This window comes from Entelurus aequoreus, linkage group LG08, assembly GCF_033978785.1.
Source record: "Entelurus aequoreus isolate RoL-2023_Sb linkage group LG08, RoL_Eaeq_v1.1, whole genome shotgun sequence".
NCBI lineage: Eukaryota > Metazoa > Chordata > Actinopteri > Syngnathiformes > Syngnathidae > Entelurus > Entelurus aequoreus.
Window position 1 is genome coordinate 64,767,933 of NC_084738.1, and position 71,275 is coordinate 64,839,207.

General features: G+C 37.0%; 3 protein-coding genes across 3 annotated transcripts in view; 1 reads left to right on the forward strand and 2 right to left on the reverse strand.

Annotated features, from left to right (window-relative positions):
• scarb2c (scavenger receptor class B, member 2c) overlaps positions 1 to 19,078 on the forward strand; it is a 33,687-nt gene extending 14,609 nt beyond the window's left edge. The window contains exons 7-12 of the mRNA XM_062057036.1: positions 2,071 to 2,249; positions 12,527 to 12,645; positions 14,438 to 14,511; positions 15,094 to 15,145; positions 15,280 to 15,432; positions 17,426 to 19,078. Of these exons, the coding sequence (XP_061913020.1) occupies positions 2,071 to 2,249; positions 12,527 to 12,645; positions 14,438 to 14,511; positions 15,094 to 15,145; positions 15,280 to 15,432; positions 17,426 to 17,464 (616 nt within the window). The 3' untranslated portion in view covers positions 17,465 to 19,078. The remainder of the gene's footprint in view (positions 1 to 2,070; positions 2,250 to 12,526; positions 12,646 to 14,437; positions 14,512 to 15,093; positions 15,146 to 15,279; positions 15,433 to 17,425) is intronic.
• Positions 19,079 to 32,254: 13,176 nt separating this feature from the next.
• Positions 32,255 to 59,205, reverse strand: noc4l (nucleolar complex associated 4 homolog). The gene is made up of 15 exons (XM_062057072.1): positions 58,985 to 59,205; positions 57,275 to 57,395; positions 57,103 to 57,209; positions 50,373 to 50,480; positions 50,147 to 50,296; positions 49,976 to 50,078; positions 49,865 to 49,899; positions 49,700 to 49,750; positions 47,023 to 47,134; positions 46,828 to 46,888; positions 40,858 to 40,968; positions 40,631 to 40,794; positions 40,419 to 40,501; positions 40,239 to 40,352; positions 32,255 to 32,666 (listed from the first exon to the last, which is right to left on the reverse strand). Exons 1-15 carry the CDS (start codon positions 59,135 to 59,137, stop codon positions 32,550 to 32,552), a joined length of 1,590 nt encoding a protein of 529 aa, XP_061913056.1. The 5' UTR covers positions 59,138 to 59,205; the 3' UTR covers positions 32,255 to 32,549.
• Positions 59,206 to 68,933: 9,728 nt separating this feature from the next.
• Positions 68,934 to 71,275, reverse strand: part of pus1 (pseudouridine synthase 1) — an 8,175-nt gene continuing 5,833 nt past the window's right edge. The window contains exons 5-6 of the mRNA XM_062057037.1: positions 69,163 to 69,860; positions 68,934 to 69,094 (exon numbers count right to left, since the gene is read on the reverse strand). Of these exons, the coding sequence (XP_061913021.1) occupies positions 69,071 to 69,094; positions 69,163 to 69,860 (722 nt within the window). The 3' untranslated portion in view covers positions 68,934 to 69,070. The remainder of the gene's footprint in view (positions 69,095 to 69,162; positions 69,861 to 71,275) is intronic.

The window sequence follows — 71,275 nt, forward strand, 5'->3', positions numbered from 1 at the left end:
AACTGAAAAAATGTTTCACAAACTCGAAAAGGTTTCGCAAACTCAAAAATGTTTCACATATTCAATAAAAACATTTTCACAAACTCAAAAGTGTTTCACAAACTCGAAAAAAAGGTTTCGCAAACTCAAAAATGTTTCACAAATTCAATAAAAAATGTTCCACAAACTCAAAATTGTTTCACAAACTCAAAACAGGTTTCACTAACTAAAAAATGTTTCACTAACTAAAAAATGTTTCACAAACTCAAAAATGTTCCACAAACTCAAAATTGTTTCACAAACTCAAAAAAATGTTTCACAAACTCAAAAATGTTTCACAAACTCAAAAAAATGTTTCACAAACTTAAAAATGTTTTATTAACTCAACAAAAATGTTCACAAACTCAAAAATGTTTCACAATCTCAAAAAAATGTTTCACAAACTGAAAAATGTTTCACAAACTCAAAAATGTTTCACAAACTGAAAAAAATGTTTCACAAACTCAAAAATGTTTCACAAACTTAAAAATGTTTCACAAACTCAAAAATATGTTTCATAAACTAAAAAAAATGTTTCAAAAACTCAAAACTGTTTCACAAACTCCATTTTTTTTTTCACTAACTCAAAAATGTTTCACAAATTCACTAAAAAATGTTTCACAAACTCAAAATTGTTTCACAAACTCAAAACAATGTTTCACAAACTGAATTTTTTTTCACAAACTCAAAATAATGTTTCACAAACTAAAACATGTTTCACAAACTAAAACATGTTTCACAAACTAAAACATGTTTTACAAACGAGCTAAGGTTTCTCCGTGTACGAACCAAAAATTGCGCATGTGGAACAAAAAGTGGAAAAAAAGTGCCAAAAGTTTTAACTTGAAGAAAATAGTTTTTTGTGAATCGTTTAGTGTGTTTGTAAAACACTATTGAGTGTGTGAAACTTTTTTTTTCTCAGTTTGTGTAACATTTTTTTTCAGTTTGTAGAATATTTTTTCTCAGTTTGTAAAACTATTTTTCTAGTTTGTGAAACAGTTTGTTTCAGTTTGTGAAACACTATTGTGTGGAAAAAAAAACATTTCAGTTTGTGAAACATTCTTGAGTTTGTGAAATATTTTTTTCAGTTTGTGTAACATTTTTTTTCAGTTAGTGAAATATTTTTTCTCAGTTTGTAAAACATTTTTTTGAGTTTGTGAAACATTTTTTTCAGTTTAAGTTGAAGTACCCATGATTGTCACACACACACACACACACTAGGTGTGGCGAAATTATTCTCTGCATTTGACCCATCACCCTTGATCACCCCCTGGGAGGTGAGGAGAGCAGTGAGCAGCAGCGGTGGCTGCGCCCGGGAATCATTTTTGGTGATTTAACCCCGTTTGTGAAACATTTTTTTCAGTTTGTGAAAAAAAAAAAAAAAAAGTCTAGTTTGTGAAACACATTTTTTTTAGTTTGTGGAATATATTTTTGTTTGTGAAACTTTTTTTTTCAGTTTGTGACACTTTTTTTTCTCAGTTTGTGAAACAATTGTTTTAGTTTGTGAATAATTTTTTCCAGTTGGTGAAACAATTATTTTTAGTTGGTGAAACATTTTTTTCAGTTTCTGAAACATTTTTGTTAGTATAAACAAGACAAAGAGGCGAGCGGGCAGAAACCGAGAGGGGAGGGGAACCTGACCGCCTTCACCAAGAGCCAAGAGAGGAATGTTTACTGGTGTATCTTCATTTTCCTTTTATGAAATATCAAATGAAAACCAAACTGTTTTCTAGTTATTGCTTTTCAACACCAAAAAAGAAAAACGCTTTGTTTATCAATTTCCTGTTTTGTATTTTGAAACAATATTCAAATAAACCAGTTGTTTTTTTTTGTTTTTCAATGTCCATTTATGAATAGAAAATTCCAATACCAAAACAAATAATGACCAAAAAGTGCCAGAAATAATTGATTTCCTTCCTTTGAGTTACTCCTTGAAGTGCTTTAGTAGCACATGGCTCTGTAGCAGTTTTCGTAGTCATGTAGTCCTCAGGAGGTCACGTACAGTACGACTTGAGAGGTGAAGTGTTTCCCATCATGCCGCCTCTCCCCCAGGTCTATTTACTCCGTGTTTGAGGAGGATGTAGCGGTGAAAGGCATCCCCGCGTATCGCTTCTCCCCCCCGAGCCAGGTGTTCGCAAACCACACCGTCAACCCGGCCAACGCGGGCTTCTGTGTCCCCGCCTCCAACTGCCTTGGCTCAGGTGTGCTCAACGTGAGTCCGTGCAAGCAAGGTGACCTCACACACACACACACACACCCACACACACATTCATGTATTTCTTACCTTCTTGAGACCTCAGAAAAATGCCTACCTCTTTAGGACCACCCTTTCTAGATATATAAAGATGTGTATTTACAACATTAATAATATATACATACTATGCAAGTATAAAATGCTTGTTGTGAAAAATGAGTTGGAATTTCACAAGAAAAACTTAGAATTTTGCCAGTCTTATAATAAAAGTCGTCATTTTACTCGACGCAAGTCAAAATTTTACAAGAAAAACGGAACATATGTGCAATATTATGTTGAAAATTGGAATTTCACTCAATAGCAATCGCAATTTTACCAGAAAAGCTTAACATTTTGGCAATTTTCTGAAAAGAGTCGTAACTTTACTCGACAAAAGTCACAATTTTATAAGAAAACTTTAACATTTTGGCAATATCATAATAATAATCGGAATTTTACTTGGCAAAATTATGACAAAAGTCATACATTTACAAGAAAACTTAAAAATGTTGGCAATATTATAATAATAATCCAAATTTGACAAGAAAAACGGAACATTTGTGCAATATTATGTTGAAAGTTGGAATTTTTCTCAATAACAGTCGCAATTTTACCATAAAAGCTTAACATTTTGGCAATTTTATGAAAAAAATCTTAACTTTACTCGACAAAAGTCGCAATTTTACCAGAAAAGCTTAACATTTTGGCAATTTTATGAAAAGAGTCGTAACTTTAGTCGACAAAAGTCGCAATTTTACCAGAAAAGCTTAACATTTTGGCAATTTTATGAAAAGAGTCGTAACTTTAGTCGACAAAACTCACAATTTTACCAGAAAAGCTTAACATTATGGCAATTTTATGAAAAGAGTCATAACTTTAGTCGACAAAACTCACAATTTTACCAGAAAAGCTTAACATTTTGGCAATTTCATGAAAAGAGTCGTAACTTTAGTCGACAAAACTCACAATTTTACCAGAAAAGCTTAACATTTTGGCAATTTTCTGAAAAGAGTCGTAACTTTACTCGACAAAAGTCACAATTTTAAAAGAAAACTTGTAACATTTTGGCAATATCATAATAATAATCGGAATTTTACTTGGCAAAATTATGACAAAAGTCATACGTTTACAAGAAAACTTAAAAATGTTGGCAATATTATAATAATAATCCAAATTTGACAAGAAAAACGGAACATTTGTGCAATATTATGTTGAAAGTTGGAATTTTTCTCAATAACAGTCGCAATTTTACCATAAAAGCTTAACATTTTGGCAATTTTATGAAAAAAATCTTAACTTTACTCGACAAAAGTCGCAATTTTACCAGAAAAGCTTAACATTTTGGCAATTTTATGAAAAGAGTCGTAACTTTAGTCGACAAAACTCACAATTTTACCAGAAAAGCTTAACATTATGGCAATTTTATGAAAAGAGTCGTAACTTTAGTCGACAAAACTCACAATTTTACCAGAAAAGCTTAACATTTTGGCAATTTTATGAAAAGAGTCGTAACTTTAGTCGACAAAACTCACAATTTTACCAGAAAAGCTTAACATTTTGGCAATTTTATGAAAAGAGTCGTAACTTTACTCGACAAAAGTCACAATTTTATAAGAAAACTTTTAACATTTTGGCAATATCATAATAATGATTGGAATTTTACTTGGCAAAAATATGACAAAAGTCATCATTTTATAAGAAAACTTAAAAATGTTGCTAATACTATAATAATAATCAAAATTTTACAAGAAAAACTGAACATTTGTGCAATATTATGTTGAAAGTTGGAATTTTACTCAATAACAGTCGCAATTTTACCAGACAAGCTTAACATTTTGGCAATTTTCTGAAAAGAGTCGTAACTTTACTCGACAAAAGTCACAATTTTATAAGAAAACTTGTAACATTTTGGCAATATCATAATAATAATCGGAATTTTACTTGGCAAAATTATGACAAAAGTCATACATTTACAAGAAAACTTAAAAATGTTGGCAATATTATAATAATAATCCAAATTTGACAAGAAAAACGGAACATTTGTGCAATATTATGTTGAAAGTTGGAATTTTTCTCAATAACAGTCGCAATTTTACCATAAAAGCTTAACATTTTGGCAATTTTATGAAAAAAATCTTAACTTTGCTCGACAAAAGTCGCAATTTTACCAGAAAAGCTTAACATTTTGGCAATTTTATGAAAAGAGTCGTAACTTTAGTCGACAAAAGTCGCAATTTTACCAGAAAAGCTTAACATTTTGGCAATTTTATGAAAAGAGTCGTAACTTTACTCGACAAAAGTCACAATTTTATAAGAAAACTTTAACATTTTGGCAATATCATAATAATGATTGGAATTTTACTTGGCAAAAATATGACAAAAGTCATCATTTTATAAGAAAACTTAAAAATGTTGCTAATACTATAATAATAATCAAAATTTTACAAGAAAAACTGAACATTTGTGCAATATTATGTTGAAAGTTGGAATTTTACTCAATAACAGTCGCAATTTTACCAGACAAGCTTAACATTTTGGCAATTTTCTGAAAAGAGTCGTAACTTTACTCGACAAAAGTCACAATTTTATAAGAAAACTTGTAACATTTTGGCAATATCATAATAATAATCGGAATTTTACTTGGCAAAATTATGACAAAAGTAATCATTTTATAAAAAAACTTAAAAATGTTGGCAATATTATAATAATAATCAAAATTTTACAAGAAAAACGGAATATTTGTGCAATATTATGTCGAAAGTTGGAATTGTACTCAATAGTAGTCGCAATTTTACCAGAAAAGCTTAACATTTTGGCAATTTTATGAAAAGAGGCGTAACTTTACTCGACAAAAGTCACAATTTTATAAGAAAACTTTAACATTTTGGCAATATAATAATAATCTGAATTTTACTTGGTAAAATTATGACAAAGGTCATAATTTTATAAGAAAACTTAAAAATGTTGGCAATATTATAATAATAATCAACATTTTTCAAGAAAAACGGAACATTTGTGCAATATTATGTTGAAAGTTGGAATTGTACTCAATAACAGTCGCAATTTTACCAGAAAAGCTTAACATTTTGGCAATTTTCTGAAAAGAGGCGTACCGTATTTTTCGGACTATAAGTCGCAGTTTTTTTCATAGTTTGGCCAGTGCGACTTATATATGTTTTTTTTCCTTCTTTATTATGCATTTTCGGCAGGTGCGACTTATACTCCGAAAAATACGGTAACTTTACTCGACAAAAGTCACAATTTTATAAGAAAACTTTAACATTTTGGCAATATCATAATAATAATCGGAATTTTACTTGGCAAAATTATGACAAAAGTCATACATTTACAAGAAAACTTAAAAATGTTGGCAATATTATAATAATAATCCAAATTTGACAAGAAAAACGGAACATTTGTGCAATATTATGTTGAAAGTTGGAATTTTTCTCAATAACAGTCGCAATTTTACCATAAAAGCTTAACATTTTGGCAATTTTATGAAAAAAATCTTAACTTTACTCGACAAAAGTCGCAATTTTACCAGAAAAGCTTAACATTTTGGCAATTTTATGAAAAGAGTCGTAACTTTAGTCGACAAAAGTCGCAATTTTACCAGAAAAGCTTAACATTTTGGCAATTTTATGAAAAGAGTCGTAACTTTAGTCGACAAAACTCACAATTTTACCAGAAAAGCTTAACATTATGGCAATTTTATGAAAAGAGTCATAACTTTAGTCGACAAAACTCACAATTTTACCAGAAAAGCTTAACATTTTGGCAATTTCATGAAAAGAGTCGTAACTTTAGTCGACAAAACTCACAATTTTACCAGAAAAGCTTAACATTTTGGCAATTTTCTGAAAAGAGTCGTAACTTTACTCGACAAAAGTCACAATTTTAAAAGAAAACTTGTAACATTTTGGCAATATCATAATAATAATCGGAATTTTACTTGGCAAAATTATGACAAAAGTCATACGTTTACAAGAAAACTTAAAAATGTTGGCAATATTATAATAATAATCCAAATTTGACAAGAAAAACGGAACATTTGTGCAATATTATGTTGAAAGTTGGAATTTTTCTCAATAACAGTCGCAATTTTACCATAAAAGCTTAACATTTTGGCAATTTTATGAAAAAAATCTTAACTTTACTCGACAAAAGTCGCAATTTTACCAGAAAAGCTTAACATTTTGGCAATTTTATGAAAAGAGTCGTAACTTTAGTCGACAAAACTCACAATTTTACCAGAAAAGCTTAACATTATGGCAATTTTATGAAAAGAGTCGTAACTTTAGTCGACAAAACTCACAATTTTACCAGAAAAGCTTAACATTTTGGCAATTTTATGAAAAGAGTCGTAACTTTAGTCGACAAAACTCACAATTTTACCAGAAAAGCTTAACATTTTGGCAATTTTATGAAAAGAGTCGTAACTTTACTCGACAAAAGTCACAATTTTATAAGAAAACTTTTAACATTTTGGCAATATCATAATAATGATTGGAATTTTACTTGGCAAAAATATGACAAAAGTCATCATTTTATAAGAAAACTTAAAAATGTTGCTAATACTATAATAATAATCAAAATTTTACAAGAAAAACTGAACATTTGTGCAATATTATGTTGAAAGTTGGAATTTTACTCAATAACAGTCGCAATTTTACCAGACAAGCTTAACATTTTGGCAATTTTCTGAAAAGAGTCGTAACTTTACTCGACAAAAGTCACAATTTTATAAGAAAACTTGTAACATTTTGGCAATATCATAATAATAATCGGAATTTTACTTGGCAAAATTATGACAAAAGTCATACATTTACAAGAAAACTTAAAAATGTTGGCAATATTATAATAATAATCCAAATTTGACAAGAAAAACGGAACATTTGTGCAATATTATGTTGAAAGTTGGAATTTTTCTCAATAACAGTCGCAATTTTACCATAAAAGCTTAACATTTTGGCAATTTTATGAAAAAAATCTTAACTTTGCTCGACAAAAGTCGCAATTTTACCAGAAAAGCTTAACATTTTGGCAATTTTATGAAAAGAGTCGTAACTTTAGTCGACAAAAGTCGCAATTTTACCAGAAAAGCTTAACATTTTGGCAATTTTATGAAAAGAGTCGTAACTTTACTCGACAAAAGTCACAATTTTATAAGAAAACTTTAACATTTTGGCAATATCATAATAATGATTGGAATTTTACTTGGCAAAAATATGACAAAAGTCATCATTTTATAAGAAAACTTAAAAATGTTGCTAATACTATAATAATAATCAAAATTTTACAAGAAAAACTGAACATTTGTGCAATATTATGTTGAAAGTTGGAATTTTACTCAATAACAGTCGCAATTTTACCAGACAAGCTTAACATTTTGGCAATTTTCTGAAAAGAGTCGTAACTTTACTCGACAAAAGTCACAATTTTATAAGAAAACTTGTAACATTTTGGCAATATCATAATAATAATCGGAATTTTACTTGGCAAAATTATGACAAAAGTAATCATTTTATAAAAAAACTTAAAAATGTTGGCAATATTATAATAATAATCAAAATTTTACAAGAAAAACGGAATATTTGTGCAATATTATGTCGAAAGTTGGAATTGTACTCAATAGTAGTCGCAATTTTACCAGAAAAGCTTAACATTTTGGCAATTTTATGAAAAGAGGCGTAACTTTACTCGACAAAAGTCACAATTTTATAAGAAAACTTTAACATTTTGGCAATATAATAATAATCTGAATTTTACTTGGTAAAATTATGACAAAGGTCATAATTTTATAAGAAAACTTAAAAATGTTGGCAATATTATAATAATAATCAACATTTTTCAAGAAAAACGGAACATTTGTGCAATATTATGTTGAAAGTTGGAATTGTACTCAATAACAGTCGCAATTTTACCAGAAAAGCTGAACATTTTGGCAATTTTCTGAAAAGAGGCGTACCGTATTTTTCGGACTATAAGTCGCAGTTTTTTTCATAGTTTGGCCAGTGCGACTTATATATGTTTTTTTTCCTTCTTTATTATGCATTTTCGGCAGGTGCGACTTATACTCCGAAAAATACGGTAACTTTACTCGACAAAAGTCACAATTTTATAAGAAAACTGTTGCATTTTGGCAATATCATAATAATAATCGGAATTTTACTTGGCAAAATTATGACAAAAGTCATCAACCTACTCAGTGGCCTAGTGGTTAGAGTGTCTGCCCTGAGATCGGTAGGTTGTGAGTTCAAACCCCGGCCGAGTCATACCAAAGACTATAAAAAAATGGGACCCATTACCTCCCTGCTTGGCACTCAGCATCAAGGGTTGGAATTGGGGGTTAAATCACCAAAATGATTCTTGGGCGCGGCACCGCTGCTGCCCACTGCTCCCCTCACCTCCCAGGGGGTGAACAAGGGGATGGGTCAAATGCAGAGGACAAATTTCACCACACCTAGTGTGTGTGTGACAATCATTGGTACTTTAACTTTAACTTTAACTTATTTTACAAGAAAACTTAAAAATGTTGGCAATATTATAATAATAATCAAAATTTTGTACTGGAATTGTACTCAATAGCAGTCGTAATTTTACCAGAAAAGCTTAACATTTTGGCAATTTTATGAAAAGAGTCGTAACTTTACTCGACAAAAGTCACAATTTTATAAGAAAACTTTAACACTTTGGCAATATAATAATAATAATCGGAATTTTACTTGGCAAAAATATGACAAGTCATAATTTTATAAGAAAACTTAAAAATGTTGGCAATATTATAATAATAATCAACATTTTACAAGAAAAACGGAACATTTGTGCAATATTATGTTGAAAGTTGGAATTTTACTCAATAACAGTCGCAATTTTACCGGAAAAGCTTAACATTTTGGCAATTTTATGAAAAGAGTCGTAACTTTACTCGACAAAAGTCACAATTTTATAAGAAAACTTTAACATTTTAGCAATATCATAATAATAATTAGAATTTTACTTGGCAAAAATATGACAAAAGTCATAATTTTATAAGAAAACTTGAAAATGTTGGCAATATTATAATAATAATAATCAAAATTTTACTAGAAAAACGGAACATTTGTGCAATATTATGTTGAAAGTTGGAATTGTACTCAATAACAGTCGCAATTTTACCAGAAAAGCTTAACATTTTGGCAATTTTCTGAAAAGAGGCGTACCGTATTTTTCAGACTATAAGTCGCAGTTTTTTTCATAGTTTGGCCAGTGCGACTTATATATGTTTTTTTTCCTTCTTTATTATGCATTTTCGGCAGGTGCGACTTATACTCCGAAAAATACGGTAACTTTACTCGACAAAAGTCACAATTTTATAAGAAAACTGTTGCATTTTGGCAATATCATAATAATAATCGGAATTTTACTTGGCAAAATTATGACAAAAGTCATCAACCTACTCAGTGGCCTAGTGGTTAGAGTGTCTGCCCTGAGATCGGTAGGTTGTGAGTTCAAACCCCGGCCGAGTCATACCAAAGACTATAAAAAAATGGGACCCATTACCTCCCTGCTTTGGCACTCAGCATCAAGGGTTGGAATTGGGGGTTAAATCACCAAAAGGACAAAAGTCACAATTTTATAAGAAAACTTTAACATTTTGGCAATATCATAATAATGATTGGAATTTTACTTGGCAAAAATATGACAAAAGTCATCATTTTATAAGAAAACTTAAAAATGTTGCTAATACTATAATAATAATCAAAATTTTACAAGAAAAACTGAACATTTGTGCAATATTATGTTGAAAGTTGGAATTTTACTCAATAACAGTCGCAATTTTACCAGACAAGCTTAACATTTTGGCAATTTTCTGAAAAGAGTCGTAACTTTACTCGACAAAAGTCACAATTTTATAAGAAAACTTGTAACATTTTGGCAATATCATAATAATAATCGGAATTTTACTTGGCAAAATTATGACAAAAGTAATAATTTTATAAAAAAACTTAAAAATGTTGGCAATATTATAATAATAATCAAAATTTTACAAGAAAAACGGAATATTTGTGCAATATTATGTCGAAAGTTGGAATTGTACTCAATAGCAGTCGCAATTTTACCAGAAAAGCTTAACATTTTGGCAATTTTATGAAAAGCGTCTTAACTTCACTCGACAAAAGTCACAATTTTATAAGAAAACTTTAACATTTTGGCAATATCATAATAATAATCGGAATTCTACTTGGCAAAAATATGACAAAAGTCATCATTTTATAAAAAACTTAAAAATGTTGGCAATATTACAATAATAATCAACATTTTACAAGAAAAACTGAACATTTGTGCAATATTATGTTGAAAGTTGGAATTGTACTCAATAACAGTCGCAATTTTACCAGAAAAGCTTAACATTTTGGCAATTTTCTGAAAAGAGTCGTAACTTTACTCGACAAAAGTCACAATTTTATAAGAAAACTTTTAACATTTTGGCAATATCATAATAATAATCGGAATTATACTTGGTAAAATTATGACAAATGTCATAATTTTATAAGAAAAATTAAAAATGTTGGCAATATTATAAAAATAATCAAATTTGACAAGAAAAACGGAACATTTGTGCAATATTATGTTGAAAGTTGGAATTGTACTCAATAACAGTCGCAATAAAGAAGGCGTAACTTTACTGGACAAAAGTCGCAATTTTATAAGAAAACTTTACCATTTTGGCAATATAATAGTAATCGGAATTTTACTTGGCAAAAATGTGACAAAAGTCATAATTTTATAAGAACTTGAAAATGTTGGCAATATAATAATAATCAAAGTTTTACTTGGCATAATTATGACAAGTCATAATTTTGTTGGAAATATCATAATAGTAATCGGAATTTTACTCTGCAAAATGATGACAAAAGTCATCATTTTACTCCAAAAATGTCACTATTTTACAAGAACAACAAAAAAATTGGCAATATTATCATAAAAGTCAGAATTTTAGATGACAAATGTCACCATTTTGCATTAAAAAGTAATAATTTTACATGAAAAAGTAATAATTTCACGAGAAAATAGTGCAATATTACAGAAACAGAAACTTCAAACTGAAAAATGTTTCACAAACTCGAAATTTTTTTTCACAAACTCAAAATTGTTTCACAAACTCAAAACAATGTTTCACAAACTGAAAAAATTGTTTCACAAACTCAAAAGTGTTTCACAAACTAAAACTTGTTTCTCAAACTAAAAAAAGTGTTTCACAAACTCAAAAATTTTCACAAACTGAAATAAAGTTTTCACAAACTCAAAAATGTTTCACAAACTCAAAAATTTTCACAAACTGAAATTAATTTTTCACAAACTCAAAAATGTTTCACAAACTAAAAAAAGTGTTTCACAAACTCAAAAATTTTCACAAACTGAAATAAAGTTTTCACAAACTCAAAAATGTTTCACAAACTCAAAAATGTTCACAAACTGAAATTAATTTTTCACAAACTCAAAAATGTTTCACAAACTCAAAACTGTTTCACAAACTCAAGTTTTTTTTCCCGCAAACTCAAAAATGTTTCTTTAAAAACTTTAAAATGTTGGCAATGTTATAATAATCTAAATTTTACTTGGCAAAAATATGACGAAAGTCATAATTTTGTAAGAAAACTTTAAAATGTTGGCAATATCATAATAGTAATCGGAATTTTACTCTGCAAAATTATGACCAAAGTCATCATTTTACTCCAAAAATGTCACTATTTTACAAGAACAACAACAAAAATTGGCAATGTTGTGATAAAAGTCAGAATTTTAGATGACAAATGTCACCATTTTGCATTAAAAAGTAATAATTTCACGAGAAAATATTGCAATATTACAGAAACGGAAAGAATATGAGAAATTGTTCCCAATTTTATAAGAAAAAAGTCGACACATTGTGAGAAAAAGACTTGCTTTGAATGTATTGCTGGTAATTGGTTTTTAATCTTCATTATTTACTTCATTATTACAGTATGTCTCTATATACTCTACATATTTTTTTATTGTTTTATTAATTTTGGCCAAAAGGGGGGCATTTCAATTTCTTACACACACTTATTATTTCTTATGTTGACCAGAGGGGGAGCACTTTTAAAACCGACACATAGTCAATTTTTGGGACTACCCTCATTTTGATAGATTTGAAGGCACTTTTCCTTGTTGATGTCTCAAGAAGGGTAGAAATACAAGAACACACACACGTCAAACATTTGTCTGCTTGTTGTGGTGACGGGGATTGTCTTGTGCCTTGCTCAGGGGCGCCCATCATCATGTCCTCGCCACACTTCTACCAGGGAGACCCCAAGTTTGTCCAAGGCGTGTTTGGCATGAAGCCCAACAAGGACGATCACCAGACCCTCATAGACGTCCACCCGGTGAGACCTTCCTTTTCCTTCCATGCAACTCCTCAGTGTGACCACAAGGTGGCGCACTACACGTCACCATCACCCCCTTCATTTTTGACCACTGAGTGCTAGTGTTAGTTAGTTCCCTAAACAGGCTACAACCCACCCACGTACACTAGATATTATGCTGACATGGATGACGTCATTGTCTAATTTGCATAATTGTCCATGTCGCATTTGAAAAGGTACGGTGGCTTGGAAGTGCAAAACACTTTTGTGAAACAAATTACAATTACACAAAACACATAATAAAAGACAAAATAATTACCAATGACACGAAACAAATAGACAAAACATTTTGAATTACATAAAACAAATTAAAAAAAAATTAAAATTACATTAAATAAATCAAAGACAAAATGATTTAAAGTTACATAAAACAAATAACAAAAGACAAAGAATTTTAAATTACATAAAACAAATAAGACAAAAAATGTAAAATTACATTAAATAAAAGACAACATGATTTAAAAGTACATAAAACAGATAACAAAAAACATTCAAAAATACACAAATCAAAAACAAAACAATTTAAGATTTCATCAAGCAAATAACTAAAGACAAAATAATTTAAAATTATACCAAACACAACAAAAAAACCATAAAACAAATAAAGGACAAAATCATTTAAAATTAAATAAAACAAAAGACAACATTATTTAAAATTACACTAAACAACTAACAAAAGACACAATAATTTAGAGTTACATAAAATAAATAACAAAAGACAAAATAATTTAAAATGACCTAAAACAAAAACCAAAAGATTTTTAAATTACACAAAACAAACACAAGTAAAAACGATTTAAAATTACATAAAATAACAAAAGACAAAACCATTTTAAATGACATAAAACAAGTAATAAAAGATTTAAACTTGCACAAAACAAATAAAAGACACAAATATTTAGAATGTCATAAAACAAATAAAATGATTTAAAATGACAAAACAAATTAAATGACATGAAACAAATAAAAGACAGAACCATTTTAAATGACATAATACAAATAACAAAAGATTTAAACTTACACAAAACAAATAAGACACAACTATTTAGAATGTCATAAAAGAAATAAAATGATTTAAAATGACAAAACAAATTAAATGACATAAAACAAATAAAAGACAGAACAATTTAAAATTACATCAAACAAATAAGAAAAGACAAAATACTTCAAAATTACAAATAAAAGACAAAACCATTTAAAATGACATGAAACAAGTAAAAAAAAATGTATAATGACATAAAAGAAATAAAAGACAACATAATTACAAATTACATAAAACAAACTAATTGACTTAAAATGACAAATAAGACAAAATAATTTAATATTACACAAACAAAAGACAAAAACATTCAAAATTACACAAAACAAAAGACAAAATATTTCCAAATTACACAAAACAAGCAATAGAAGACAAAATATTTTCTAATTACAGAAAACAAATAAAAGACGAAACTATTAAAAAAAAAATCATGAAATGTCAAATTGTTTTGCGCTTTCATGCCAAAATGTAAAATGGGCAGGAAAAAAATGTTTGTTGCTTATTTATGTTGCTCATTAAATATAATTAATTATATTTTAGAGGTGGGTCAGGAAAAGCAGATAAGACTGTAATATTGTGTGTGTGTGCGCGCGCACGCGTTTGTGTTTGTGCATGCACCATAATGCAATTTACAACATGGAACAATTTTGAAAGTAGCAGATACTTTTTGTGTTATGTGTAAAAAATTTTTAAAAAGTACAATATATTTTGCAGCTTACTGGAACCATCTTGCAAGCTGCAAAACGTCTCCAAATCAATGTCTTCGTCCAGCAAATACCCATATTCACGTAAGACACCTTTTTTATATCACATTATATTTGAATATATATACATATTTATATATACATACATACATGTGTATATATATATATAAATAAATAAATACAGTATATGTATATACTTATGTTTATATACATACACATATATACATACATATGTATGTGTGTGTGTGTGTATATATATACATATAGGTTTATATACATACACATATATATGTATATATACCTATATATATATATACATATAGATGTATATATATATATATACACAACTACATGTATATACGTACATACAGTATATGCACTTACATACATGTGTGTGTATACATATATATATATATATATATATATATATATATATATATATATACATACATATAATATACATGTATGTACAGTATATATACGTGTGTGTATGTATATACATACGTGTGTGTGTGTGTGTGTGTTTATACACAGTCGTGGTCAAAAGTTTACATTCACTTGTAAAGAACATAATGTCAAGGCTGTTGTAGAAATTATTGGATTTTTTTTAGGCATTTCTGTCCTTTTTTCACTGGTTGGAAATGTATATTATGTTCCTTTTTTTAGTCAGACGGGGAACGTGAGCACGGTGATCTTTCCTGTCATTTACCTGAATGAGGTAATCCCACTGTAAAAGTCATACTTTCACTTTCGTCATCATCACTTTTATTTCATATGTTCCTGTCGTTTATTTGAATGAGGTGATCCCACCACTTTTATTCAATGTGACACAACTTTCCTCGTCTCCTCAAGAGCGTCGTCATCGATGACGTCTCCGTAAAGAAGGTGGCGGCCGCGGTCTTCCAGCAGAACTTGGTGCTAAACATTCCCTTCGTGCTGATCGGGGTCGCCATCCTACTGGGCGCCGTCTTCATGTTGCTCGTGTGTCGCCAAAAGATGCCCGAGGTGAGTCGTCCCCCGTAACCTGACGTGTTTAACGCAACGTAACATGCATGGATTTGAGGAATTCAAAAACGCTTGTCCCTTTTGGGGTCGCTGGAGCCTGTCTCAGCTACAATCGGGCATTATGTAACAGCATATAATTATGTAGCATAGCATAGCATTATGATTATAGCACGGCATTATGTAGCATAGCATAATAATAATAATATGTGACATATAATTATGGATTATAGCACTGCATTAGGTAACATTGCATTACGTAACATAGCATTATGTAGCATAGCATGGTATTATGTGACATATCATTACATAGCAGGGTTTCCCACACATTCATTTATTTGTGGCGGCTCGCCACGAAAGAATTACGTCTGCCACAAATTTTTAAAACTTTTTTTTTTTTGTCCTCTCCAGCTTCTCAGGCAAATCATATAGTTGATGTAGATGCCCTTATCGGCTGTTCAGATTTACTTTACAAAAGAGAAGTGTAGGATACTTCTCTTGTTGCCTTATTTGTATTTGACTTTATTAAATGTATTTATATTACAAACACAACATGTGTATATAACAAAGGGTGCAAAGTCTGCAGGCAGTAGGAAACACATGGTTAAGTGTAGGGAGTAAAACTGATGGCAGTCTAAAGTTCAAGATTTTTGGAGCTCTTTGTTCAGTGGATCAGATGTTTGATGAAGCTCTGTGTCTATCTACCACCACTACTGTTTTCTGTTTATTTGTTACTGACTGTGGCAGGACACCTCTGCCTCTGTTTCACTTTATGTTGCTGGTAAATAATATGGTTGTAGTAGTAGGCTAAAGTTAAATTATTTAGTATGCACTAACTAAAGGGGCAGAGCTTTTATATTTTATAAGATATATTTTTTGTAAGAACCACAATTAATAAATATATTTCAGTGAATAACTTATTGTTCAAATCTGTATATAAATATGTACATAAAGTGTTGTAATTATATTGTAAAATGGATGGATGGACGTTTAAAACAAAACTGTTATTAATTAGTAAGTATACATTTTTTTAGCCTTTTTAGAGAAAATCAAATCATTGTAGTAAGTTATGCAAATTACTCAATGATGACATGGTGACCACGCCCATAGCCACGCCCCCACCGCCACAGGTATCTTGGCAGTTTATGGGAAACACTGCATAGCATAGCATTATGTAACATATCATAGCATCATGAAACATAGCATAGCATAGTATTATGTGACATAGCATTATGTAGCATAGCATAACATAGCATTACGTAACATAGCATCATGTAGCATAACATAGCATAGTATTATATTTTGTAACATAACAAATAATTATGTAGCATAGCATGGTATTATGTGACATAGCATTATGGATTATAGCATAACGTAATAGAGCATAGCATCATAATGATAAATTATAAATTTATAATTTATATATAAATCATGAAACATAGTATAGCATTATGGATTATAGCATAGCATTGCGTTATGTAACATATAGCATTATGTAGCATAGCATTATGTAATAAATAGCATTATGTAGCATAACATAGCATTATGTAACATGTAGCATTACATAGCATTATGTAGCATAACATAGCATAGCATTATGTAACATATAGCATTATGTAGCATAGCATTATGTAACACAGTGGTCCCCAACCACCGGGCCGCGGACTGGTACGATTGGTACCAGGCCGCACAAAAAATTAAATAAAATAAAAATTGTATTTATTTATTTAATTAAATCAACATAAAAAACACAATATATACATTATATATCAATATAGATCAATACAGTCTGCAGGGATACAGTCCGTAAGCACACATGATTGTATTTCTTTATGAAAAAAAAACAACAAAAAATAACCCCCCCGGTCCATGGGAAAAATGTTCAAGCGTTGACTGGTCCGCAGCTACAAAAAGGTTGGGGACCACTGATGTAACATATAGCATTATGTAGCATAGCATAGTATTATGTAGCATAACGTTGTAACATTGTTTCCAGAGTACAGCAGCAGAACGGCAGCCGCTGCTTGCATCCTAGCGGCCCAAACAGGAAGTGACGTGTGAACCTCGGCCGTGTTTCCTGCACTACTCAAGTATTCATCATCTGCACGTCAGAGCTCCAAGTACAAGTTTCTTAGTTTTTTTAAATACCCTCCCAGCTATATGGAAACTTTTTAGAATGTGTGGACGACCGGAGCCTGCCGTTCATTTTTTAAACATGTTGGACTGAAGTAAGTAAAAGTATTGCAGGCACTGACAACATGAAGGGAATTGAACATGTTGTGTTTGACTTATCTCCTAAACAACTGGTGTGTTTCTCAATCCTGCTGACAACAACGCCCTTAAAGGGGACCTATTATTATATTGTTATATGATTTTTATACAAGGGCTTTGGATTCTTCTACATTTCCCACAATGCTTTGCTGTTGGCCATATTAGAAGTCTTTGTAAACACGCTCATTGTTGCTAAGCATTCATCCAGCGATACTCGTAATACCCACGATATGTGCGGGTGTTTGTCAGGTTCAAAGACGGATGACATCTATTAAACAAGACAAGAAGCAAAGAATTAAACGGAGACAGAATTCAATTTGGCTCAATTTGAGGAGAGGCACAGTGTCTCAACACGCTCTGGCAAAAGATTGTACGCCACCTCTTTTTATTTGGACTTTCCCTGATTACATGGCAACAGCTGTTTCTAAGGGACGAGGGTCGTAAACAGTTCACAGAAAAGGTTGTAAAACAGTTCAAAGAAGCGGTGCCTGGTCGTGCTTCCTCTTCGCTTTTGTAGTTCTTAGGTCAAGACAATATCTTTCTGTTGATTACAATACATGGAAGAAACAGAACACCTTCATGTTGCTTCCCCCCCTACACAGTGAAGTTTTACAAGCCTTAGGTTCAAAGACAGCGTTTGTCTTCCCGCCGGGAACTCATTTCAACACAAAGCATTGTGATAACTTAGATACAATTATTCTAAGTGTTAACTGCCACGATGGAGGTGGGAGAGAAAGAAGTAGCGTTCATCTTGTTCATAAGCCGATTTCTGGACAAACGGAAGTGGCGGAAACGAGGAGTTAGAGGCTAAGGCACGCATGCATTGCAGCAATCAACCGAGATCATTTCATTTCAGGTAATTAAGAAGATTTTGTAAGTAGAAATGACAGCCCCAACTTTGCATTTACTTGATAACAGCTACTGTGCTCCTCTCATTAGGACGCGTGAAAGAACACATGAGACCCGTCATTCTCCCAATCTTGCCATACAGTCGCAGTGTGCTGATGTTTTTGGAATGTATCATCTTCAACAAACACATGTTCAGAGAAACACTAAGGTCTTTTAAGTATTTTTTGACTACTCAAATAACATCAGATTATAAAGGACAAATGTTTTTTGCTGCTACAGAAAGAAAAAGGGGGAGAGAGAGAGAGAGAAAGAGAGAGAGACTACTCAAATAACATCAGATTATAAAGGACAAATGTTTTTTGCTGCTACAGAAAGAAAAAGGGGGAGAGAGAAAGAGAGAGAGACTACTCAAATAACATCAGATTATGAAGGAGAAATGGCTTTTGCTGCTACAGAAAGAAGAAGGGAGAGAGAGAGAGAGACTACTCAAATAACATGAGATTATAAAGGACAAATGGCTTTTGCTGCTTTTGCAAAAACCAGGAACGTTTGGGCAAAACATTGGGTAAGGCGGTTACGGCTCAGTGGCCTTGTGGTTAGAGTGAGATCGGTAGGTTGTGAGTTCAAACCCCGGCCGAGTCATACCAAAGACTATAAAAATGGGACCCATTGCCTCCCTGCTTGGCACTCAGCATCAAGGGTTGGAATTGGGAGTCAAATCACCAAAAATGATTCCCGGGCGTGGCCACCGCTGCTGCTCCCTGCTCCCCTCACCTCCCATGGGGTGAACAAGGTCAGATTTCACCACTCCTAGTGTGTGTGTGACAATCATTGGTACTTGAACAACATCAGTCATTAAAAAAAAACCATTTAGAGGGTAACATCTGACAAACACATCATTTAGTGATCAACCAACATCCCAGCAGTCGAGAGTGGGTGATGGGAGACAATCTCCAGTGGGCTCCAAAAATGCATAGGCCATAAAAGTGTCTTATCTCTGGGGAAAAAACAACAGGACAGACAGTTAAGGCAAATAAACCACGACACAAACACTTAAGAGTGGTTTTGACAGGAAATGACTACAATATTTATTTTCTATCAGACTGAGATGACCGTAGATTGGCCGTCTGTGATTATTCAGGGTGTCAGGGTGGGAAATGAAGTAGTGGACAAAGTCCGGGTATTAGACGATGTCCCTTCTTGTACGGTCTTTCATCCGATTGTGTTAGTTTGCTCCTTACAACCACTAAGGGACTTATTTGTTTTTCTAACGACTCACAGTATTTTCCCTATCAGTGTTATTTTCCACTCAATAGTTCGGAAATATTACGTGCAGCGCTACCACGAACGAGGACGCCGGCCTTTCAACGCGGCTTCTGGCAATGCATTGTGGGATACTTTAGCCAGAAATCCCAAGCCCTTTATAGCAATTACACAACTACGATAGTAAAGAAGCAGTTAGTGAGGTAAATATTAACAACACAGAAATGACAATAAACATGATTGCACTACAAATGGAACTGGAATTCGCAATTTTGGTAGGAATGTGGTGTGAATGTCCCGATGTTGATGCTGAACTGAAATGTTGACGGGATGTAGAATGACTGTCGGAATAGTTTGAGTATAGAAAGTGTTTGAAATGCTGAAGAGTTGACCTGAAATTGAGTATCACAAGCTAGGATTTTTAAGTGTAAACATGTGAAATTAGCTAAGAAAGCTAGCATGCTAGTATAAGAGACATTAGCATACTTCCAAGATGGTGCCAAGTATCAAAATTCATGATTTTTAGGTCTAAACATAAGAAAAAATGTCAGCATGCTAACGTGCTCATAAATATGCTAACAGTTGACGTGCTAGCGCAAGGCGCCGCGCAACATGACATTATGCAACACAACACACTGAGGGGCCACCATGGACCGGGTGTGGGGACTAGACCCAGCAGGACCCAAAGGAGCAGGGCATACAGAGGGGGGTTGGACGGCCGGGCCCAGGACACCAGTCCCCAGTGTGCAAAGAAGACAAAAAGTAATAACTACATATTCATATTTGAAACATAGGTCCCCTATAAATATATACATGTCAGACAATAGGTCCCCTATAAATATTTACATGTGGAACAATAGGTCCCCTATAAATATATACATGTCAAACAATAGGTCCCCAATAAATATGTACATGTCAGACAATAGGTCCCCTATAAATATATACATGTCAGACAATAGTTCCCCTATAAATATTTACATGTCAGACAATGGGTCCCCTATAAATATTTACATGTGGAACAATAGGTCCCCTATAAATATATACATGTCAGACAATAGGTCCCCTATAAATATTTACATGTCAGAAAATAGGTCCCCTATAGATTTTTACATGTCAGACAATACGTCCCCTATAAATATGTACATGTCCAACAACAAGTCCCCTATAAATATTTACATGTCAAACAATAGGTCCCCTATAAATATTTACATGTCAAACAACAAGTCCCCTATAAATATTTACATGTCAAACAATAGGTCCCTGATAAATATATACATGTTGAACAATAGGTCCCCTATAAATATGTACATGTCAAACAATAGGTCCCCTATAAATATGTACATGTCAGACAATAGGTCCCCTATAAATATGTACATGTCCAACAACAAGTCCCCTATAAATATTTAAATGTCAAACAATAGGTCCCCTATAAATATTTACATGTCAAACAACAAGTCCCCTATAAATATTTACATGTCAAACAATAGGTCCCTGATAAATATATACATGTCAAACAACAAGTCCCCTATAAATATTTACATGTCAAACAATAGGTCCCCTATAAATATATACATGTTGAACAATAGGTCCCCTCTAAATATGTACATGTCAAACAATAGGTCCCCTATAAATATGTACATGTCAGACAATAGGTCCCCTATAAATATATACATGTCAAGCAATAGGTCCCCTATAAATATATACATGTCAAGCAATAGGTCCCCTATAAATATATACATGTCAAACAATAGGTCCCCTATAAATATATACATGTCAAACAATAGGTCCCCTATAAATATGTACATGTCAAACAATAGGTCCCCTATAAATATATACATGTCAGACAGTTGGTCCCCTATTAATATTTATACGTCAAAAAAATGTATATGTTACTTTTAATGACCACTAGGAATGTGTCCCTTTACCACTCTTCCTACTTTGTCACATCATTACAAGTATCTTTTAACACCTCTGATAACATTTGGACACAATACCACATTAACACAATACTACATTAACACAGTACTACAAGAACACCATACCACATTAACACCATACCACAATAACACCATACTACAATAACACCATACCACAACAACACAAAACTACAATAACACTATACCACAGTACTACAATAACACAATAGTACTACAGTAACACAACATGATGGCCAATGTTTTCCTGTAGTTCAGTGTATAGTCAAACATAAAACTGTTGTGTTGTGCATTTGTGGTTTGCCATGAAGTTTTCCTAATAAAGGTCAGCGTGCTTCACGTGAGCGCCTCATGTTTTCAAAAGTCTGTTGGCTCAAACTGTACAAGATAAAACTGTTAGCAAAACGTTCCGGAAATATGCAAGTGAAGTGCAGCCAGATGAAGGCCGAGAACAAGGCACGGGAGAAGCCGGAGACCACCGAGAGACCACACCCACTGCCCCAACAGCGTTGTAGTTTTAAAAAGGCAGTGACACTACACACTCTACCTGTCAGCTTGAAATTAAAAACATGAATCCTTATATTATTTTATTCATGTTAGCATTTAAGCTAGCTAGCCATTAGCGCTCGAATTTACAGCCAGCAGTTGTCAGCACTATACTGTGTTATCATACTGTATTATTATACTGTGTTATTATACTACATTATTATACTGTATTATTTGAATAGCTGTCAGGCTAGCTTTAGAACAAGTTGATTTTTAAAACCGACAAACAATTGACAAGGGACGGCGTGGCGAAGTTGGCAGAGTGGCTGTGCCAGCAATCGGGAGTGTTGCTGGTTACTGGGGTTCAATTTCCACGTTCTACCTTCCTAGTCACGTCCGTTGTGTCCTTGGGCAAGACGCTTCACCCTTTGCCTCTGATGGCTGCTGGTTAGCGCCTTGCATGGCAGCTCCCGCCATCAGTGTGTGAATGTGTGTGTGAATGGGTGAATGTGGAAATACTGTCAAAGCGCTTTGAGTACCTTCAAGGTAGAAAAGCGCTATACAAGTATAACCCATTTATTTATTTATTTATAAGTCTAAAAGGTTATGTCGACATAAACAGACTTATACACAAATGACAAGTCTAAAGTGTTATGTCGACATAAACAGACTTATACACAAATGACAAGTCTAAAGTGTTATGTCGACATAAACAGACTTATACACAAATGACAAAACAGACTGATACACAAATGACAAGTCTAAAGTGTTATGTCGACATAAACAGACTTATACACAAATGACAAATCTAAAGTGTTATGTCGACATAAACAGACTGATGCACAAATGACAAGTCTAAAGTGTTATGTCGACATAAACAGACTGATGCAAAAATGACAAGTCTAAAGTGTTATGTCGACATAAACAGACTTATACACAAATGACAAGTCTAAAATGTTATGTCGACATAAACAGACTTATACACAAATGACAAGTCTAAAATGTTATGTCGACATAAACAGACTGATACACAAATGACCAGTCTAAAGTGTTATGTCGACATAAACAGACTTATACACAAATGACAAGTCTAAAATGTTATGTCGACATAAACAGACTGATACACAAATGACAAGTCTAAAATGTTATGTTGACATAAACAGACTTATACACAAATGACAAGTCTAAAGTGTTATGTCGACATAAACAGACATACACAAATGACCAGTCTAAAGTGTTATGTCGACATAAACAGACTTATACACAAATGACAAGTCTAAAATGTTATGTTGACATAAACAGAAATATACACAAATGACAAGTCTAAAGTGTTATGTCGACATAAACAGACTTAAACACAAATGACAAGTCTAAAATATTATGTCGACATAAACAGACATACACAAATGACCAGTCTAAAGTGTTATGTCGACATAAACAGACTTATACACAAATGACAAGTCTAAAGTGTTATGTCGACATAAACAGACTGATGCACAAATGACAAGTCTAAAGTGTTATGTCGACATAAACAGACTGATACACAAATGACAAGTCTAAAATGTTATGTTGACATAAACAGAAATATACACAAATGACAAGTCTAAAATGTTATGTCGACATAAACAGACTTATACACAAATGACAAGTCTAAAATGTTATGTCGACATAAACAGACATACACAAATGACCAGTCTAAAGTGTTATGTCGACATAAACAGACTTATACACAAATGACAAGTCTAAAATGTTATGTCGACATAAACAGACTGATACACAAATGACAAGTCTAAAATGTTATGTTGACATGAACAGACTTATACACAAATGACAAGTCTAAAGTGTTATGTCGACATAAACAGACATACACAAATGACCAGTCTAAAGTGTTATGTCGACATAAACAGACTTATACACAAATGACAAGTCTAAAATGTTATGTCGACATAAACAGACATACACAAATGACCAGTCGAAAGTGTTATGTCGACATAAACAGACTTATACACAAATGACAAGTCTAAAATGTTATGTCGACATAAACAGACTGATACACAAATGACAAGTCTAAAATGTTATGTTGACATAAACAGACTTATACACAAATGACAAGTCTAAAGTGTTATGTCGACATAAACAGACTTATACACAAATGACCAGTCTAAAATGTTATGTCGACATAAACAGACTGATACACAAATGACAAGTCTAAAGTGTTATGTCGACATAAACAGACTGATACACAAATGACAAGTCTAAAATGTTATGTCGACATAAACAGACATACACAAATGACAAGTCTAAAATGTTATGTCGACATAAACAGACTGATACACAAATGACAAGTCTAAAGTGTTATGTCGACATAAACAGACTGATACACAAATGACAAGTCTAAAATGTTATGTCGACATAAACAGACATACACAAATGACAAGTCTAAAGTGTTGTCGACATAAACAGACTTATACACAAATGACAAGTCTAAAATGTTATGTCGACATAAACAGACTGATACACAAATGACAAGTCTAAAGTGTTATGTCGACATAAACAGACTGATACACAAATGACAAGTCTAAAATGTTATGTCGACATAAACAGACATACACAAATGACAAGTCTAAAGTGTTATGTCGACATAAACAGACTTATACACAAATGACAAGTCTAAAATGTTATGTCGACATAAACAGACTGATACACAAATGACAAGTCTAAAGTGTTATGTCGACATAAACAGACTGATACACAAATGACAAGTCTAAAATGTTATGTCGACATAAACAGACTTATACACAAATGACAAGTCTAAAATGTTATGTCGACATAAACAGACATACACAAATGACAAGTCTAAAGTGTTATGTCGACATAAACAGACTTATACACAAATGACAAGTCTAAAATGTTATGTCGACATAAACAGACTGATACACAAATGACAAGTCTAAAGTGTTATGTCGACATAAACAGACTGATACACAAATGACAAGTCTAAAGTGTTATGTCGACATAAACAGACTGATACACAAATGACAAGTCTAAAATGTTATGTCGACATAAACAGACTGATACACAAATGACAAGTCTAAAATGTTATGTTGACATAAACAGACTTATACACAAATGACAAGTCTAAAGTGTTATGTCGACATAAACAGACATACACAAATGACCAGTCTAAAGTGTTATGTCGACATAAACAGACTTATACACAAATGACAAGTCTAAAATGTTATGTCGACATAAACAAATGACCAGTCTAAAGTGTTATGTCGACATAAACAGACTTATACACAAATGACAAGTCTAAAATGTTATGTCGACATAAACAGACATACACAAATGACCAGTCTAAAATGTTATGTCGACATAAACAGACATACACAAATGACCAGTCTAAAGTGTTATGTCGACATAAACAGACTGATACACAAATGACAAGTCTAAAATGTTATGTCGACATAAACAGACTGATACACAAATTTCAATAATCTGTGATTAATCATGATTAAACTGAAACTCATGTGATTAATCTAAAAAAAATACTGCATCAAATGATGTAAATGCAGGTTGGGGTTGAGTTCATTTCAATAATCTGTGATTAATCATGATTAATCTGAAACTCCAGCGATTAATCACAAAAAAATACTGCATCAAATGATGTAAATGCAGGTTGGGGTCGAGTTAATTTCAATCTGTGATTAATCATGATTTATCTGAAACTCCAGCGTTTAATCACTAAAATACTGCATTAAATGATGTAAACATGCAGATTGGGGTCAAGTTAATTACACTCTGTGATTATTCACTAAAATACTGCATCAAATGATGTAAATACGCAGATTGTCAAATTAATTTCAATCTCATTATTATAATCATGATTCATCTGATAAAAGTATTTGACAGCAGAAACCAATAAATGTCTTGCATGCAGTATATATCTTTTAAATTTTAATATTTAATTCTCATACATCCCAAACATTTTTTATAAATATCTGCTTAACTCGTGATTTCAACGCAAGTTATCCATTAAATTGTAGCCATTTAAATAGATTTTATGAATAAAAACCCGTAGTTCATGCTTCAGAATTTGTGTTGAATTACCTTTTCATTTATAGTAATATGCGATATAAAAAAACAAAAAAACTTACATTTTACAGTAAAATTGCCAGTTTTCATGAAATATACAGATTTAATTTTCAGTGCAAGTACAATAAAAATCAAAAGTATTGGCGACTGAAAGATGAATATTCATACTGTGTTACAAGCGGCCCCTGACCAAGACATAATTGACGTGGCCCTAAATGAAAACTACAGAATGTCAAACTGGTACCATTTAGTGGTACGACAAAAACTTTTGCACACAGTGTTACTGTTCAAACTGTGTGATGTTAACAGTCTCGCTCACAGCCCGTTGCACATTCTAAAAACAATACACTATTTAAGGATCCAATTACTTCACATCAAATATTACACTTTGAAATATTGTTGGGGGGATACTGCATATTTTGTGTTTTTGCCATAAAAAACAGGGTTTTCTTTGACAAAATAAGGCAAAAAACAATCTGCATAAAAAAATATACTTTATAACAACATATAGACCTGTAGTTGATCTCTATCAGTTATTCTCAAACTGTGGTACGTGTATCACTATTGGTACGCCAAAGAATCACTTGATGAAAGTACAAAGTTGTATTTTCCTATATTCAAACACAGTGAATTATATTTATATAGCGCTTTTCTCTAGCGACTCAAAGCACTTTTACATAGTGAAACCCAATATCTAAGTTACATTTAAAGCGGTGTGGGTGGCACTGTGGGTGGGTAAAGTGTCTTGCCCAAGGACACAACGGCAGTGACTAGGATGGTGGAAGCGGGGATCGAACCTGGAACCCTCAAGTTGCTACCAACCGAGCTATACCGCCTCAGTGTTACTGTTCAAACTGGGTGTCATGTTATATAAAATATACTTGTTAAATAAAACCTCTGCCTTATTTTTAATGAATACTTAGGTTTACTAGGTTACTGTCATTTAATTTTAGTCATGATGGTGGTACTTAATGACTACTTAGGCTTACTAAGTTACTGTCATTTAATTTTAGTCATGATGGTGGTACTTAATGACTACTTAGGCTTACTAAGTTACTGTCATTTAATTTTAGTCATGATGGTGGTACTTAATGACTACTTAGGCTTACTAAGTTACTGTCATTTAATTTTAGTCATGATGGTGGTACTTAATGACTACTTAGGCCTACTAGGTAACTCATTTAATTTGAGTCATGAGGGTGGTACTTAAAGGATACTTAGGCCTACTAGGTTACTGTCATTTAATTTGAGTCATGATAGTGGAACTTAATGAATACTTAGGCCTAAGGCTGAAACGACGCGTCGACGTAGTCGACGTCATCGGTTATGTAAATACGTCGACGCCGTTTTTGTGCGTCGACGCGTCGCATAATTACGTCACACTACCGTCATGGCGGAGCGCAAAGCCGACTGTCCGCGTTAGCAGACTGTCCGCGTTAGCATACGTTGTCATCATTACACAAAAACATGAATGTGTCATTTGTATCTGCTAGGGGTGTAACGTTATGTGTTTTGTATTGAACCGTTTCGGTACGGGGCTTTCGGTTCGGTACGGGGGTGTACCGAACGAGTTTCTAAGCTAAAGCTAACTTTAGCTGCTAAAGTCTTAACAAGTTGCTTTGCTCCTTCTGCGGCTGCCTCTGTCTCAGCACGCAGCATTGTCCCACCCATACAACCATCTGATTGGTACACACGCAGCATTGTCCCACCCACACAACCATCTGATTGGTACACACGAAGCATTATCAGCCAATCAGCAGTGCGTATTCAGAGCGCATGTAGTCAGCGCTTCAGCGTGGAGCAGATAGGTGTTTAGCAGGTGAGCATCAGGCAGCGGACTCTCCCCAAATGATAATAAACACCTCCCAGTCAACTACTAGTAACATCACTATGAGCCCGTTGACCTTCTAGAAACTTAAACTGCAGCTCAGCTCACTCGCAGTCCTGGCTTGAGGTGAAGGCTAATTACCTCTCAGTTCCAGCCACATCGACCCCTTCTGAGCGCCTATTTTCAGCTGCTGGGAATATTGTAAACAAGAAAAGAAGCAGAGCATGTAGACATGCTAACCTTTCTTCATTACAACTGTTAGTCACTCACTGGAATGAGTAGAATTGGTTATTGTGTACTGTGTTGGACTGGATGTTTATTTTGCACATTTTAAAAGCAATACTTAATGTTTACAGTGCTCCAGAATATTTAGATTGGCACTTTTTTGTATTGATGTTTATCTTTATTTTTGCACATTTTAGCAAATAAGCAATACTTTCACTTTTGTTGAAATGTTTACACTTTTGTTACAGAATATTTCGTTTTGCACTTTTTTGTATTGGATGTTTATCTTTATTTTTGCACATTTTAAAGCAAAATAAGCAATACTTTTACTTTTGAAATGCTTATACTATTGCAGAATATTAAGATTTGCACTGGATGTTTACTTTTATATTTGCACATTAAAAAGCAAATAAGCTACTTTTAATTTTGTTAAATGTTAAAAGTTTTAAATGTTTACATTGTTACAGAATATTTTGTCATGTTGTTGTCAATGTTGACTGAGTGGCCATACTTTTTTTTTTTGTAAATAAAAGCCATGCCTTTTGAAAAAACTGGCCTACTTTTATTTTTTCATCTTCATTTTAAATAAAATAAAATAAAAAATAATCAGTAAAAGGAAAAATAATCTATAGATGAATCGAAAAAATAATCTATAGATTAACAGATTAATCGAAAAAATAATCTATAGATTAATCGATAGAAAAATAATCGTTAGCTGCAGCCTTACTTAGGCCTACTAGGTTACTGCCATTTAATTTGAGTCATGAGGGTGGTACTTAATGAATACTTAGGCCTACTAGGTTACTCATTTAATTTGAGTCCTGATGGTGGTACTTAATGAATACTTAGGCCTACTAGGTTACTGTCATTTAATTCTAGTCATGATGGTGGTACTTAATGAATACTTAGGCCTACTAGGTAACTGTCATTTAATTTGAGTCATGAGGGTGGTACTTAATGAATACTTACGCCTACTAGGTTACTATCATTTAAAAAAGTTTGAGAAGCACTGATCTAGAGATTTAAGTGTTAAAAGTAAAAAACACAAAAAATATGAATAATTTTTAACACTTTTGAGTGGGAGCCTTTTGCATCGCCAAAGGATTTTCTTTTTATTGTCATTGCTCGAAAAAATAAATTAAAACAAATGTTATGAATTATTGAGCCATTTAAAACTGATAAGTTCACCTTGAAATATTTGTGTTTTTCTGCCATAAAAAAACAAAGTTTTCTTAGACGAAAAGGGCACATAAAGAAAAACATATGGATAAAATAAATGTCCAATCAATGAATACATCTGAATTTGATTGAGATTTAAAGGCCTACTGAAATGAATTTTTTTTATTTAAACGGGGATAGCAGATCTATTCTATGTGTCATACTTGATCATTTCGCGATATTGCCATATTTTTGCTGAAAGGATTTAGTATAGAACAACGACGATAAAGATTGCAACTTTTGGTATCTGATAAAAAAAAAGGCTTGCCCCTACCGGAAGTAGCGTGACGTAGTCAGTTGAACATATACGCAAAGTTCCCTATTGTTTACAATGATGGCCGCATGAAGTGAGAGAGATTCGGACCGAGAAAGCGACAATTTCCCCATTAATTTGAGCGAGGATGAAAGATTTGTGGATGAGTAAAGTGCAAGTGAAGGACTAGTGGGGAGTTGAAGCTATTCAGATAGGGAAGATGCTGTGAGAGCCGGGGGTGACCTGATATTCAGCTGGGAATGACTACAACAGTAAATAAACACAAGACATATATATACTCTATTAGCCACAACACAACCAGGCTTATATTTAATATGCCACAAATTAATCCTGCATAAAAACACCTACGTGTTTGTTATGCTAGCTCCTAGCTCCTCTGCTAGCTCCTAGCTTCATAGAACACGCCAATACAATTCAAACACCTGATCAACACACACAATCACTCAGCCCAAAAGACCGTTCACCTAACCCAAGGTTCATAAAGCTCATATATTTTTAAAAAGTTACGTACGTGACGCGCACGTACTGTCAAGCTATCAAATGTTTAGCAGCCAAGGCTGCATACTCACGGTACCTGGTATTCAGCTGGGAATGACTAAAACAGTAAATAAACACAAGACATATATTTACTCTATTAGCCACAACACAACCAGGCTTATATTTAATATGACACAAATTAATCCTGCATAAAAACACCTACGTCTTTGTTATGCTAACTCCTAGCTCCTATGCTAGCTCCTAGCTCCATAGAACACGCCAATACAATTCAAACACCTGATCAACACACACAATCACTCAGCCCAAAAGACCGTTCACCTAACCCAAGGTTCATAAAGCTTATATATTTTAAAAAAGTTACGTACATACGCAAAAAAAAGTTGCGCACATACGGTCAAGTGATCAAATGTTTAGAAGCCAAAGCTGCATACTCACAGTAGCACGTCTGAGTCTTTGTCATCCAAATCAAAGTAATCCTGGTAAGAGTCTGTGTTGTCCCAGTTCTCTACAGGCGTCTGTGTATCGAAGTCAAAAGTCCTCCTGGTTAGAGTCTCTGTTATCCGAGTTCTTCCATCTTGACTGCATCTTTCGGGAATGTAAACAAAGAAGTGCCGGCTGTGTACTGTTGTTGCTGACTTCGTTCGAAAAATACGTCCATTTCGCACCGACAACTTTCTTCTTTGCTTGCTCAGCTTCTTTCTCCATAATGCAATGAACATGATTGCAACAGATTCACGAACACAGATGTCCAGAATACTGTGGAATTATGAAATGAAAACAGAGCTTTTTCGTATTGGCTTCAATGTGGAAGGCATACCCGTGTTCCCCGGGCTACGTCACGCGCATACGTCATCCTCAGAGGCGTTTCGAACCGGAAGTTTAGCGGCAAATTTAAAATGTCACTTTATAAGTTAACCCGGCCGTATTGGCATGTGTTATAATGTTAAGATTTCATCATTGATATATAAACTATCAGACTGCGTGGTCGGTAGTAGTGGGTTTCAGTAGGCCTTTAAGTGTTGAAAGGAAAAAACTAAACATTTTTTAACAGTGTACCACTCTTTTGGATCCCCAAATAATGTGCTTTTTAAACTGTCACCGCACTAAAAATAATTAATCAAAATAAATGTTATGGATTATTGACACAATTACATCACAAAATATTCCACTTTGAAATATTGCACATTTTGTGTGTTTGCCATAAAAACTGTGTATTCTTTAACAAAAAAGGACAAAAATCCTTCATCTACATAACTAAACTCTATGTAGGAGCCTAAATGCTGTTTAAGTTCATTTACATTTTATGGAAGGTGCTTTATGTTTATTCAGCCAAAATGGGACTATTTACTTTATTTGCATGCTTAGAATAATTATAAGGTAGACTTTATTTGTAATTATTACATTTGTCTAAATAATTTGATGACGTAACTGTTTAATTGCATATATGGCGGATGGATCTGTGTGGTAATATGGTTTGGACACAAGGTATTATGGGTAATGGCAGTCAGGTATGGTGGGATCGAGCCACACAGTTTTTTGACCTTACTCTTACTTTTTCTAACTCTTTCTTCCTGTAACAAAATCGCTTTATTTTTCCATTCATTTCTTCCCACATCGTTATTGTTTTACGTTTTTGAATGATTAAGTTGACAAGTATACGATACAAAACGAAGAGGAGCGTCTGGAGATTTGTTTGTTGTTGCCGCAGCAAGTGGGAGCAGGAGAAAGAAGAGGATCGTTAGGAAACTACACTCTACATTATATCAACATAAAGACCTGAAGTTGATTTAGAGATTGAAGCATTGAGTAAAAAAAATGTATAACATTTGAGGGGAGCCCGAAATATTAAAAAAATCTGTTTGTTGTATTTTTTATTTATTTATAAAAAATATCAAAAATGTTCCCTGCGTGTTTTAATTTCTCAGTGTAAAAAGTTTGGACACTATGTGTTACAAAACGTTATGCAGAAACTATTTGGTTGCAATAACAATGCGACCATGGAGGAAAACCATGAAAACGCCACTCTACTCTACTCCACTGTATTCCATCTTCTTGCCATTCTTCCACATGTTATATGGGGTGAGTCAAATATTCTGATTAAACATCTGAGTTGGTAAAACAGATTTTACTGCAGTAATAATAATAATATTAATAATAATGATGAATACCAAGGCCGTTTTCAGTGCAGACAGAAGTGTTGTCCCATTACATCTTTGTCTGCGTCCAGCAGCCGTGTCGCACCTTCAAACTCCAGCGGGACCTTCTTGGAGGACACCTTCAGGTCTTTCTCCATCAGCTGGGAGGACACAAGGACATGTTAGCGACAGCAGGATCATGACCAGGAACATATCAATGGGTTCTGCCTCGTTAACACACCATGATGGGACTGTAAACACTGCCCGTGTGCGCTCGGGCCGCCAGAGAATAAGAAGACGCAGCAATGTTTATACACAACTGCACTAGGTTCTGCCTCATTAACACATGATGACGGGACTGTAAACACTGATCGTGGGCGATTGGTCTGCCAGAGAATAAGAAGACTAGGGTTGGGTATCGAGTATCGATTGGAACCGGGACTAACTTTCCAATTCTCCCGGAATCGTTCAAAAGTTTAAATTTCGATTCCTAGTTTTGATACCAAGTCCGCTGACCGGAAAAAAAGAATAAGTCCGCCGACTGGAAGAAGAAGCCGCTGAACACCAACGAAGAAGCGCCCACCGCCGGAAGTGTTAGCATAGCCAAGCCTATGTAGCCGAGCGAGTCAGTCAAGCATGGATAGCGGGCGTCGGCGGTCGAAAGTGTGGCTTTATTCTACTAAAAAAAATGAAATATCGGCGAAATATAACACGTGCGACAGGACTGTTTCGTGCTTAGGAGGGTGCACGTCGAACATGATGAAGCACCTCCGAGTTCATGAAGTACAAATATATGCATATCCCGCCTTGGACGCGCTGCGCCGACCGTCCTCCTCCTGCTGTCAGGGGCCGTATTTATCAAGCTTCTTAGAATTACTCCTAAGAAGTCTGCTAAGAGTTGACTTAAGAGTAAATAAATTCTTCGCTGAAAGCTGCACTTGAAAGTTAGTTATCAAGCGTCTTACTCACACTTTCAGCGAAGTGTAGGACTGAATCTTAAGTGTCACACTCAGAGCTGAATTACGACATTACTATGTGCCGTAAACGGAATTTTAGGTGACGTCATTTCTGTGTCCATAGAAATGACCAATCACGGAAGGGAATCCCTTGTCTAAGAATAAAGAAATATCTTAGAAATATTTAAGTGGACAATGTGAGTGTATATTTTGACAAACTACAAAATAATACAAAACAAACTAGTCCCCGCCCGCACTCACGCTACCGCTCCCTCTCTTCTCTCGCCCACACACTCACTGACGTCACTCACCTCACACATACGCTACTCTCATAACATTTTTTTTCCAATTCATTAATTAGACAACTAATTTGAAACTGGTGTGGGTTGTTCTATATATAATATACCACTGCAGCCACATGCAGTAATCAACAAGCAATCGAAAATTATTAAATCTGTGACAAAAATAATACCTGCTCTGTCTAAACCAGTGGTTCTCAAATGGGGGTACGCGTACCCCTGGGGGTACGGGTACGTGAGAGTTTTTTTAATATTCTAAAAATAGCAACAATTCAAAAATCCTTTATAAATATAAATAAAAACCTATCTTTTTTTCCAAATAGTTCAAGAAAGACCACTACAAATGAGCAATATTTTGCACGTTATACAATTAATAAATCAGAAACTGATGACATAGTGCTGTATTTTACTTCTTTATCTCTTTTTTTCAACCAAAAATGCTTTGCTCTGATTAGGGGGTACTTGAATTTAAAAAAAAATTGACAGGGCGTACATCACTGAAAAAAGGTTGAGAACCACTGGTCTAAACGATACCGTTTGATCAGCTGCTCGTCATCAAACAAAGCCAGGACATCCTTCCCTCCCTGAACGTTCGCGCACGTCTCTCTCGCCTCAGTGCCATCCCCTGCTGGCAACTCCTAACCACTTAAGACACCTCTGAAGGTCTCTTAAATATTGTGGAGAGTAGGAGTGATTCTTAGACTTAATAAAGTTGATAAATAGCTTTTATTCTTAAGTTTGAGAGTAGGACTAAATTTCACAAATTCTCAGGACTTAAGTGTAAAATGGTAAGACGCTTGATAAATACGGCCCCAGATCTCGCTTTCTCCTATTTATGCGTTCAAGCTTCTTCCACACCCAGCGAACGTGTATTTTCCACAGCAGGAGACACTATCTGTCCAGAACGCTCACGCATCCTGCCTTAGAAGGCGGATATGGTCATTTTCCTAAACAAGAACTCTCTCTGATTTTATACTGTACCTGCTGCTAATCTGGACTGGGTTTTGCGAGTTGTTTCTTATTGTTTATTTGCTTTTCTGCACTAGGTTAGCCCATCAGTGGGAGCACGGTAACATTTTTAAGTACCGGTACCTGCAGCATCATACACTTGTGTGTGTAAATGTGTTTTCATGAGGTTTCCTGCAGCATCATACACTTATGTGTAAATGTGTTTTCATGAGGTTTCCTGCAGCATCATACACTTATGTGTAAATGTGTTTTCATGAGGTTTCCTGCAGCATCATACACTTATGTGTAAATGTGTTTTCATGAGGTTTCCTGCAGCATCATACACTTATGTGTAAATGTGTTTTCATGAGGTTTCCTGCAGCATCATACACTTATGTGTAAATGTGTTTTCATGAGGTTTCCTGCAGCATCATACACTTATGTGTAAATGTGTTTTCATGAGGTTTCCTGCAGCATCATACACGTATGTGGAAATGTGTTTTCATGAGGTTTCCTGCAGCATCATACACTTATGTGTAAATGTGTTTTCATGAGGTTTCCTGCAGCATCATACACTTATGTGTAAAGGTGTTTTCATGAGGTTTTCAAAAATAAAGCTCTCTTGAGGAAAGTGTACCCCTGGGAAAATGTATTCATAATATTTATATTCAAGTTCATAGATTTGATATTTATATTCTAGTTGAAAACAGCCCTGTGAGGAATTTATAGTAAAGTTCATAAAAAGTTAATAGAATTAAAATTGATGGAGAATGTCAGACTATTTCATTCAGAAAGACTGTATGTAGGTTAGCTAGCTCATTTAAAATATCCTAAACTTTTTTTTGACCCTGCCTCTTAAAAGAATCGGAATCGAGAATCGTCAGGAATCGGAATCGAAACTCGGAATCGGAATCGTTCGAATTCAAACGATACCCAACCCTAAAGAAGACGTAGCAATATTTATACACAACTGTATGAGGTTCTGCCTCATTAACACATGATCATGGGACTGGCTGTAAACACTGCTCGAGTGTGCTTGGTCTGCCAGAGAATAAGAAGACGCAGCAATATTTATACACAACTGTATTAGGCGCTGCTTCATTAACACATGATGATGGGACTGTAAACACCGATCGTGTGCGATTGGTCTGCCAGAGAATAAGAAGACGGAGCAATATTTATACACAACTGTATTAGGTTCTTCCTCATTAACACATGATGATGGGACTGTAAACACCGATCGTGTGCGATTGGTCTGCCAAAGAATAAGAAGACGTAGCAATATTTATACACAACTGTATTAGGCGCTGCTTCATTAACACATGATGATGGGACTGTAAACACTATCGTGTGCGATTGGTCTGCCAGAGAATAAGAAGACGGAGCAATAATCACCAAAATGATTCCTGAGCGCGGCTACTGCTCCCCTCACCTCCCAGGGGGTGAACAAGGGGATGGGTCAAATGCAGAGGGTAATTTCACCACACCTAGTGCGTGAGTGACTATCAGTGGTACTTTTAACTTTAACTTAATATTTATACACAACTGTATGAGATTCTGCCTCATTAACACACGATCACGGGACTGACTGTAAACACTGCTCGTGTGTGCTTGGTCTGCCAGAGAATAAGAAGACGGAGCAATATGTATACACAACTGTATTAGGCGCTGCTTCATTAACACATGATGACGGGACTGTAAACACCGATCGTGTGCGATTGGTCTGCCAGAGAATAAGAAGACGTAGCAATATTTATACACAACTGTATTAGGTTCTTCCTCATTAACACATGATGATGGGACTGTAAACACTGATCGTGTGCGATTGGTCTGCCAGGGAATAAGAAGACGCAGAAATATTTATACACCACTGTATTAGGCGCTGCTTCATTAACACATGATGATGGGACTGTAAACACTATCGTGTGCGATTGGTCTGCCAGAGAATAAGAAGACGGAGCAATAATCACCAAAATGATTCCTGAGCGCGGCTACTGCTGCTGCTCCCCTCACCTCCCAGGGGGTGAACAAGGGGATGGGTCAAATGCAGAGGGTAATTTCACCACACCTAGTGCGTGAGTGACTATCAGTGGTACTTTTAACTTTAACTTAATATTTATACACAACTGTATGAGATTCTGCCTCATTAACGCACGATCACGGGACTGACTGTAAACACTGCTCGTGTGTGCTTGGTCTGCCAGAGAATAAGAAGACGGAGCAATATGTATACACAACTGTATTAGGCGCTGCTTCATTAACACATGATGACGGGACTGTAAACACCGATCGTGTGCGATTGGTCTGCCAGAGAATAAGAAGACGTAGCAATATTTATACACAACTGTATTAGGTTCTTCCTCATTAACACATGATGATGGGACTGTAAACACTGATCGTGTGCGATTGGTCTGCCAGGGAATAAGAAGACGGAGCAATAATCACCAAAATGATTCCTGAGCGCGGCTACTGCTGCTGCTCCCCTCACCTCCCAGGGGGTGAACAAGGGGATGGGTCAAATGCAGAGGGTAATTTCACCACACCTAGTGCGTGAGTGACTATCAGTGGTACTTTTAACTTTAACTTAATATTTATACACAACTGTATGAGATTCTGCCTCATTAACACACGATCACGGGACTGACTGTAAACACTGCTCGTGTGTGCTTGGTCTGCCAGAGAATAAGAAGACGGAGCAATATGTATACACAACTGTATTAGGCGCTGCTTCATTAACACATGATGACGGGACTGTAAACACCGATCGTGTGCGATTGGTCTGCCAGAGAATAAGAAGACGTAGCAATATTTATACACAACTGTATTAGGTTCTTCCTCATTAACACATGATGATGGGACTGTAAACACTGATCGTGTGCGATTGGTCTGCCAGGGAATAAGAAGACGCAGAAATATTTATACACCACTGTATTAGGCGCTGCTTCATTAACACATGATGATGGGACTGTAAACACTGCTCGTGTGTGCTTGGTCTGCCAGAGAATAAGAAGACGGAGCAATATGTATACACAACTGTATTAGGCGCTGCTTCATTAACACATGATGACGGTACTGTAAACACCGATCGTGTGCGATTGGTCTGCCAGAGAATAAGAAGACGTAGCAATATTTATACACAACTGTATTAGGTTCTTCCTCATTAACACATGATGATGGGACTGTAAACACTGATCGTGTGCGATTGGTCTGCCAGGGAATAAGAAGACGCAGAAATATTTATACACCACTGTATTAGGCGCTGCTTCATTAACACATGATGATGGGACTGTAAACACTATCGTGTGCGATTGGTCTGCCAGAGAATAAGAAGACGGAGCAATAATCACCAAAATGATTCCTGAGCGCGGCTACTGCTGCTGCTCCCCTCACCTCCCAGGGGGTGAACAAGGGGATGGGTCGAATGCAGAGGGTAATTTCACCACACCTAGTGCGTGAGTGACTATCAGTGGTACTTTTAACTTTAACTTAATATTTATACACAACTGTATGAGATTCTGCCTCATTAACACACGATCACGGGACTGACTGTAAACACTGCTCGTGTGTGCTTGGTCTGCCAGAGAATAAGAAGACGGAGCAATATGTATACACAACTGTATTAGGCGCTGCTTCATTAACACATGATGACGGGACTGTAAACACCGATCGTGTGCGATTGGTCTGCCAGAGAATAAGAAGACGTAGCAATATTTATACACAACTGTATTAGGTTCTTCCTCATTAACACATGATGATGGGACTGTAAACACTGATCGTGTGCGATTGGTCTGCCAGGGAATAAGAAGACGCAGAAATATTTATACACCACTGTATTAGGCGCTGCTTCATTAACACATGATGATGGGACTGTAAACACTGCTCGTGTGTGCTTGGTCTGCCAGAGAATAAGAAGACGGAGCAATATGTATACACAACTGTATTAGGCGCTGCTTCATTAACACATGATGACGGGACTGTAAACACCGATCGTGTGCGATTGGTCTGCCAGAGAATAAGAAGACGTAGCAATATTTATACACAACTGTATTAGGTTCTTCCTCATTAACACATGATGATGGGACTGTAAACACTGATCGTGTGCGATTGGTCTGCCAGGGAATAAGAAGACGCAGAAATATTTATACACCACTGTATTAGGCGCTGCTTCATTAACACATGATGATGGGACTGTAAACACTATCGTGTGCGATTGGTCTGCCAGAGAATAAGAAGACGGAGCAATAATCACCAAAATGATTCCTGAGCGCGGCTACTGCTGCTGCTCCCCTCACCTCCCAGGGGGTGAACAAGGGGATGGGTCAAATGCAGAGGGTAATTTCACCACACCTAGTGCGTGAGTGACTATCAGTGGTACTTTTAACTTAATATTTATACACAACTGTATGAGATTCTGCCTCATTAACACACGATCACGGGACTGACTGTAAACACTGCTCGTGTGTGCTTGGTCTGCCAGAGAATAAGAAGACGGAGCAATATGTATACACAACTGTATTAGGCGCTGCTTCATTAACACATGATGACGGGACTGTAAACACCGATCGTGTGCGATTGGTCTGCCAGAGAATAAGAAGACGTAGCAATATTTATACACAACTGTATTAGGTTCTTCCTCATTAACACATGATGATGGGACTGTAAACACTGATCGTGTGCGATTGGTCTGCCAGGGAATAAGAAGACGCAGAAATATTTATACACCACTGTATTAGGCGCTGCTTCATTAACACATGATGATGGGACTGTAAACACTATCGTGTGCGATTGGTCTGCCAGAGAATAAGAAGACGGAGCAATATGTATACACAACTGTATTAGGCGCTGCTTCATTAACACATGATGACGGGACTGTAAACACCGATCGTGTGCGATTGGTCTGCCAGAGAATAAGAAGACGTAGCAATATTTATACACAACTGTATTAGGTTCTTCCTCATTAACACATGATGATGGGACTGCAAACACTGATCGTGTGCGATTGGTCTGCCAGGGAATAAGAAGACGCAGAAATATTTATACACCACTGTATTAGGCGCTGCTTCATTAACACATGATGATGGGACTGTAAACACTGCTCGTGTGTGCTTGGTCTGCCTGAGAATAAGAAGACGGAGCAATATGTATACACAACTGTATTAGGCGCTGCTTCATTAACACATGACGATGGGACTGTAAACACTGATCGTGTGCGATTAGTCTGCCAGAGAATAAGAAGACGGAGCAATAATCACCAAAATGATTCCCGAGCGCGGCCACCGCTGCTGCTCACTGCTCCCCTCACAGGGGGTGAACATGGGGATGGGTCAAATGCAGAGGGTAATTTCACCACACCTAGTGTGGTGAAATAACGTACTTTATTGACACAGATTTCCAGGCTCTCCGGAGCCACCCGGGCCTTGAGTTTGACACCCCTGGCCTGATAGAGGCCCAGTACTCTCTGCAGCTGAGCACTTAATGTCCGGGTCATGAGAAAGTCGGGATGCGAGATGATTTAGAAGCGTCACATCACCTGGTACGTGGTGGTCTCCAACAGCCTGTTGATGTCATCCTCTCTTTCCGACAGCGGCGTGTTAAACAACATGGCGGCTTTGGCCACGTCGGGATGGTAGTGTCTCTGCAGCGTCTGCAGACAAGCCATGTTTAGATGTTCCAAAGCAAAGTTGCCGGTGACGAAGGAACGCTGGAGGACCTTGATCTCCCACAGGCTGCTGTCCAGAGCGCCGCACTGAGCAGGTTCTTCCTCCTCCATCACGAAAGGGTCTTCCACAGCTTCTGTTGTGTGAAGAAACGCCATCTTTGTTTGTTCTCTTTCGTTCAAGATCAAACCAAATCAAATCATGAAAACAAAGGAGCAGGGCGAAGTAAAAAGGTGTGATGTCTGCCCCCGTATCGTCGCCTTACCGTCGTCTGCGCCGGGCTTGTGGAGGAGGACGCGGCACGAGGGGTGGCGACGCACCAGGTTGGCGACGAAGGGCAGCAGGATGAGGAGCGCCGTGGGCGGAGCTAGGAGGGCCAGGCGGGCCAGGCGCTTGGCAAAGGCGGCCACCAGGTAGAGCGGCAGGTGACTGAGCGCACACACAAAGCATCAGACACGCTCTCGCACACATTTCCATGGGTTCAAAGGTTACCTGGAAGTCAGGAAGATATCCAGCAGGTGAAAAAAACGTGCTCGGTACTTGACGTGGAAGATGGAAGGTTCCAGAAGGTTATACAGTTTCTTGTAGAAGTCAGGATAATCTCTGGAACAAGGCAAACAGTAAGTCAGCCGGGATAACCACACCAACGCGCTTATGTTGACCCACCTCGACATAACCAACTATCCACCGCGTGCATCTTTCTTTGACTTTAGCCTCAAACTTAAATACCCTATTTTCCCCACGGTAGAGCGCACCGCTACATAAGCCACACCCGCCACAGTTTAGATAATAGGTGTCAAACTCAAGGCCTGCGACATCATTTTATCTGGCCCGCAAACACCTGGAAATGATATGTGTCAATAAACTACTTAATATTTTCTCACTAAATGTAATGGATTTTTTTCATTTCGACAGAAAAAAATATATGTATTGCTTGAAATCGCATACATTTTAAAATGTAATAGTATCCAATATTGCAAGAAATATTAGTCTATTATCATACTTTCCAAACATCCATCCATTTTCTGCCGCTTGTGCCATATTTTTGTCTAAATAAAAATAAATAAAAATACTTAACTTTACAGCAAACTACCAATCAAGTTAATAAAAATGACAATACAATTTATGTTGTTCTTTACAGCATATTACTGTAAATTAAAAAAAATTACTACTGTTTTTTGTGTTAAAGTTGTGTTGACTGAGCTGCTAGTTTTTGATTGTAAAATCTACAGTTGTTGTTTTTAACGGTGTATTGCTGTAAGTGGAAAGGCATACATTTGTTTTTACGGTATAAAAACTGGCAGCTATGTTAAACTGGCAGCTAAGTTGTCAGAGTAAAAAAAATAACTTGTACTGTTTTTCCATTAACAATATAATGTTGTAAAAACCAATATCAATTTAACACAAAAATTCTGGCAACTAAGCTGCCAGCTTTTTCCGTAAAACCCCTCCCCAAAAAAACAGTAGTACAGTTTTTCCATTTACTGTAAAATGTTGTAAAAAAATTTTTTAAAAACCACTGTATTTTACAGTAAAATTTAGTAAAGGTAAAGTTTTTACTGTTAAATCGACAGTCTACTTAAAACAATTTATATAATTAATAATGAAATCCAGAGGCAAATTCATACATTATTCACTATTACAAACGGCCCTCTGATGGCAGCCATAACTGCAATGTGGCCCTTAATGAAAACCAGTTTGACACCCCTGGTTTAGATGAACACAATCTTTTGCCATTTATTAGCTGCACCGGACTATAATTAGCAGATAAATATATAAACATACATTGTTTTAGTTATATTGTAAAACTTACAAAAGTAGGAATGCTATGGACGGCTAAAAGACTGAACGGCACTAAATGGAAGGACACTGCAGCCCCTGCAGTGAGCTAATTTGTCCAAGAAAAAAAATCCATAAATTAGACGCACCGTCTTATAAGCGGCAGGTTTCAAAGTGTAGGAAAAAACTAGCAGCTTATAGTGTGGAATTTACGGTAGTTAACATGTTCTATAATGCGGTTCCATTTGTACAAACACCAATATTCTTCACTTTTAATACACTTATTATAACCGAAATATCATTTTGTCAGCTTGGCTGCCATTCAGGGCGTCTGTGACCCTTGCCTGATAGTTACAGCTTGTGTTTCTTGCTGTTAGAGAGAAATATTCTTCATGTATCAATATTGCAACATTTATTTGGAACATGCATACAGTTACAACGCGATGCGTCACATGTTTTCACTTTCTCTTTACAAGTAGAAAGAAGCGCATCTTTTTTAATCCGCAGGGATCAATACTGGGACCAAAATTGTTTAATCTTTATATAAACGACATTTGTAAAGTTACAAAAGACTTAAAGTTAGTTTTATTTGCAGATGATACAACTGCTTTCTGTTCAGGAGAGAACACACAGAAGATAATACAAATAACAACAGAAGAAATGAACAAATTAAAAAGATGGTTTGACAAAAACAGACTATCTTTGAATCTCAGTAAAACTAAAATAATGCTATTTGGTAATAGTAGGAAAGAGCATCATACGCAAATACAAATAGACGGAGTAGACATCGAAAGGGTAAAAGAAACCAGATTTTTGGGAGTATTAATAGATGATAAAATGAACTGGAAATCTCATATACAAAACATACAACATAAGGTAGCAAAAAACATTTCAATAATGAATAAAACAAAACACGTCCTGGGCCAAAAATCACTTCATATTCTCTACTGCTCACTGGTGTTACCATATCTGAGTTATTGTGCAGAAATATGGGGAAATAACTACAAATGTGCGCTACATTCGTTAACCATGTTACAAAAAAGATCAGTTAGAATAATACATAATGTTGGATATAGAGAACATACAAACCCTTTATTTATTAAGTCAAAAATATTAAAGTTTGGTGATTTGGTAAAATTGCAAACAGCTAAAATGATGTACAAAGCAATCTATAACCTGCTACCAAAGAATGTACAACATTTCTTCTCAACTAAAGAGGAGAAATATAACCTTAGAGGAAAAAATTATTTAAAACATTTATATGCACGTACAACACTTAAAACTTTTAGCATAACAGTATGTGGAATTAAATTATGGAATGGATTAAGTAAAGAAGTTAAAAATTGTACTGACATGATCCAGTTTAAGAGGTTGTTTAAATTAATAGTGCTTACAAAGTACAAAGAAGAAGAATTATGAGAAAAACTTCCAACCTTATTGAAAATATTCTTCATCTCAGTATGTTAATAATGACTGAATTAATTAATTACATATTACAAACTGTTGTTATTTTATTATATAAAAAGGTCAGTAAATGATTTTATATAATTGTAAACGCTTTGAAGTGGTAAAGGGGTAGGATTAAATAAGCTGACCCGTCTCCGCTCGGGATGGTTTCCTGTTGGCCCCGCTGTGGACTGGACTCCCGCTGATGTGTTGGATCCACTGTGGACTGGACTTTCACAATGTTATGTCAGACCCACTCGACATCCGTTGCTTTCGGTCTCCCCTAGAGGGGGGGGGTTACCCACATATGCGGTCCTCTCCAAGGTTTCTCATAGTCATTCACCGACGTCCCACTGGGGTGAGTTTTTCCTTGCCCGTATGTGGGCTCTGTACCGAGGATGTCGTTGTGGCTTGTACAGCCCTTTGAGACACTTGTGATTTAGGGCTATATAAATAAACATTGATTGATTGATTGATTGAAGCTTTGCTTCTTCCTACTCCTTTTCGGGCATGATGTAAATGAAATGATATGAAATTGTGTGATGTATTATGATGTAAATGTGTTCATGTTCGAAATTAACTAAAAGAAAGAAAGAAAGAAATCCGGGCCATTTCAAATTCAAAGCAAATACTAACATGTTCACTTCCTGTTCTCCATGTATACACACTTTACTACACTTGCACTAAATAATGGTTAAATAAGTAGGAAATCACAGAAGTATATGAATATGATTCTCATTTTTCAATAAAGTTATAGGCGATTATGATCATTGTTATTGTACTTTGTAACTATAAACACTTTCTTAAAGTGGATCATATAAGTAGATTGTTTACTAATCTAGTCTATAATTTAATTCCACATACTAATAAAGGTTTTCAGTGTTGTACGTGCATACAAATGTGTTACATTACATTTAAAGTGGATCATATTAGTAGATTGTTTACTAATCTAGTCTATAATTTAATTCCACATACTGATAAAGGTTTTAAGTGTTGTACGTGCATAACAATGTGTTAAATTACATTTAAAGTAGATCATATTAGTAGATTGTTTACTAATCTAGTCTATAATTTAATTCCACATACTGATAAAGGTTTTCAGTGTTGTACGTTCATACAAATGTGTTAAATTACATTTAAAGTGGATCATATTAGTAGATTGTTTACTAATCTAGTCTATAATTTAATTCCACATACTGATAAAGGTTTTAAGTGTTGTACGTGCATAACAATGTGTTAAATTACATTTAAAGTAGATCATATTAGTAGATTGTTTATTAATCTAGTCTATAATTGAATTCCACATACTGATAAAGGTTTTAAGTGTTGTACGTGCATACAAATGTGTTTAATTACATTTAAAGTGGATCATATTAGTAGATTGTTTACTAATCTAGTCTATAATTTAATTCCATATACTGATATACTAAAGGTTTTAAGTGTTGTGTGTACATACAAATGTGTTAAATTACATTTTCCTCTAAGGTTACATTTCTCCTCTTTTGTTGAGAATAATTTTTGTACATCCTTGGCAAGCAGGTTATAGTTTACATCATTTTAGATGTTTGCAAATGCACCAAATCATTGAATTTCAAAATTTTTCATTGAATGAATAGAGTTTGCATGTTCTCTATATCCAACATGATATATTATTATAACTGATCTTTTTTTAACACAGTTAGTGAATGAAGTGTACTTTAGTAATCATTTCCCATATTTCTGCACAACCACTCAGATATGGTAACACCAGCGAGCAGTAGACAGTATGAAGTGATTTTTGGTCCACAACATTTTGATTGATTAATTATTTAAATATTTCTTGCTATTTTATGTTGTATATTTTTTTTAATAGATTCCCAGTTCATTAAATCATCTATTACTACACCCAAACATTTTCACCCTTTCGGTATTTGTGTTTGACTTTCTCTTCTGTTACAGAATATCATTATTTTAGTTTTACTGTCTGTTTTTGTCAAACCATCTTTTTAATTTAATCATTCATTATTTGTATTATCTTCAGTGTGTTCTCTCCTGAACAAAACAAAGTTGTGTCGTCATCAAGTAAAACTAAATTAAAGTCCTTTGTAACTTTACAAATGTTGTTTATATAAAGTTTGAACAGTTTTGGTCCCAGTATCGATCCCTGGGGTACACCACCAGGTAAACTTAGCGTTGTAGACGCGTGTTCTCCTTGCTTCATGTATTGCTTTATGTTGGTGAAGTGACTTAACGCTTCTAATTTATTAATGAAGATATTATGATTATTAATTGTGTATTTGATATCCAACAGAGCTAATTGAAGTGCATGCTTGACTACGATGACGGCCTGAAAGCATTCACAGCCCCAAAATGTAATAACGTCTGTATGTTTCTGACATTTGCCAGCTTTATGTTCTATCTCGAGCAGGATGAAAAAAAACGGAGTGAAGTCTCTTGTCAGTGTGGAGAATGCATATATTTTTAAGAGTTCTTTCTTTATTCATAGTCATGTTTAAAGCAGCTAAAATTTTCCCATGCATACTTTTTGCTTGTATCTTATGTCTGCAAGTAAACTGTGTGCTTTACCTTGAAGGGTTGGAATGTGGGAGTATAACATATTCCCTTTTTACCTTATCAGTATTAGAACAATGAGGCTGTATTCCTTTTTGGGCAGGGTGGGGGCGGTTTTGGTATTCAATAAGTTGTCTCTTTCCGTTTGGCTTTCAGACCACTTCTGGATGCTGGTATTAGCGCATTTGTAAGGACTGGTCTCCTAAAGCTTTAGTAAAACTTGATAATATTCCTATTCTGTCTTGATGGTCCTTCTTACTCTGCATATATGTCATCTGAAAGAATTTGGGATTGACCAGTGACTTTAATTCCCTGAGAGGAAGACTGGTCAGACACAACATCAGTCATGCAATATATTTTCAATGTAAATGTAATCAATTGTTCCTTATCTCAACTCCAACATATTATATTCAACTTTTGGAATTATTTTGTTAACTAAAGTGACAAACCCACAAGAAGGATTCCCTAACCTCCTGGGGGAGGTAACAAAGTTTTCCTACAAGCTCAGAAATATCTTATAATGTAAGGTGCTTTTATTTTGAAGCTGAACAGGAAGTCACTGTGTGCACCTTTTAATGCAGTCTAACTGAACTCGGCGACGTTGATGAAGTTGACAATAGCACAACAACACTTGTTCAGGTGGTCAACATAAGCGGGCTGCACCGCTAAAGTGGTCTTGGTACTTACAGGTTGTGTTGATGGATGAGGACAAACAGTGCGTTCAGAGCCAACAGGCTGATGGCGCCACCTGTGCACCAAAACACACGTGGTTTTGTAGACCGCAGTACAGTACGTGTGCTAGTACACACATACACTACAGTACAGTACGTGTGCTAGTACACACATACACTACAGTACAGTACGTGCGTAATGTAAACGTACCAACATCGTAGGCTGCAGTCAGGAAGTCGATCATCAGCGTGGGTGTTCTCAGGTGTGGCAGGATGGATTCGTGGAGGATGACCAGGATCTTTTTGTACATACTACTTGGTAACTGTTAACACACATACACACATACTGCACTTTTTTTCGATAAAAAATGATGTATATGTAATTAGTGGTTAGAGTGTCCGCCCTGAGATCGGTAGGTTGGAGTTCAAATCCCAGCCGAGTCATACCAAGGACTATAAAAATGGGACCCATTACCTCCCTGCTTGGCACTCAGCATCAAGGGTTGGAGTTGGGGGTTAAATCACCAAAATGATTCCCGGGCGCGGCGCCGCTGCTGCCCACTGCTCCCCAAGGGGATGGGTCAAATGCAGAGGACAAATTTCACCACATCTAGTGTGTGTGTGACAATCATTGGTACTTTAATCTTAATTTAATAACAATTATCGGGTTAATCCGTTCCAGACAGGAGAGGAGAGCCAGGCAGACGCCAATTTTGTACTTTGCAACCAGTTCTTTTTGGAATCCATTAGTGTTTCTCACCTTCTTTATCACACTGATAACTCATCTTTATTTGGTCCAATGCCAGATTATTTAGTGTACTCAATAAACAAGTAAAAGACTGAATCACCAACGAGTGAAATCCTTTGTTTGGACACCTGATTCTACAAAATAATACACGGGTAAATGGACTACAGTAAATTTTAATGTACAATGTTTTGATACATAATGGACTACAGTAGATTTTAATGTACAATGTTTGATACACTGGTAAATGGACTATACTAGATTGTATGTATAATGTTTGATACAAGTAAATGGACTACAGTAGATTTTAATGTACAACATTTGATACACTGGTAAAAGAAACTACAGTAGATTTTAATGTACAACATTTGATACAAAAAATGTACTACAGTAGATTTTAATGTACAATGTTTGATACACTAGTGAATGTACTATAGTAGATTTTAAGTCACAATGTTTGATACAAGTAAATGTACTACAGTAGATTTTAATGTACAATGTTTGATACAAGTACATGGACTACAGTAGATTTTAATGTACAATGTTTGATACAAGTAAATGGACTACAGTAGATTTTAATGTACAATGTTTGATACACTGGTAAAAGAAACTACAGTAGATTTTAATGTACAACATTTGATACAAAAAAATGTACTACAGTAGATTTTAATGTACAATGTTTGATACACTAGTGAATGTACTATAGTAGATTTTAAGTCACAATGTTTGATACAAGTAAATGTACTACAGTAGATTGTAATGTACAATGTTTGATACAAGTACATGGACTACAGTAGATTTTAATGTACAATGTTTGATACAAGTACCGTAATTTCCGGACTATAAGCCGCTACTTTTTCCCCTCGTTCTGGTCCCTGCGGCTTATACAAGGGTGCGGCTTATTTACGGCCTGTTCTTCTCCGACACCGACGAAGAGGATTTCGGTGGTTTTAGTACGCAGGAGGAAGACGATGACACAATGATTAAAGACTGACTTTTCATATACCGGTAGGCTGGTTATTTTGATAACGTACAGGAGAGCACTTTGTATTACTTTGCACCGCTGTATTATTTGTACTCTGCACGAATGCTGTTCGCCATGTCAAAGATGTGAAAGTTTGATTGAATGATTGAAAGATTTATTGTTAATAAATGGGACGCTTTGCGTTCCCAAACAGTCATCTCTGTCCCGACAATCCCCTCCGTGGTAGCAGGAACCCCTATATACTACGGTAATTACACATCAAAACCCTGCGGCTTATAGTCGGGTGCGGCTTATATATGGAGCAATCTGTATTTTCCCCTAAATTTAGCATGTGCGGCTTATAGTCAGGTGCGGCTTATAGTCCGGAAATTACGGTAAATGGACTACAGTAGATTTTAATGTACAATGTTTGATACACTGGTAAATGTACTACAGTAATTTTAATGTACAATGTTTGATACAAGTAAATGGACTACAGTAGATTGTAATGTACAATGTTTGATACACTGGTAAATGAACTACAGTAGATTTTAATGTACAACATTTGATACAAGTAAATGTACTACAGTAGATTTTAATGTACAATGTTTGATACAAGTAAATGGACTACAGTAGATTTTAATGTACAATGTTTGATACAAGTAAATGTACTACAGTAGATTTTAATGTACAATGTTTGATACACTGGTAAATGGACTACAGTAGATTTTAATGTACAATGTTTGATACACTGGTAAATGGACTACAGTAGATTTTAATGTACAATGTTTGATACAAGTAAATGGACTACAGTAGATTTTAATGTACAATGTTTGATACACTGGTAAATGGACTACAGTAGATTTTAATGTACAATGTTTGATACAAGTAAATGGACTACAGTACATTGTAATGTACAATGTTTGGCTGTGCCACAACAAAGACAGTATTACAAAACATTGGCAACTATATTCAGTAGAAACCAAAATCATTAAAAAAGAAAACCAAAGTGCTACTGTACATTATTATACTTTACTTTATATTAATTACTTTACGGTATATTACAACGCTACATTACTGTGTATTATTATGCTGCCATAATGCGTATTGTTATGCTACATTACTGCATATTACTATGTTACCTTACTGTACATGCTACATTAATGTACATGATGCTACCTTATACTTGAGCAGGCCCAGCCACATCCACTCAAAGTTTCTCTTGTGTTCCTGCGAGGGCAAAGAAGACGTGAAGACGGATTATTATCAATATTATTATTATCAATATTATTACTCTGATTATTGCTATTATTAATATAATGCTGCTCTGTGATGTTTACGTACGATCAGTTTGGTTGCTTTCCAGTCTTCGTGTTTGGCTGGAAAAGCACAAGGTGGTCAATATCATCGTGGTTGTGGTATTCATGGTGCGATGATGAAGAACATGAGCCTCACCTTCCTGCGGGAGCATGAAGTTGCAGAGCTCCGCCTCCTTCTTGGGCATGCTGATGTTGCACATGAGGCTGAAGACATTGTTGAGATAGGCGGCCATGTCTTTCTGGGCAGGAACAACAAGGAAGAGTTAGGTGACATATAATAATATACATCATGAGTTATCAGACTTACTCCGTTGCTGTGATCCATGACTCGGACCAAGTTCTGCCTGACGCAGCCCATGACGTAATAACGCACGTCGTCCTTCTCCAGGAACTCCTGGAACCTGGAGATCAGCAGAGACTTGTCTGCGGTCCGGGAGACGAGTCTATCCACCACCGCCTGCCCCGCACGCGGAAACGAGAGGACATGTTTTCCGCTCCAGAGCATAAGCGTCATTTGCAGCGCCGACACAGACCTGCAGGAGTTTCCCCGGGAAACTAAAATGTTGACTCCAGTCCAAGTCCTCCAAGGGATGCTGTCCTTGTCCCTCCGCAAACTTCATGAGGCAGCACAGGGAAACTTCCTGTTTGGAACGCAACACAATCAGAAGAACGTTGACTTTAGCTCAGCATGCTAACTTTCCTGTAGGGTTGTATGGTACACCGGTACTAATTAAGTACTAACAAAGCACCACGCTACTAATGAACTACAAAACTCCCAAAGATATTTGGATGGGCCTGCTATCTATGCCCTGAACCCCTGGTCCAGGGTCGATCAAAGCCGGCACACAGTATCCAAGTATCTAAATCCATGATTTTTTTGGTTGTAACATACTAAATGTTAAACTAAAAGCAAAAGGCACCCTGGAGAAAATCTGCTGCTGTAACAGCCCAGAGAAGAGAGTGCAGGAAGGCTGAACGAATCTGGCGGAATACAAAACTTCATATTCACCATGACATCTATAAAGAGAGCCTCCAGGCCTACAATTTAGTCTTAAAAAGTGCTAGAGAAACATTCTTCTCCAATATCATAAACAGCAACACAAATAAGGCCAAAACCCTATTCACAATCGTTGACAGACTGACTAAACCCCCAACACAAATACCAGCCGAACTCCATTCCACGCAGAAATGCAATGACTTTGCATTCTTTTATACTGATAAAATTGAAGGCATCAGACGCACCATCAATATCTCAAGTAAAAAAGTTGGATCACCACCCCATTTAGGCAAAAGTAACACAGCAATGATGGCAAGCTTTAATGCCATAGACTCTAAAACTCTAGTGGAAACGGTGACAGCTCTAAAGTCATCCACCTGCTGCCTTGATGTTTTACCTACCAACTTCTTTAAGAATGTTTTTGACTGCCTATCAACAGACATCTTGCAAATAGTTAATAATTCTATTAAATCGGGCAATTTCCCGAAGGCTTTCAAAACTGCAGTCATTAAACCTCTTCTAAAAAAGCAGAGCCTAGATGCCTCTGTTATCAACAACTACAGACCAATTTCAAATCTACCATTCATAAGTAAAATAATTGAGAAAGTTGTCCTCCAACAACTAAATCACTTCTTGGCTTCTACTGGCTGCCACAACAACTTCCAGTCAGGATTTCGACCTCTTCATAGCACAGAGACGGCCCTTCTTAAAGTTATAAATGACATCCGTCTAAACACAGACTCTGGCAAAACTTCAGTATTAATGCTTTTGGACCTCAGTGCTGCATTTGACACTGTCGACCACTCAATACTTTTGGACAGGTTGGAAAACTGGGTGGGGATCTCAGGCACAGTTTTAAGCTGGTTCAAGTCATATCTACAAGATAGGAACTATTTTGTTTCCATTGGTGACTTTGTATCAGAACCAACCAACGTAACGTGTGGAGTCCCCCAAGGTTCAATCTTGGGGCCGACTTTATTTAACATCTATATGCTCCCACTAGGACAAATCATGCAAAATAATAACATTGACCATCATTGCTATGCCGATGACACCCAAATCTATGTAGCGCTATCACCAAATGACTATCGCCCCATAGATCTTCTGTGCCAGTGCATTGAGCAAGTCAAACACTGGATGTGCCAAAATTTCCTACAACTAAATGAAGATAAAACTGAGATAATTGTTTTTGGTGCTAAAAAAGAAAGGTTTAAAGTCATCCAACACCTTCAATCACTGTCCCTGAAAACCTCAAATAAAGCCAGAAATCTTGGGGTTATTTTAGATTCTGATTTACATTTCGACAGTCACATCAAATCAGTAACAAAATCGGCCTACTATCACCTCAAAAATGTAAAAAGACTTAGAGGGCTCATGTCAGCTCAAGACTTAGAAAAACTTGTACATGCCTTTATTACCAGTAGGCTAGACTATTGTAATGGTCTCCTTGCAGGTCTTCCCAAAAAAACTGTCAGGCAGCTACAGCTTGTTCAGAACGCTGCTGCTAGAGTTCTAACAAAGACCAAAAAATGTGAGCACATTACACCAATTCTTAAATCCTTACATTGGCTCCCTGTACATCAGAGAATAGATTTCAAAATCCTCCTGCTCACATATAAATCACTACATGGTCTAGGGCCCAAGTATATCACTGATATGCTCCCACTATATACGCCCTCTAGATCACTAAGATCTTCTGAGACCAATCTGTTAGCGGTTCCAAGAGTAAACTCAAATCAAGGGAGATCATCATTCAGTCACTATGCAACACATAGCTGGAATAAACTTCCTGAAGATGTCAGACTCTCCCCAACTCTCACTACTTTTAAAACTAGACTGAAGACTTTTATGTTCACCTTAGCTTTCAGCTAAATCTTTTAATCTTTTAACTTTTAACGTCTGCACTGTTTTTATTTTTATTGTCTGCATTTTAATTTTGCTTTTATTTTTTTTCATTTCACTTTGTTGTCTGTGAAGCACTTTGAGTCTGCCTTGTGTATGAAAAGCGCTATACAAATAAAGTTGCCTTGCCTTGCCTTGCCTAAATTAGCTCATAAGCTAGCATAAAGTGTTAGCATGCTATTATAAGAGACATGAACATCCTTTCAAGATGGCGTAAAATATTAAAATCCACGATTTTTATGTTGACACAAACAAAATTTGTTAAATGAGTTAAAAAGTAGAGATGTCCGATAATGGCTTTTTTGCCGCTATCCGATATTGTCCAACTCTTAATTACTGACTCCGATATCAACCAATACCGATATATACGGTCGTAGAATTAACACATTATTATGCCTCATTTTGTTGTGATGCCCCGCTGGATGCATTAAACAATGTAGCAAGGTTTTCCAAAATAAATCAACTCAAGTTATGGAAAAAAATGCCAACATGGTACTGCCATATTTATTATTGAAGTCACAAAGTGCATAATTTTTTTTAACATGCCTCAAAACAGCAGCTTGGAATTTGGGACATGCTCTCCCTGAGATAATCCTGATACCCACTACAACTATGGGAAATACTACCGTATTTTTCGGAGTATAAGTCGCTCCGGAGTATAAATCGCACCGGCCGAAAATGCATAATAAAGAAGGAAAAAAAACATATATAAGTCGCACTGGAGTATAAGTTGCATTTTTCGGGGAAATGTATTTGATAAAACCCAACACCAAGAATAGACATTTGAAAGGGAATTTAAAATAAATAAAGAATAGTGAACAACAGGCTGAATAAGTGTACGTTATATGAGGCATAAATAACTAACTGAGAACGTGCCTGGTATGTTACAGGCCTACAGAAACCCACTACTACCGACCACGCAGTCTGATAGTTTATATATCAATGATGAAATCTTAAGCTGCTGCCCCCGCGACCCGACCTCGGATAAGCGGAAGAAGATGGATGGGATGGATGGATGGAAATCTTAACATTGCAACACATGCCAATACGGCCGGGTTAACTTATAAATTGCAATTTTTAATTTCCCGCCACACTTCCGGTTGAAAACGTCTAGATATGATGACGTATGATGCGCGTGACGGAATCAGTTGATGCGGAAGTATTGGTACCCCATTGAATCAAATACAAAAAAGCTCTGTTTTCATTTCAAAATTCCACAGTATTCTGGACATCTGTGTTGGTGAATCTTTTGCAATTTGTTTAATGAACAATGGAGACTGCAAAGAAGAAAGTTGTAGGTGGGATCGGTGTATTAGCGGCGGACTACAGCAACACAACCAGGAAGACAGAGATGGATAGCAGACGCGTTAGCCGGCGAACTCACCTTAACTTCCTCCGTCTCGCCGACCGCATCTGTGATCGGGTGAAGTCCTTCGTCGCACCGTTGATCGCTGGAACGCAGGTGAGCATGGGTGTTGATGAGGAGATGAGGGCTGGCGTAGGTGGATAGCTAATGTTTTTAGCATAGCTCTGTGATGTCCGGTTGCTAAGTTAGCTTCAATGGCGTCGTTAGCAACAGCATTGTTAACCTTCGCCAGGCGGGAAAGCATTAACCGTGTATTTACATGTCCCTGGTTTAATAGTATTGTTGATCTTCTGTCTATCCTTCCAGTCAGGGATTTATTTATTTTGTTTCTATATGCAGTTAAGCACGATGCTATCACGTTAGCTCCGTAGCTAAAGTGTTTCGTCGATGTATTGTCGTGGAGATAAAAGTCACTGTGAATGTCCATTTCGCATTCTCGACTCTCATTTTCAAGAGGATATAGTATCCGAGGTGGTTTGAAATACAAATCCGTGATCCACAATAGAAAAAGGAGAAAGTGTGGAATCCAATGAGCCAGCTTGTACCTAAGTTAAGGTCAGAGCGAAAAAAGATATGTCTTGCACTGCATTCTAGTACTTCACTCGAACGTTCCTCATCCACAAATCTTTCATCCTCGCTCAAATTAATGGGGTAATCGTCGCTTTCTCGGTTGAGAGCTGCGTTGAAAACAATAGGAAAATGTGAAGAGCCTTTCAATTGACTACGTCACGCTACTTCCGGTAGGGGCAAGGCTTTTTTTATCAGATACCAAAAGATGCAATCTTTATCGTCGTTGTTCTCTACTAAATCCTTTCAGCAAAAATATGGCACTATCGCGAAATGATCAAGTATGACACATAGAATGGATCTGCTATCCCCGTTTAAATGAAAAAATGTAATTTCAGTAGGCCTTTTACGTAACATATCATGGTAAGAGTCATTCAAATAACTATAACATATAGAACATGCTATACGTTTACCAAACAATCTGTCACTCCTAATCGCTAAATCCCATGAAATCTTAAACGTCTAGTCTCTTATGTGAATGAGCTAAATAATATTGTTTGATATTTTACGGTAATGTGTTACTAATTTAGTATAAGTCGCACCCCCGGCCAATCTATAAAAAAAACTGCGACTTATAGTCCGAAAAATACGGTATGCTTTGACTTTCACAAAGTGCATTATTTTTTTTAAATATGCCTCAAAACAGCTACAAAAACAATGAAGGCACACAGCTTCAGTCCAGAGTATACTAGAGTAATAAAGTCCACAATAACAGAGTCCTCATTTAGTGCAAGACTGCCTGGCATACTGTATAACAGGAAATTATAAACTGGGCTCAATCTGAACAGCCGATATGGGCATCTACATAAACTATATGATTTGCCTGAGAAGCTGGACAGGACAAAAAATAAATAAATTACTTTTTGAAACCGATAAATAATAAATAAATAAATGATACCGATAATTTCCGATATTACATTTTAAAGGCCTACTGAAATTAATGTTTTTAATTTAAACGGGGATAGCAGATCCATTCTATGTGTCATACTTGATCATTTCGCGATATTGCCATATTTTTGCTGAAAGGATTTAGTAGAGAACATCGACGATAAAGTTCGCAACTTTTGGTCGCTGATAAAAAAGCCTTGCCTGTACCAGAAGTAGCGTGACGTCCCAGGTTGGAAGGCTTCTCACATTTCTCCATTGTTGACACCAGCAGCGAGAGCGATTCGGACGGAAAAAGCGACGATTACCCCATTAATTTGAGCGAGGATGAAAGATTTGTGGATGAGGAACGTGAGAGTGAAGGACTAGAGTGCAGTGCAGGACGTATCTTTTTTCGCTCTGACCGTAACTTAGGTAAAAGGGCTCATTGGATTCCACACTTTCTCCTTTTTCTATTGTGGATCACGGATTTGTATTTTAAACCACTATATACTATATCCTCTTGAAAATGAGAGTCGAGAACGCGAAATGGACATTCACAGTGACATTTATCTCCACGACAATACATCGGCGAAGCACTTTAGCTAAGGAGCTAACGTGATAGCATCGGGCTTAACTGCAGATAGAAACAAAAGAAATAAACCCCTGACTGGAAGGCTAGACAAAAAATCAACAATACTATTAAACCATGGACCTGTAACTACACGGTTAATGCTTTCCAGCCTGGCGAAGCTTCACAATGCTGTTGCTAACGACGCCATTGAAGCTAACTTAGCTACGGGACCTCACAGAGCTATGCTAAAAACATTAGCTATCCACCTACGCCAGCCAGCCCTCATCTGCTCATCAACACCCGTGCTCACCTGCGTTCCAGCGATCGACGGAGCAACGAAGGACTTCACCCGATCATCGATGCGGTCGGCGGCTAGCGTCGGATAGCGCGTCTGCTATCCAAGTCAAAGTCCTCCTGGTTGTGTTGCTGCAGCCAGCCGCTAATACACCGATCCCACCTACAGCTTTCTTCTTTGCAGTCTTCATTGTTCATTAAACAAATTGCAAAAGATTCACCAACACAGATGTCCAGAATACTGTGGAATTTTGCAATGAAAACAGAGCTCTTTGTATTGGATACAATGGTGTCCAAATACTTCCGTTTCAACCATTGACGTCACGCGCATACGTCATCATACATAGACGTTTTCAACCAGAAGTTTTGCGGGAAATTTAAAATTGCACTTTATAAGTATTGGCATGTGTTGCAATGTTAAGATTTCATCATTGATATATAAACTATCAGACTGCGTGGTCGGTAGTAGTGGCTTTCAGTAGGCCTTTAAAGCATTTATCGGCCGATAATAGCGGCAGTCCGATATTATCGGACATCTCTAGTTATAAGAGACGTTAGCATACTTCTAAGATGGCGCCAAGAATTGAAATGCACTGTTATCAGGCGTAAACATACATCAGCTAAATCCTTTTATTTTGAAAAGTATTAAAACACATGTCGGTGCCGATAGCTAAAACCACCGGTGTAGGCGCTCCTCACCTGCACGCCATGGAGTTCGTGACTGAGGTGTTCCAGCAGCATTTCCACGCAGCTGTGGTAACGGTGTCTCATGAAGATGCGGTACTTGTCCTCTGCACTGTGTGGACCTGAGGACACGTTTGAGGCTTGGGATCGTGGAGATGATGGAAATGTCTACAAAAGAGTCACTTACCTTTCAGCGCCTCTTCTTCTTCTGGTAATTTGCCTTTGTAAAGCCGTCTGGTCTCCAGCAGTTGACAAAACAAATGACCGCAGGCATCGACGGCTTTGACGACATCTTGCTCTTCTTCGGACTGCCAGACATAAAACAATTAGACGGTGCGATAGAGGAGATCAAATTTGGTGTTTTTGTAAACGACTGTAACATGGAAATGTTTGTCTATTTCTGTGTGAATGTGAGTGTGAATGTTGTCTGTCTGTCTTGGCCCTGGGATGAGGTGGCGACTTGTCCAGGGTGTACCCCGCCTTCCGCCTGAATGCAGCCGAGATAGGCTCCAGCACCCCCCGCCACCCCAAAAGGGAAAAGCGGTAAAAAATGGATGGATGGGGATGTCGATTTATGAAAGTAAGGCCTACATTTTCTAATTGGCTTAATGGTAGGGCTGGGCGATATATCGCGGGTTTGTCTCTGTGCGATATAGAAAATGACTATATTGTGGTATTCGATACTCTCCTTCTCAGAGACTTAAAACAAGCGCACCTTCTTTCATACGTCACGTGTGCAACGTCACACGCTCCCGCAGACCAGACAGGTAGCGACATGGTAACGTTAGCTGTGATGCTAACGGTGCGGGTGGTAATACGAGAGAGAGAGAAGGTGCGAATCTGGTGACAAATGAAGGAAGAATTAATTCCCAAGAAAAACAGCAAGGGAGTCCATCGTCCGGCGGTGGTTTGGCTTCAAGCGGGAAGATGTTGAACAATTATGCGGCAAAAGCGTTGCTACAAAAAGTAGCAGCTCTACTTATTTCTAGCATCATTTGAAAAGTCACCCGCTAGAGAATAAGGAGTGCTTGAAACTCCGCATGTCAACATCTCCGTTCGGTGCCACACCAACAAAATGCCGAAGCAAATATTTCCACATCAACACCGTATGAAAAAATAGTCAACAACAGAAGGAGATAACGTCCGCAGGAACCTACCACATAGCGAAGGACGTACACGATTTGATTTCCTATTATGCAGCTCATTTTTATTTGACACATATTGAAATATCTTGTGTGACATCATGCACAAAAGTGCACCCATGTCTGACAATCTTGCACTTTCTGTTTTGGAAATGACATGAATGTTTGTGCCACTGCTTAATAACTGTTTAATAAATACACTTTTGGTAAATTGACTCAGTTGTGATTTCCCTCTCTGCATGAAAGTTTAAAATGAGCATATATTAATGCTGCATGAACAAGAATGTTTTAATGTAGACACATAGAATCATCATACTGCTGTGATTAAATGCATCAAGTGTTCATTCAAGGCTAAGGCCAAATATCGAGATATATATCGTGAATCATGATATGGCCTAAAAATATTGAGATATTATTAAAAGGCCATATCGCCCAGCCCTACTTAATGGGTTACAATTATCAATATAAATCTTGGAGAATGATTAAGAGTATAAAAGCCCTTAAATTGATATATTTGTTAAAAAACATTTAAAGTGATTTAGGTAGCCCTAGTTGTCATTTTGTATTTATTTTTTCAAATGTTTTAGTATTATTACTCTCTGTATTTGCTTTTGTTTTCTTTCCTTGATGTTGAAAGTGCCTTGTATTTTGTGTGAATTATAAATGTATGTTTGTTGCTCAATTTAAAAAAAGAAAGAAAATAAAAATACAAATATACGGTGCGGCAAGCGCCGACATAAGTGCCATTTAATTACCTGGAGGAACTCGAATATGTCGAAAACGTCGCTGGCGTTTTTTCTGCTCTCGAGTATTCCCTCGACTTTGCTGTTTAGGTCAATTTTCGTCGTTTTCAGACTTGGTTGTGAAGAGTTAGCAAGCTTCACGTTGCGCTTCTTGGCGGGCGCCATGTTTCAACTTCTTTTTCCGGTTTGTCGGACTTCCTGTCTGCAGGCGGAGCGTTACTGCCACCCTCAGGCCGTTCTTGGCACTGTCTAATACGTCGGCCGATGATATTTAAAGATTAAGATTAAAGTACCAATGATTGTCACACACACACTAGATGTGGTGAAATTTGTCCTCTGCATTTGACCCATCCCCTTGGGGAGCAGTGGGCAGCAGCGGCGCCGCGCCCGGGAATCATTTTGGTGATTTAACCCCCAACTCCAACCCTTGATGCTGAGTGCCAAGCAGGGAGGGAAACGGGTCCCATTTTTATAGTCTTTGGTATGACTATACGTATCATTTATTTTGGGAGGAATACAAAGGCATACTGGTGATGATACCAGATCTTTATGCACTAAAAATCAATACTCAAATCAAAATATCGATACCTTACCTTAGTTCAGGGGTGTCCAAACATATATTGTTAGTATATTGTGTATATACATTCAGAATCAGAATCAGAATAGTTTTTATTGCCATTGTTTGAGAACGGGTTCACAAGTATCCCACACTTCTCTTTTGTAAAGTAAATCTACAGCAGGTATAGATCATCTACATCAACTATATGATTTGCCTGAGAATCTGGAGAGGACAAAAAATAAATAAATAAATAAATAATACAAAAATTATACTTGTTTTCCTCCCACACACACACCCTTGTCTTCCTCCCACACACACCGGCTTGGGTGTATAGTTGTCTTCCTCCTACACACACCCCCTTGGGTGTATACCTGTCTTCCTCCCACACACACCGGCTTTGGTGTATACTTGTCTTCCTCCCACACACACCCCCTTAGGTGTATACTTGTTTTCCTCCCGCACACACACACCCTTAGGTGTATACTTGTTTTCCTCCCGCACACACACACCCTTAGGTGTATACTTGTTTTCCTCTCACACACACCCCCTTGGGTGTATACTTGTCTTCCTCCCACACACACCGGCTTGGGTGTATAGTTGTCTTCCTCCTACACACACCCCCTTGGGTGTATACCTGTCTTCCTCCCACACACACCGGCTTTGGTGTATACTTGTCTTCCTCCCACACACACCCCCTTAGGTGTATACTTGTTTTCCTCCCGCACACACACACCCTTAGGTGTATACTTGTTTTCCTCCCACACACACCCCCTTAGGTGTATACTTGTTTTCCTTCCACACACACCCCCTTGAGTGTATACTTGTTTCCTCCCACACACACATCCTTAGGTGTATACTTGTTTTCCTCCCACACACACACACCCTTAGGTATATACTTGTTTTCCTCCCACACACACCCCCTTGAGTGTATACTTGTTTTCCTCCCACACACACCCTTAGGTGTATACTTGTTTTCCTCCCACACACACCCCCTTAGGTGTATACTTGTTTTCCTCCCACACACACCCCCTTGAGTGTATACTTGTTTGCCTCCCACACACACCCTTAGGTGTATACTTGTTTTCCTCCCACACACACCCCCTTAGGTGTATACTTGTTTTCCTCCCACACACACCCCCTTGAGTGTATACTTGTTTCCTCCCACACACACCCTTAGGTGTATACTTGTTTTCCTCCCACACACACCCCCTTAGGACGGCGTGGCGAAGTTGGTAGAGTGGCTGTGCCAGCAATCGGAGTGTTGCTGGTTACTGGGGTTCAATTCCCACCTTCTACCTTCCTAGTCACGTCCGTTGTGTCCTTGGGCAAGACACTTCACCCTTTGCCTCTGATGGCTGCTGGTTAGCGCCTTGCATGGCAGCTCCCGCCATCAGTGTGTGAATGTGTGTGTGAATGGGTAAATGTGGAAATACTGTCAAAGCGCTTTGAGTACCTTGAAGGTAGAAAAGCGCTATACAAGTATAACCCATTTATCATTTATTTATTACTTGTTTTCCTCCCACACACACCCCCTTGAGTGTATACTTGTTTCCTCCCACACACACACCCTTAGGTGTATACTTGTTTTCCTCCCACACACACACACCCTTAGGTGTATACTTGTTTTCCTCCCACACACACCCCCTTGAGTGTATATTTGTTTGCCTCCCACACACACCCTTAGGTGTATACTTGTTTTCCTCCCACACACACACCCTTAGGTGTATACTTGTTTTCCTCCCACACACACCCCCTTGAGTGTATACTTGTTTGCCTCCCACACACACCCTTAGGTGTATACTTGTTTTCCTCCCACACACACCCCCTTAGGTGTATACTTGTTTTCCTCCCACACACACCCCCTTGAGTGTATACTTGTTTCCTCCCACACACACATCCTTAGGTGTATACTTGTTTTCCTCCCACACACACACACCCTTAGGTATATACTTGTTTTCCTCCCACACACACCCCCTTGAGTGTATACTTGTTTTCCTCCCACACACACCCTTAGGTGTATACTTGTTTTCCTCCCACACACACCCCCTTAGGTGTATACTTGTTTTCCTCCCACACACACCCCCTTGAGTGTATACTTGTTTGCCTCCCACACACACCCTTAGGTGTATACTTGTTTTCCTCCCACACACACCCCCTTAGGTGTATACTTGTTTTCCTCCCACACACACCCCCTTGAGTGTATACTTGTTTCCTCCCACACACACATCCTTAGGTGTATACTTGTTTTCCTCCCACACACACACACCCTTAGGTATATACTTGTTTTCCTCCCACACACACCCCCTTGAGTGTATACTTGTTTTCCTCACACACACACCCTTAGGTGTATACTTGTTTTCCTCCCACACACACACCCTTAGGTGTATACTTGTTTTCCTCCCACACACACCCCCTTAGGTGTATACTTGTTTTCCTCCCACACACACCCCCTTGAGTGTATACTTGTTTCCTCCCACACACACATCCTTAGGTGTATACTTGTTTTCCTCCCACACACACACACCCTTAAGTATATACTTGTTTTCCTCCCACACACACCCCCTTGAGTGTATACTTGTTTTCCTCCCACACACACCCCCTTAGGTGTATACTTGTTTTCCTCCCACACACACACACCCTTAGGTGTATACTTGTTTTCCTCCCACACACACACCCTTAGGTGTATACTTGTTTTCCTCCCACACACACCCCCTTGAGTGTATACTTGTTTGCCTCCCACACACACCCTTAGGTGTATACTTGTTTTCCTCCCACACACACCCCCTTAGGTGTATACTTGTTTTCCTCCCACACACACCCCCTTGAGTGTATACTTGTTTCCTCCCACACACACATCCTTAGGTGTATACTTGTTTTCCTCCCGCACACACACACCCTTAAGTATATACTTGTTTTCCTCCCACACACACCCCCTTGAGTGTATACTTGTTTTCCTCCCACACACACCCTTAGGTGTATACTTGTTTTCCTCCCACACACACCCCCTCGGTCACGTGACTTTCTAAAAGCGGTACGCGCACCGACACAGGGTTTCGCTCTATGAGCTCGACGCATGCGCCTATGCATCTGTGTTGCAGGACCCATCACTACTGTTACTAGAGAAGGTACAGGAATGACGGCGTGGCGAAGTTGGTAGCGTGGCCGTGCCAGCGATCGGTTACTGGGGTTCAATCCCCACCTTCTACCATCCTAGTCATGATACATGTTCACATTATTTGACTGTATCTAAAAAAGATAAAAAATATATTTTTATTTAAATGAAGATATGAAATAATCCTAAATGAAATACAATGACTTGGTTTATATTATTGTATATACTAGGTCATAAAATCAGTGTCAGTTGAGTCGGTCCATAGGTTGCCTGTAGGGATTTTTAATGTCCAGCAGATGTCAGTATTTAGTGACACAGTATCGACACAGTATCAATACAGTTTTGCAATGTGTCGAAACGCTTCATGAGGCCTCATCAACCCATCACTAGCATTCTCAATTCCTTGGATATCTTTTTATACCCCTTTCCTGTTTTATGCAGTTCAATTACCCTTTCTCGCAGATCCTTTGACAATTATTTTGCCTTCCCCATGACTCAGAATCCAGAAATATCTGTGCAGCACTGGATGAAAGATGCAATGGTCTGTCAGAAGCCCAGAAACTCACTGACCTTTTATACACACACATTAATTACAAACAAACAGGTCACAGGTGAGGATTGGAACCTTGATTAGCCTGTTTGTGTCAACTTTTGTGCATGTTATCATATCAAAGTCACTGGGGTATGCAAACTTTTGATCAGGGTCATTTGGGTACTTTCTTTTGTCATTTTGATTTAAAAAGAGTAAACACAGTTGTTTGCCAATAAATAGCTTCACACAACCATTAAGCATGAGTGGAAGAAAGGTTGTTGTGTTATCATTCATATTCTCTGAAGAATGGCCAAGAAATCATAAATTCTCCCATGGTAGGTAAACTTATAAGCACAACTGTATTGTTGGTATATTGTGAATATATATTGTTGGTATACAGGTATTGTGAACATATATTTTGGGATATTGTGATTATGTTTTGTTGGTATATTGTAAATATATATTGTTGCTATATGGTGAATATATATTGTTGTTATATTGTGAATATGTATATTGTTGGTATATTGTGAATATGTATTATTGGTATATTGTGAATATGTATTGTTGGTACAGTATATTGTGAATATAGTTGGTATATTGTGAATATATATTGTTGGTATATTGTGAATATGTATTGTTGGTATATTGTAAATATATATTGTTGGTATATTGTGAATATATGTTGGTATATTGTGAATATATATTGTTGGTATATTGTAAATATATATTGTTGCTATATTGTTAATATATATTGTTTGTATATTGTGAATATATAGTTATTTAACAGGGAGGGTACAGTTTGTTAAAATGGGTAAATTTTTATCTGATACTCTTGGCATTGCTTGTGGTGTCCCCCAAGGGTCCGTGTTGGGGCCAAAACTGTTTAATGTATATATTAATGATATGTTTAATACATCCAAAATACTGAAATGTATACTTTTTGCAGACGACACAAATTTATTCTACAGTAGTGATGACTATAATGAGCTCATAAATACAGTAAACACAGAACTAAACATAGTAAAAAAATGGATGGACACAAATAAATTATCTTTGAATATAAATAAAACTAAGATAGTAATGTTTGGAAATCGCAACATAACGTCTGAACAGAAAATAAGTATTGATGGTACCCAAATTGAAATCGTAAATGAGAATACATTTTTGGGAGTAATAATTGATAGTAAAGTATCATGGAAACCTCATGTCAGACACATTAAAACAAAAATCTCCAAAAGCCTCTCAATTATAAACAAAGCAAAACTATACCTCAATGAAAATGCACTCCGTATTTTATACTGCACCTTGGTACTGCCATACCTTACATACTGTGTTGAAGTATGGGGGAATACTTACCAAAACACAATTCATCCTCTGATCATATTACAGAAAAGAGCAGTACGGATCATTCACAACGTTGGTTATTTAGAACATACTCATAATCTGTTTATGCAATCAAAGTTGCTCAAATTTGATGACCTTGTTAAATATAATACATTAATAATCTTATATAAAGCTTTTAACAAATTATTGCCACCTAATCTACAACGTTTTTTTTATAAGACGAGTGCAAGCTCATAACTTGAGAGGCTTTGGATATTTCTTATTGCCGAGAGCTCAAACCACTCGTAAACGTTTTTGTGTGTCTGTATGCGGAGTAAAACTATGGAACAAACTGGACTTACAACACAAGCAATGCCAAACTATTAATCGATTTAAACTATTATACAAACATGGGGTCTGGTTCAAATATAGAGATGAGGGTCTTTAATTTGACCTGCTGCTGTACTCTGTCTAAAAGTGTTAACATGTGCTCAATGTTTCCTTACCATTATTGCTATGTTGTCTATTACCATTATTGCTATGATGTCTATTACCATTGTTGGTATATTCATTATTCCTACATTGTTGATACAAATGATTGTTACAGTGTAATAATTATTGTTACCTGTGGTAATGCCACTATGATATAACATCTGTATTATAATCCTTGAACAAAGTGAGAGTGAAACTCATGTGAATAATCACTGAATGGAGAACTGGGGGTGGGATTAAATAAATTATCTTCTTCCCACTCCCTTTCAGGCAAAACTGGACAATAATGCACTATATTAATTTATATTATTATGTTTTGTCAACTTGTACATCTTTGTCATTGCCTGAAATAAATAAATAAATGAAAAATGAATATATATACCGTAGTAGGTATATTGTGAATATACATTGTTGGTATGTTGTGAATATATATTGTTGGTATATTGTGAATATATATTGTTGGTATATTGTGAATATATATTGTTGCTATATTGTTAATATATATTGTTGGTATATTGTGAATATATATTGTTGGTATATTGTGAATATATATTGTTGCTATATTGTTAATATATATTGTTGGTATATTGTGAATATGCATTGTTGGTATATTGTGACTATGTATTGTTGGTCTATTGCAGGGGTCGGCAACCCGCGGCTCCGGAGCCGCATGCGGCTCTTTGACCTCTCTGATGCGACTCAGCTGCATACTTGCCGGCCCCCGATTTTCCTAGGAGATTTATGGATCACAGTGCCTCTCCTAGAAAACTTCCAGGGCAAATATAATCCTATTTTCACTCTAATTACTAAATTAAGGGCGTACCCTAATTGCACTGCAGTAATTGTCGTCTATAGCATTTAGTGTTGTGTCGTTCGCGAACGATTCGTTCGAAAGAACGAATCTTTTGAGTGAACGTACTGAACCGAATCACTTCATGAACTGATTCGTTCCTTTCTCAGTTCAGTTGAGCTCCGCCGCGACCATGCCGGTATGAGTGGAACTGGCGCATTCTGTGACTCACTGAACCCTCGACGTCGGCGAACGACGCAGCCAATGAGAGGGCGGGGGGAGGGACTGAGCGAACGATTCGTTCACCGCGGATTAACGACATGAATCACTCAGTGAACGTCAACGCTCTCGCTCTCTGCTCTGCTTGCCCCAATGCCGCGAGTGATTCTCCCCCCGTCGCGGGGATATGTTTCATGCCATTGGCATCCGTTCTCCATTCATTCTCCAAGCTAACGGCTAATGTTGACTCAAGCCACATGAAAACAAACACACGTCCCCATTATATCAACACATAAAGTTAAAGAAAATCTGTGCAGGCTGAGCAGCAGCGACGCGAGGGGGAGGGGCGGAGGGGAACATGTAGGGCAGGCTGTTTTGAGAAGATTTAAAATTAAAATAATAACTAATGTATGTACACATACATAGGCTATTATTTACACAGTTATTGTAACAAAAATAAATTTCTCCTTGGGGATCAATTATGATTCATATTATTATTATTATTATCCCTTCTACTGCAACTGTTGTTGTTGTTAGATTAAGGCGAGTCCCTACGCAGTGCGGGAATGTCTGCACTGTACTGTCTGTACTACGCACGCCCCCCCCAATTTTTTTTGTGAGGGGGGGGGGGTGATTCGGTGAACAAATTTTTTGAACGAATTTAAGGAACTGATTCTAGTGATTCAGTACAGTCAAAAGAACTGCTGATCCCATCACTAATAGCATTTACAAACAGCGTACCAGCCCGGCCACATGTTGTATGTAGCTTTTTCTTGCACACGTAGGAGACAGCAAAGCATACTTAGTCATCAGCCACACAGCTTACACTGACGGTAGCCGTATAAAACAACTTTAACACTGTTACGTTACAAATATGCGCCACACTTTTAAACCCACACCAAAAAAGAATGAAAAACACATTTCTGGAGAACATCCGCACCGTAACACAACATAAACACAACACAACCAATACCCAGAATCCCATGCAGCCCTAACCCTTCCGGTATAGATTATACACCCCCCTACCACCAAATCTCCCCCCCCCCACACACACACACATCAACCCTCCCTCCCCCCTCTGTGCGTCGGTTGAGCGGAAGAGTTAGGGCTGCATGGGATTCTGGGTATTTGTTGTGTTGTGTTTATGTTGTGTTACAGTGCAGATGTTCTCCAGAAATGTGTTTGTCATTCTTTTTTGGTGTGGGTTCAAAGTGTGGCGCATATTTGTAACGTAACAGTGTTAAAGTTGTTTTATACGGCTACCGTCAGTGTAAGCTGTGTGGCTGTTGAACTAGTACGCTTTGCTGTCACTTACGTGAGCAAGCTTAAGTTGCATTCTACATGTGGTCGAGCAGGTACACTGTTTGGACAGACTGTAGAGGGCGCCAAAAGCAGTGCCACCACGCCCCAATATTCGGGGGTCTCCCGGAAATAATGAGAAGGTTGGCAAGTATGACGCTATCAAGCACCATTCAATCAAAACTCGCGGGCCGCACCAACATCAAATTTCCATATTAATGTGCGTGCCGGTGCGTGTGTCTGAGACCCCTGGTTAAGATAGCACAAAGCAATTTAAGCTTTGTATGCAGTGTTTTTCATTTTAAATTTTAAAACATTTTTTGTGGCTCCCATTATTTTCTTTAATTTATGAAACTTGCCAAAATGGCTCTTTGAGTGGTAAAGGTTGCAGACCCCTGGTCTATTGTAAATATATATTGTTGCTATATTGTTTATATATATATTGTTGGTATATTGTGAATATAGTTGGTATATTGTAAATATATATTGTTGGTATATTGTGAATACAGTATGTATTGTTGGTATATTGTGAATATGTATTGTTGATATATTGTGAATATATTTGGTATATTGTGAATATATATTGTTGGTATATTGTGAATATGTATTGTTGGCATATTGTAAATATATATTGTTTGTATATTGTGAATATATATAGTTGGTATATTGTGAATATATATAGTTGGTATATTGTGAATATACATTGTTGGTATGTTGTGAATATATATTGTTGGTATATTGTGAATATATATTGTTAATATATATTGTTGGTATATTGTGACTACCGGTATGTATTGTTGGTATATTGTGAATATGCACTGTTGGTATATTGTGAGTCACAATAATAAAGTTGCTATATTGTTAATATATATTGTTGGTAGATTGTGACTACCGGTATGTATTGTTGGTATATTGTGAATATGCATTGTTGGTGTATTGTGAGTCACAATAATAAAGTTGCTATATTGTTAATATATATTGTTGGTAGATTGTGACTACCGGTATGTATTGTTGGTATATTGTGAATATGCATTGTTGGTATATTGTGAGTCACAATATACCAACACACACCCCTTGAGTGTATACTTGTTTTCCTCCCACACACACCCCCTTGAGTGTATACTTGTTTTCCTCCCACACACACCCCCTTGAGTGTATACTTGTTTTCCTTCCACACACACCCCCTTGAGTGTATACTTGTTTTCCTCCCACACACACCCCCTTGAGTGTATACGTGTTTTCCTCCCACACACACCCCCTTGAGTGTATACTTGTTTTCCTCCCATGCACACACCCTAAAGTGTATACCGGTACTTGTTTTCCTCCCACACACACATATTGTGAATATGCATTGTTGGTATATTGTGAGTCACAATATACCAACAATGCATATTCACAATATACCAACAATACATACCGGTAGTCACAATATACCAATAATATATATTAACAATATAGCAACAATTTGTGACTATGTATTGTTGGTCTATTGTAAATATATATTGTTGGTATATTGTGAATATATATATATATATATATATATACATATATATATATATATAGTGAATATATTGTGTGAATATATATTGTTTGTATATTGTGAATACTGTTGGTATGTTAAATGAAAAAAACGAATGAAAAGAAAGCTTTTATTATTGTGATGCGTACAATAATGCGTATTAGAGCAAGGAAAAATGGTAACTAATGCAAAATGGTGAGTAATTTCAAGTGTAAGAGGAAGAAATGTTTTCATGTGAGAACCAGAAGTCTTCTTAATCCGAATGATTTGCATCTTCCTGGAGGGGAGAAAGAAGGAGTGATGTTGGCAGGAATGAAAGCAGGACCTTCATGATGGGAGACTTACTAGAAGCTGCTGGCTGTCCTGAGTGGCGGTGGCGGTGGCGTGGAAGTCGTGTATGGGCAGCGTGGCCATCCAGCTGAGCATGGAGCCCTCCTGGCACTCCGTCTCCACGATGCTGGGGTAGATGTGCGCCTTCTTGAAGGCTTTAATGGCGTCCTCTTCGCCCTCCCATTCCAGGCGCTCGTGCAGGCCGTCCCCGCCGAAGCGCTTGTTGTACCTGTCGAAGTGGACCCTCTCCAGGACCAGGCCCAGTCCCGGAGCTTTGGGCACGTCCACCTTCTCCTGCCCCCAGCTGCGCTCCAGTACGTCCTCCGGCGCGTACCCTTTCACCACGGCGATCACCAGCCCGATCATCTTGCGGATCTGGTGCATCATGAAGCTCTGGCCTCGCACCTTGATGACGGCGAACTCGGCACCGTCGAGGACAAAAGGCTCGCCGCAGGACATCTCCATGATGTAGCGCCGGGCGCTGGGGTCGCTCGGCGCCTTCTGAGACGTGAAGTTGTGGAAGTTGTGCGTTCCGTGGTAGCGCGCCAACAGGAAGTTGACACGCTGACGCGTGGGCGGGTCCAGGCGGAAGGCCGACGCCTCGGCCGTGTCGAAGTCTTTGGGGGAGAAGGCCACGGTGGGTAGCATGTAGGAGTACGTGCGGGCGTCACATTTGTTCTTAGAGTTGAAGCCTTGGGTCACTCGCTTCACACCTGGAAGGCAACACAATCAGGGTCTGTGCAGGTCTCAGCAGGTCAAATGTAAGATTTTAAGACCATCAGGAATATAACTGAAGACCATTTCCACAACCAGTCGGACTAAAAGTACAAAGACACCAAAGGAATGAATAGTAAGTCGGAATTATTTCATTGCTACGTCATATTGGAAAATAAATGGTTCAACTAAATACACCAGAAGACTATTGTCAACTAATTTAAAAACAATATTAGCAAACAGATTTGCCATAAACGTGTTATCTTGCATATCAAGTCTTTTCATGTAACAACAAGCAGAACAATATATTGTCTGTGAGAGGGACTGTTAGCATCTCTGCTAAGGTTGTACAGTATACCGGTGCTAATAAGGTACCACGATACTAATTGATTGAAATGATCTGAATGCTGCTGTGCGGCGGTGACTACGGTGTGTGTGTGCAGAAAACATCGCACAGGGCGATGTGATGCGTCTAGTGCAGTAGCCTTGGAGTAGTAGTACCTGTAGTTAGTGCATGCTGCATGCCGCTTTTGCTTGCTATGCTGCATGCTGCTTCTGCCTGATACTCATTGCTTTCAGCTAGTGCCGCCGGCTAGCCCTCTGTCTCAGAGGGCGAAAAGAGGAGCCGAGTGCATAAGCCTCCTCAGCCGGTACATAGCCTCTCCATTGTCAAGACTCGTACATGCCTCCTCGTGGCCACACACGGTAACTGGAACCTCGCGGTTCCAGGCTAAGTTGTACGGGATCTCGGAGCAGCAGGGGGCCCCAGAGACGGGGCATGCAGGCCCACCGGTGTGTGGACATGCCCTGGTGCCCAGTCAACCCCTGTCCCAGCTATGGGTAAATAACCCCAGCTATGGGCGAATAGTGAAAACCGCCTCAACGGTGGACCAGGCGGAAGATGGCGGCAGCGGAATGCACCACAACGGCTGGGAAGGCGGATGAAGGCTGCAGCAAAGACGGGTCCCCAGTCGTCTTGGTTTCCATGCCACTGGACCCTGGCCCGCTCAATGCCAAGGACTGTGTGGTGGCTGACCGTGCACCAGTCTCCCCACATTAAAAGATTCCACGCACAGGCGTCCTCCATATAGGGAGGACAGTCATACTCGTTTCGAGTGACCGCCGACGACGACAGAGCCGAGGCGTATGATGGAGAGCGTGTCAAAACCCACACACCGAGTGCATACAAGCAATAACATCGTGGTGGGGAAGAATGGCAAAAAAAACGACAATTCCACTGGTTAATAAAGAGGGTGGTGAAGTACAATATGGAGTTACAGTATTTGGTCTTCAAAACTAACAATATGGAGGTCTTTGGGCTTCAAAACTAACACTATGGAGGTATTTGGGCTTCAAAACTAACAACATGGAGGTATTTGGGCTTCAAAACTAAATTTGCAGTTAACAGTATTTG

Coding starts and splice junctions, on each gene's coding strand:
- noc4l (XM_062057072.1), bottom strand. CDS start 59,137: ATGGCGCCCGCCAAGAAGCGCAACGTGAAGCTTGCTAACTCTTCACAA. Junction 57,396..58,984: donor ACATATTCGAGTTCCTCCAG/GTAATTAAATGG, acceptor TATGTCTGGCAG/TCCGAAGAAGAGCAAGATGT. Junction 47,135..49,699: donor TGGGCCTGCTCAAGTATAAG/GTAGCATCATGT, acceptor GTGTGTTAACAG/TTACCAAGTAGTATGTACAA.